Source organism: Magnolia sinica, chromosome 12 (genome assembly GCF_029962835.1).
Source record: "Magnolia sinica isolate HGM2019 chromosome 12, MsV1, whole genome shotgun sequence".
Taxonomy (NCBI): Eukaryota; Viridiplantae; Streptophyta; class Magnoliopsida; order Magnoliales; family Magnoliaceae; genus Magnolia; species Magnolia sinica.
In genome coordinates, this window is record NC_080584.1 from 50,267,702 (window position 1) to 50,339,790 (window position 72,089).

At 40.4% G+C, this 72,089-nt stretch overlaps 2 protein-coding genes across 4 annotated transcripts; both read right to left on the reverse strand.

Moving 5' to 3' along the window:
- Positions 1 to 52: 52 nt before the first annotated feature.
- Positions 53 to 9,642, reverse strand: LOC131221354 (uncharacterized). 3 transcript variants are annotated; one of them, XM_058216599.1, is made up of 7 exons: positions 9,182 to 9,642; positions 6,391 to 6,478; positions 1,732 to 1,823; positions 947 to 1,637; positions 752 to 870; positions 418 to 485; positions 53 to 316 (listed from the first exon to the last, which is right to left on the reverse strand). In XM_058216599.1, exons 2-6 carry the CDS (start codon positions 6,412 to 6,414, stop codon positions 473 to 475), a joined length of 939 nt encoding a protein of 312 aa, XP_058072582.1. In that variant the 5' UTR covers positions 6,415 to 6,478; positions 9,182 to 9,642; the 3' UTR covers positions 53 to 316; positions 418 to 472. The 3 variants fall into 3 exon arrangements, with proteins under 3 accessions (XP_058072582.1, XP_058072581.1, XP_058072579.1); XM_058216598.1 differs by lacking the exons at positions 53 to 316; positions 418 to 485 and having other exon boundaries at positions 576 to 870; positions 6,391 to 6,473; XM_058216596.1 differs by lacking the exons at positions 53 to 316; positions 418 to 485 and having other exon boundaries at positions 576 to 870.
- Positions 9,643 to 34,800: 25,158 nt separating this feature from the next.
- On the reverse strand, positions 34,801 to 47,375 carry LOC131221355 (N6-mAMP deaminase). Its single transcript, XM_058216600.1, has 11 exons — positions 47,212 to 47,375; positions 42,308 to 42,378; positions 41,328 to 41,419; positions 41,182 to 41,241; positions 38,285 to 38,518; positions 38,131 to 38,207; positions 37,575 to 37,644; positions 37,359 to 37,472; positions 37,175 to 37,241; positions 36,190 to 36,294; positions 34,801 to 35,132 (listed from the first exon to the last, which is right to left on the reverse strand). The coding sequence occupies exons 1-11, from the start codon at positions 47,322 to 47,324 to the stop codon at positions 35,014 to 35,016; spliced, it is 1,122 nt and encodes a 373-aa protein (XP_058072583.1). The 5' UTR covers positions 47,325 to 47,375; the 3' UTR covers positions 34,801 to 35,013.
- Between the last annotated feature and the right edge of the window lie 24,714 nt (positions 47,376 to 72,089).

Here is a 72,089-nt window from a genome sequence, read left to right on the forward strand (position 1 = left end):
TACTGCTTTAAAAACAAAAAACAAAAAACTTGCCATACATAAAGTAGTGGGCCAAGCAATACTCGTTCCAATTGCATCCCCAATTGTTTTATATCGTCCATGGGTCTTTATCAAATCTTCATCATGTACCATTTCCACTTGAATAGATACTTCCCAGAAACCAACTCCAAGTTTTTTGCCCCCCTACTTTTGTCAGTGGATCCGTGCTCAAAACAGTTCATTTAGCTACAGTATCCCTAGGCCTTACAATACTCTTAAGAAGAACCTGAGTCACATTAGTGCAACTTGTAGAATTCCCCTTATTCGCCAAGTCTCTCTACAAATGATAAATCAATGTCAATCATCGTATACAGCTTGAACTATGTATAATTGAAAACATATTACACGTAAAAATATACATGTATATAATATAATTACCAGAGGGGTTGGAACCAAGTGGCTTAATGATGAGGACGGTTGGTTCAAGTTGGGATTAGCTGAAACACCTAATAATGTAGCTAGATTAATGCTTGGATTCGTTATGGCAGACATGAATGTCACCATAGTTTCTTTCAAGGATGACATTTTAGCCATAGTTTCTCTTGGTGAAGATATTTGAGCATCTCTATCAGCCATAGTTTCTCTTAGGGAAGATATTTCAGCATGCAATCCCTCATATTATTCATCTCTCTTCTGAGCATTGCAGGCCATCCCTTGGGACTAGACACTGTGGGATGTTGTGCCCCATATATCAAAAGGAGAGGGACCTAACCCGTAAGTGCGGACACGGCCATGTCGTTCGTCACCCATGACTTCCGAGAATACATCTTTCCTCGTAGTGCTGTTATGTGAAGCCTCTGGCTGCTGCGAAGTTCGTTCATTTAGTTGTTCCTACAATTGAAAATCACCAATTTTGGATTGTATAATGCTAAAAGATGAAACAAAATAAGAAGATACATATAAATACCATTGCTCTTGATGAGGCCTCATCCACAGGCATCCCATTCTTCCAATACAACATACAAGCATTGGGACATGCATCAATTTTATTATATTTGAGGCCCAACTCGCTAATGATCTTCTTGGTTTCATAGAAAGACTTTGGCAATGTTTCACCCTCGGGAAGTCCCTCCTTCAACAATTCAAGTAACATGGTGAATGATTTATCACTCCATCGAACAAGGCACTTTATGTGATATAGTTTCACAACGAAAGAAAGCTTAGTGAATTTCTTGTAACCTGGATACAATTCCTGATCAGCATCTTCTAACAATTTGAAAAATTGTTGTGCTTTAGTGTTCTGCCCCTGTGTAGGTCCATATGGCGCGTGGCCCGCATCACTCTCTTGACCATTTAGATTTGAAAAACCGAACGCATCGTATAATAATCCGTGCATATCATCGTGTGGATCTGGATTATCACCTGTGACATTTGTGGTAATAGGCATGGAAGAAAACGTATCTTCCCCATGGAAACGCCAGTAGGTGTAACTCGTATTAAATCCATCACACATGATATGATCATATGCTACTTCTCGAGACACCCAGAAGTTATTGTTACAGTTCTTACATGGACATCGGATCCTCCCTCTATTACTTGCATTTGCAAATGCAAAATCTAGGAATTTTGCAGCTCCATTTAAGTATGCGTAGCTCACCCTAAATCATCCAATGAAATTGGAGGATATTTCAAAAGCATGCATCTTAACCACTAAGCCACAACAATTGAAATGAGAAGTTTCTAAATGGGTACCTTGGCAGATGAATCCAACTCTTATCCATAACTATCTTCCTTAGCCACTTCGACGGATTGCTGAAAATACACTCTGAGTCTGACAAAGCTTCCTAATATAATTTAAATAAGCACCATTATCATCCATTCATTTAGCACAGGAAGCCAAGTTACATGACGATTTTTTTTTTCAACAGGATTCTCTGTAACAAATGAGAAACTTACCTACATACTAATCAACGACAGCCAACCCCCAAACGACAATGATTTAGGCATCTTAAAGAATCACTAATGGTATATCTAACATACTGACTAAATCAGTCACCCATCCAAGACTGGATAGATTTTAATACTTTCACGTTCCCATTTAAATGCCCATGCTAAAATTCCGGCAGCATCTCCCCATGTCTCTCTAGATACGTTGATCTTGCATTTGATTCTCACACCAATTATCCGCACATTCTGAGGATATTTGACATTAGAAATAAATGTAAGAAATGTAACCAGAGAGAAATGGACAGATATAACCCAGAACAAGCATGTGCATTTAAATAAGGGAACCGAAAGCATTTTAATCTATCCAACCTTGAATTGTCCATATGCGGGACAATTTGAGAATTTCTATGCATCCAAAAGCACACTATATCGATGCTTGGCCACATAGAAATCCTCAAATGGGCAATTAATTGTCCTATACTTAAACAATTTCATAATTAATCACAACAAATATTCATCATCAACCTAACTAATAATAGAATGTGTTTAAATTAAAGAAATAAATTTCAAAATTTTCACAAGTAGAATTCAAATAATTAACCTAGTACTATTTACTACATACTAGTAATATACAAGCAATATTGGGGCACCATACCATAGGCTACAATAATAACATTGTAACGCCCTGAAATTCGGAGGTCGAGCATAACTCAGCTCCTGAGTTTCAAAACATCACTTATGCAACATAAATAATGATGAATGTATGTTGTCTGTATTAGTGCATAAAACATGAAGTAGATTTAGCCAAACTGCAAACATAATTCAGGGACAGGTGAAATATACAAGCGGAAGACTAAAGAAATATATATATATATATATATATATATATATATATATATATATATATATATATATATATATATATATATATATCTATATAAGTCCCTGAGATATGTATGCTCTGTCAGGTCATAATTTTAAGTGTTTGTTTCAAAATACAAGTATCAAAATGAAATAAATCACTACAACAATAACCCTGAATCCCCGTAGCTCAGGACACGGTTCACATGAACCCGCCTGAGAACTGCATAAAGGAAAATGCCTCCTCGTCATCCTCATACTCCCGCTCTGCCTCGTGGGTCGTATCATCATTTGCATCTAAGACAGAGTCTGGTTGGTGTTTAAACACCGTCCCAGAACGTGGGAGTGAGTGATCAACTCAGTGGAACTATACAGTAAAAGTTAACATGTTATTAATTCAGTCAAGCAGTAATGATAAAGCAATACAATCAAACATATCCTAAGTACTCTTGTTAATGCAAGGATGTATGTAGAAATGATGCATGCCCTCGCCTGCACTCCCTCAGCGTCTTCATCTTACGGTACGCATGACAACCTCCCACAGTGCTCCATAATGCCAAGGCACATGCAATGCGGTGCATGAACATGATTACCAAGTTGTTATTAGTCCTTTTCATACAGCAGGATTGGGAAGCTAAGGTACCTTCCTTATATCAATTCCCAAACGGTGATCCATTCTAGGGTCGTCAGTCCTAGACAATCTCATACGATATTATGGTTCTAGGTCGCTGCAAAGGGCTCGTCACCAATCAATGCATGCCTAATCATACCTTAGTTGCTACAATAAGGCTCGTCGCCTCAATGCAGTATCAAGGTATGCTTGAGGTCACTACAAAGGGCTCGTTACCAATCAATGTAAGTCGACAACACGAATATAGTGTCCCATACCACCATAATCGGCTCACGAGTCTGGATTGCTCACTGGTCACTACGGGGAGGCTCGTCACCCCAGCGTAGGCCGACAGCTCGACCACGGTGTCCCATACCACCATGCCCGGCTCATGAGTCTTAGCGGATCGAGGTACCATGGTTAATGGGATTGCACTGGTAAGTTTGGTACCCTAGATTCAAACAGTAGCGTCCATACATGGTGAACATCCACTGGGACAATCGGGTTACTTGACAAGCTTGACTAGCACGAGCGCACGTTGAGTTGAACGACATGAAGTGCACAAACACCTCGTAAAACCACTGCCGACAACCCTAATATGACTCGGGTTCATCAAACACGTCCTATGTGACGAAAGCGACCTCAGCCAGGAACTCAAAGCTTGTTACCGATTGCCTAGACCATAACGTGGCCCCATACACATTCAACCATAATAGCAAACATATTATAAAATGCAAGATAACGAGAATCCATTCATAAGTAAGGCGATAAAATTAACAACTTGCATGAAGGAGATCAAATACATAGTTAACATGGATAGTTAGATTAAGAAATTCATGGAGGAAATAGTACATATAAGGAAGTAGTTGGGATTTTATATCTCAACTCCCTCATAATTCACACCTTACTAAATACGAACTTATTCAGGCATTTTCACAAGCACTTAGACTACACTTGGCAACATACATCACATATGTCAGTCATATTATATAGTAGGGCAAATCCTTTTAACAAGGAGTTGTCGCATAAATAACAATCATATTCCTATGACAATTAATCATGGCAATGACAACACCAAATTCCAAATGCATACAAATATTTTAACAAATACATGAATCACACTACTTACAACATAGATTATTTATATACGTAAAACGAAACAGATATCGCATTTGGCATGTGAAATGACACTCACGTCAGTAATAAATCATTAATTGACATTGAAAGCTTTGAAAACCATAACCTATACTAATATAATCCGCACCTTAAACCAGAAATTGCGCAACGGATTCGATTTAGACGATAAGTCTTCCTCAATGGCGAATAGGTAACCTTAAGGCATGAATTAGATTAGCTACATTAACACTTGAACTATTCTAAGTTCCAAAACAGGTTAGGGTTTAATTGACTTACCCAAAAATGAGATTAGAATCGCTGGAATAACGATTCAGATGCGATGGATTAGGTACGCAGGGTAACTGGAAAGAATTCCAAGATGATTCACCAACTTCTCTCTCACTTTCTCTCTCTTTTCCTCTCTCTCTCTTAGCTAGGGTTTGAAAAATTCGTATGAAATTTGAGAGTGAGGGTTTAAGGTCTTTATATAGGCCTACAATTGATGGAATTAGCCCCAGGGCCAAGGTATACTTAGGTTATAACTAAATCGGATCTATTTCGATTCAATGGAGCGTTTCTGGAGGTCCTTTTTCTGAATGCGGTCGGACTTAAGCTCCTTAACGTTGGATCTTAAGCAAGTTAAGTTTTCAGTCCGATCGGGTTTCCAGATCGCTCATGGAGGATCAATTTCAATTCAACGGTCACCGAAACTCGATCAGGGCCACAAGCACTATGACATGTGTGGGTCATCTTCCTTGATCCGAGGGTGAATTTAGGTCAGAATCCAACGGTCAGAATGCTTATAATCGACGCGCAAGCGACACGACGCAGATTACTTAAATTCATATTTAATTTCTAAATAAATTCACCTTTCTCACACTCTTCACTCCGGACTCATGCAAATCGTCTCAGGACATCATCTGGACTTGATTTTCGAGGTGATTATCAAGCCCAACAAGGTGGTCATAATTGTCTAAGTTTATCACTATCGGACTTTCGACGTGCGGTGCAGGTCCGATACAAAGTTTCCAAGTACTCCTGACTGGGTTTAGCGTTGAATCCTAGATTTCAGGGTAACGTAGCGCTAACGATTCTACAGGTTTTGGGTCTTACAGATCATATTTAATGTGGTTGGTGCTAATTTTCACAAGTAATCGAGTTTAGCGCTAGTTAATTCACGTTTAATTTCTAAAGGATTGAGTCCTAAGAGAATTCTAGTTGAGGTGGTGCTCGGGTCTTTGTACGGAATTTTTCGGGATGTTACAATGTCCCCCTAAAAAATAAATCCTCTAAGGATAACATGTGTGTGTGTGTGTGTGTGTGTGTTGTAAGTTGTTTATTTCTATTCTCAATCACAAGTATATTCATCATCCGACCAACTATAAATGAAGCAATAAAAATATTATTAAGTAAAATCAATTAACAACTATATTTTTAAACCTGAGTTCTTATTACTTAACAACTAAAAAAAATTATTTTTGAACTAAAGAAGCCTATATGTAAAGCAATAAATAAATGTGGAATCTCAATGTTCAGAAAGTGAATGATGGCCCCCACTTCTACAAACTGAAAACAGTCCTAGCATCATATGATAAACTGTATGATACATGAAGACCACTTTTCCATCAGTTGGTTCCAATGTTCAACAACTCAGTTGATCTGTTCATTTAAGTGCATCTCTGGTGAACTTAGATACAATTATAAACTGTAATTAGAGACACTTATCTCTTTCCTTCTTTTCATATCATGTTCAAACCACTCTGTCGATTTGTTTCTCATGCTCACATTAGGACAAGAGACCAAAAATCAGGCAGATCGAAAACTCAGTCAATAAATCTGTAAATTAGGGTTTTTTTTTTTTTTTTTTTAAAAATTACCTGTACAATCACAACGGCTTCCATAACACCAACTACACCGGATTGAGAAGATGCCTTCTCTATGCAGAGAACCACACCCGTCCCTGATCTACAAATGGGAGAAATGAGATCCATAGCAAATGACTAGTTGTATGCCTTTTTCCAAGAAGATTTTTTTTTTTTTAAAAATGAAATAAGTCCTACTTCCTCATGAATGTCACAAAGAAATCAATGTTGTATAGCAAAACTGCTACGTGCTTTACATTTTTAGGTCATGACGAGCATTACTCGAACATATTTCAGCTCATGACAAAGCCTAACACAACTAGCTATGATAAAGGCTTAGATGATGATGACGACTTTATATATATATATATATATATATATATATATATATATATATATATATATATATATTATATATATATATATATATATAGATATATATATATATATATATATATATATATATATATATTCAACAAGCAGTACATTCATCATTACATGGATGTAAGTAGCAATTTCTAACACAACAAGGAATACCCGCTTCCACAAAATAAAATGAAATAAAATAAAATGGTCTTTGCTATTTTTATGTAGGGACTGGATGTTAACATCTAGATGATAACGAGAGGAGAATACATGTTACGGGAGCAAAAAATTGCTTGGAATTAGTATTAATTTCTTACTTTTTTTTCCCCTACAAATACAATACTTGTATCAAAATAAACTGACATCAACAATAGTAATCTACACCATATTTTTGGGTCTAAAATCAGAACAAAGGAAATAGAAGTCGAAAAATATATGAAAAGAAGATACAATTGCCTCACAGTTGAAAACAAGAACCAGAAATTTGAGCAAAGTCGTAAGGATACATGAGAGAGATTTGCAGCTCGTGCATTGACCGAATTGACTGGCTGCAACAGAGAGACCATTGTCTTTTAAAGGAAAAACAGCTCTTTTACAATGAAGCAAATATGAGCAGCGCTCATCTCATGGAGCTTCAAAAAGTTCCCCATACCAAAGAAACCTCATTAGCAGTTTTAACCTCCAAAAGATATTTGATTTCCACGACTGACTCCCAAAAAATGATGTAAAGTTGCCTTAAGCTATCACCATGTTGCAAGTTGCATCTGAAATAGAGCTCAGGGCAACGCATGCTGACAGCATCCCATTTGATTTTTTGTGAATAAGTTGATTGATACAGGTACTATCTTCATCTTCCACATGGATCGAAAGCCCAAATCATCCTGAAATCAACTAGCAGGCTGTTGTTTTGCAGTCTCCACCACCTCATCTCTGGTTTCTACTAAAATTGTGACATTTATGTAATTTGTGATGCATATAATAGGCAACCCTCGAAAAACTCTGAGTCCTTGTGAAGAAGGATGGTTTGCTACACAAGTAATTGATGAATTGTGACATTCCCAACTGTGACATTCTCAAGATCACCTACATGGCGATTATCATCCTCGGGAGCACCATACTCTTTGCCAGCAGGATTAAAATGTGGACCAGTCGACAAACAACCATTTGTTGTGTCACCAAGAGCATGGACATGGAAGCCATGGAGACCAGGTTTAAGACCAAAGAGGCTTCCGGTCACTGTAGTTGGGCCATGTCCTTCCTGAGTGAAGTACATAGTGCCACTAACTCCCTCCTTACTATTAAGAACAACAACAACCTTCACCATTGTTATATGTGATCTCAGAACACCCCTTCCGAGAGAGAGAAGTTAGTATTGGGACTGAAATACGATGAATTGTACATCCGAAATATTATGAACTTAAACTAGACCATACCATAACACAATCCTAATTTAAATGGCTTTTAAACTAAAGTTAAATTGATTTCATTGATTGGTGGATAACTAAAGGATGGTCAAAATAAAAACAGCTAATGGTCCAAATTCAAGAAATAAATGCTTACTAATAATCCATGGTTAGGATAGTTAATCAATGCAAAATTTAGATGATGACATTTCTAAAGTGTATTTGATAACTTGGACAGTTTGATTAAAAGTTCATATATGTTATGTGCAGAACTTCAGAACACTTGAGCATCGAACACTGCACTCTAACGGATACAACTCCCTTTTGTAACTGATCTTCCACCTCTACTTCCCACAATCAATGCCTTGCAAATCATTCTCCTCCCTTTGGCTCCAACAAACCATATTCGGAAGAGTTCTCAATAACCAAACTGTCAAATGGAGGAGAAAAGGAACCCATAAAGCAGTTGAACTCTGTGTGTGTGTGTGTGTGTGTGTGTGTGTGTGTGTGTGTGTGTGTGTGTGTGTGTGTGTATAAGGGAAGAAAGAAACGTGATTTGCCTTACCAACCTGTTTTAGATGTGCCCAAGCCCCAAGGCCTCATAAGCAAATGTCCAAACATCATAAAATGTAGTAACATGCCACACCTTTTTCTCTGTCCTGCACCAAGGGTTTATTTGGAGTAGGGCCTAATCCCAACCCTCCTGGATTTTTCACCGGAGAATGCAGGATCCAAATTTATCTGGTGTTTGGTTTATTCATGAGGTCATGTTGGGAGTGGCAAAGACACTAAGAAGACCACCGTTTGGAACTCCATTTCATCTGCTGCCCAAAACGGAAGGGACAGGGCTACCCAATCGGAATCCATCCATCTTGGCCACCCTTGTCCAAACAGGCCCTCAACAAGAATCTCTTGGTTGAAGCATTTCTTCAAACATGTAGGAGGCCATGGACAGCAGCGGATATGGCTGTCACTGCCATGGTTGCTGCCCAATTTCTGGCCATTAAAAGAGGAAATGGGAGAGAAAGAGAGAGTACCTTTCACTTCGTGTGCTCTGATTTCTTCTATTCCCGTCAGCTATTGGAGGGAGATCGATCAATGGTTGCTTCGAAGAGAACGAACTGGGAGAGACGTCAATGGAGAGGGAGGGAAATCAGGTAGATCGAGAGATGGAGGGAGAGAAATCGAGGAAGGCAAAAGGCCGGACAAGCGAGATGGGAGAGAGAGATCGAGGAAGGGAGAGGGTGGGGAGAAGCGCACAGGACAAGAGAGAGAGAGGAGGGAGTTTGCGCGCGCGACGAAAATGAAATTTCCCTCTCCCCGTTTTTGGTTTTAGTACCATCGATTCACCGGCGCCCACGTTTCAGAAACAGGGGCGTTTTTGGACGGCTGCCGGTGATTCTGGTGATCACCGGCAGTTATATATGGCCGCCAGTGAAAATAGAGGCCTCGAATGACGCTTTTTCTTGTAGTGTGATTCATTTTGGAGCCTGCCCATCCATCGAATGGAGCCCACTTCTGGTTGCAGGTTGGTGTTTCCTAGTACTCCTATGTGGGGCCTACACATCCCACCCAGCGGGGCCCATAGACCACAATCACATGGCTCACCATCTTCGTCCAAAAATAGCTACTTAAAAATAAAATGCAGATACAAAATTTTGTTGGGTGCATTTTGGGGTCCAGTTTCTGATCACATGGAGCCCGTTTTGGGCAAGGGGGCATGACCCCCTGACATCCCTATGTATGGGCTTCAAAACCTTAAGACAAGGCTTACTAAAGATTTGTGTGCAACTTGTTATATATCACCCAAATGGATTCTTGAACTTTCTGCTCTACATTTTCTGCTGAACCATTTGTTGGCCCTATTTTCAAGATCAAAACTGGCCATCTGTTGGTAGGTTTGAGCAATCTAACATGTGTGGCCCAATCTGACTCGTCAGATGCCTTCCTAGCATGTTTTTACTCATGTAAATGATCTGATTAGGGTCCCTAAGGAGTCAATAACCTACGTTTAGCCGCTGTCTGATAGTAGGGTGTCTACACCAACCTAAGGTTTGAGAGGATATTTGTGTTTCCCTTCTACCAACTTCATATGACCACATCTGGTTTTGATCCATTTTGGGGCCTGCCTCACCATCGAATGGGGCCTACTTCTGGCTCGGATTGATGTTTCCTAGTACTCCTATGTGGGTCCTACAGATCCTACCCAGCGGGGCCCATAGACCACAATCACATGGCTCACCATCTTCCTTTAAAAACAACTACTTGCAAATAAAATACAGAAACGGTTGTATCATATTTTTTCTGGGTCCATTTTTTTATCACTTGTAGCCCACTTTGGGCAAGGGGGCATGACCTTCTGGCATCCCTATGTATGGGATTAAAAACCCTCAAGACAAGGCCTGCTAAATATGTGTGTGAAATTTGTGATATATCATCCAAAATGGGTTCCTGAACTTTCTGCACTACATTTTCTGCTGAACTATTTGTTGGCCCCATTTTGGAGATCAAGTGTAGAGTGTGTGGGACCCATTTTAGGTGAGGTAAAAGATAATCCTTACTATAATATGTGGATACTACAAGTTCCAAGTAGTGGAATCCACTAAGGTTGCACATGGGACCCACAATAATTGGGTCCGACACAAGTCTACGCATGGTTATCCTGCTAAACTATCGCTAGCCGCATTTTGGTTCTCACTTGCAGATCGTTTGCGGTCCATTTTAGGTGAGGTAAATGGTTTCTCCTACATAACTCAAGTGGTGCTACATGCAACAAGCATGTGTTGGGCGCACGATAGGTGCCTAAAGTCGGCTAAAATATAAGAAAATTAGTAATATAGACATGCAATTTTAGTGGTCCCCATTTTGGGTATTGATTTCAGACCGCGTCGATCCGGCATTTGACGAAGGGGCATGACCTCCTGATAGAAACATGTATTTTCTTAAAAATTCCCAAGGGGGAGCCCTTTGAAGAAGTGTGTAGGTACTTGTAAAAATCGAACTCTTTTTTTGGCACAATTGTATTCAGAAATGGGCCAGGCCCATTTTTTGGGTCTGATTTATGATCGCGTGTTCCCTGATTTAGCTAGGTAACACAATATCTTGATAGACTTATCCATGGGCTTCAAAACCCTTAAGGTGGGGCTGCTGAATGTGTATGTACGATTTTTGGTGCAAGGCCAAACATTGCTATTTGAAATATCTGCACAGCTTCAGTTGGTCTCATTTTGGGATCTGGTTCCGATCACATGGGCCCATTTAGGTTGAATTAAATGACCATGTTTCTAGACACACACACACACATATATATATATTAAAAAGTCCAAGTGGTGGCCCCCACATAACTCGTATGCGGGTCCCCCCACGGATGGCCGAAGTTGGTCCAAAATCACAAAAATCAGACACAGTTTTCAAAACTGGGGTCTGTCCCAACTTAGGGCTCATTTTCCAAACAATTGGGGCCCAATTTCTTAAAAAGTAGTGGGACATCCTAGCCCTATGATATATGTACTAAACATTCCCCATGGTGGGACCCTTAGCTACAAAGCGTGGGGTCCACCATGAGGTGCCAAACCGGGCTATCATTAAACAGTTCTGGTACTTGGAAAATTTCTGAAAAACAAAGGGGAATTGAGGGAAGTACGACCCACCTAGCTCCTTGGTCCACTTCTCCTCACTACTCTCGGTAGCGGATTGGCTGGTGTAGATACGTGTCGTACGAAGACGAGCGCCGACGCTCCTCGAGCTCCGAGTTGTACGAACGGTTCAAACGAGATCAAAGTTACATTAGCCCCACAATGATCTATTTATTATATCCACACCGTTCATCGATTTTTCCAGATCATTTTAAGCATTAGCCAAAAAATGAAACATATCCAAAGCTTAAATGGACCATACCAAGTTGGGATAATGATTTTCACCGTTAAATAATTCGTAGGGCCCACCATAACGTTTATTTTCCATCCAATCTGTTCATAAGATGAAGACGAAAAACAAATTTTATATTGATCCGAAACTATCCCCAAAAGGATTTCAATGGTAGACGTTCAATCCCCCACTGCTTTTTAGAGTGTGGTCCACTTGATCTTTAGATCTGCCTTATTTTTCGGCTCAAGCCTAAAGACGAGCTTGTAAAATGGATGGACGGTTTGGATATAACACATACCTCATGATGTGACCCAAGGAACTTGCTGACGTCAGTACATCAGCTATATAGATGGTGTGCGGTACACCAGCCAATCCGCTTCCTTAGTTTTCTTTCTTTGTTTGTTCAAAATTTCTAACCGCAGGGAACTTTCTCTGCCAGAGAGCCCCTGCTTATTTACAGGGGAAAGGGATAGTGTGTGGTACACCAGCCAATCCGCTTCCTTAGTTTTCTTTCCTTGTTTGCTCAAAATTTCTAACCGTAGCCAGAGAGCCCCTACTTATTCACAGGGGAAAGGGATAGTGATGTGAAAGGGATAGTAATGTGGGGTAGGGGTGAACATGGAACCATCGGAACCGTGGAACCGGACCGGAACCGTTAGATCGGTTCGGTTCTAGACATCACCGGTTCCAGTTTCGGTTTCAAAAATTCGAGAACTGTTGGATACGGATCAATTCCGGTTTAAGGCCCTATACAACCGAACCAAACCGAACCGTGAACTGAACTGTAGGATCCTATGACTTCTTCCCATACACCAATTGCAACGATGACACTTCGAGAAACTACGAAGAACTTATCTATGAAGCCTATCTTAAGGTATCTTTAGTTCTAAACCCTTCATCGTGCAGGTTTTCTTTTATTTTTATTTTTTTTGTTTCCTTTTCTAAATCAGTTTCGGTTTTGTTGCAAAACACCGAGACCAGGCATTTGATGTAGTATTGGGAGATGCAATGATTGCAGCCAACAGAATGATTTATGTGAGTGAAACACTTCAATATATCGAATCTGAAGAATCCATGGTTGCCCCTATGAAGATAGATGATCATGTGAAGAGTTCATGGTCATCCGGGAAGCCACCAACAATAGAATTTTGGTTCATCACGTCCACTCCCTTCTTGTCGGTGGCAAATTTGGTTTGGATCTTTGAACGTACAAGTGTCCCAGAGTTCCACAGTCCACCTTTACAACATATAGGGCAGATCTTCTGGTTTTCCTTCTCCAAATCAGATTCTTCACAAAGTAAGTAGCAAAAAATTCTTTCAGAGAGCGCTTGGCTACTTATCATCTGTTTCAAATTGTAATCAGAGAAAATGCAAAGGCAATATACTTGTGGATAGATTGAAGAGGCGGTAACAATGCTAATCTAGCATGTTACATGTGAGAATGTGGACTGTTCATCAGGTGCAGCCTGATTTGAGCATTGCCTGGCCCAAAATCAGGTAGTTCCAATCATCAGGCGGCCCTCATGTGTAGGTTGAACATAGGCATGCAGTTTGCCAAATGCAAATGGCCGACTTCATAGGTGGATTGGTCTGTCAGTTCTTATGTTTGGATGAAGCTCTCTGGTTCCATGGAATTGTAGGTCTAGTGTTTGGATGAATCCTTGGGATTGAAAGAGCCATTTAATGAAGAACTTCGATTCCGTGGAATGTTACATCCCACCACCTTTTTTAAATCAAAAGATAGTGACGGATCTTTTGATTAGAAGTGCAATTCCATGGGCCTCACGACTGATTAGATAACCCAAAAAGGAGAAAAAAATCAGAACAGTATCTAACTGGGCTGAATTTTTAAAAGCCCAGAACTGTGGAACCGATCCGGAACCAAACCGTTTTTCATGGTTCGGTTCTAGTTTGGTTCTATGGTGTTAACGGTCCGGTTCCAGTTCCATAATTTGTAGAACTGTTAGGAATGGTTCGGTTCCGGCTTCACCCCAGAACCGGACCGAACCGACCCGTGTGCACGCCTAATGTGGGGACGCAGATTAGATACTGACAGGTTGAGGAGTGAGACTGGCTACTGAAGTGACGCCACCAAGTTATGTGGGTCTCACCATGATGTATGTGTTGTATCCACACCGTCCATCAATTTGGAGAGATCATCATATTAGGGCATGATCTAAAGAATGAGTTAGATCCGAAGCTCGGGTGGACCCCACCAAAGAAAGCAGTGGGGAGAGTGACGCCCACCGTTGAAACCTCCCTAAGGTCCACCATGATGTTTATTTGAGATCCAATCAGTTAATAAGTTAACACATACATTAAGGAAGGGAAAACACAAATATCAGGTTGATGGAAAACTTTTGTGGGCCTTAGAACTTTTTAATGGTGGGCGTCACTCTTCCCACTCTTTTCTTTGGTGGGGTCCACTCGAGCTTAGAACCTGATTCAATCTTTGGATCATACCCTAATATAATCTCTCCCAATGGATGGACAATGTGGATACAACACATACATCATGGTGGGACCCACAGAACTTAGTGACTTCACTTCAGTAGCGAGTCTCTGGCCAAGTGACATCTTAGAGCATTATTATTGGTGTTAGAAATAATGAGGTAGGGTAGATGTATGAGATGGGGATGTAGCTCAAGCATGCATTGGCTACCAGAGAGGTGGGTGGGTAATGTGTGTGATGATGGGATGAAAGCAAGATGTGCAAGCATGGGTGAAAAGGGAGGAGGCGGATTGGCTTGTGTACCACAAATCAGCTATATAGCTGTTGTAGGTACATGTCGTACGAACCCTTCAAAGGAGATCAAATTTACATGGGCCCCACAGTGATGTATTTATTATATCTACACCATTTATTTATTTTTAGAGATCATTTTAGATCATTACCTAAAATATTAATCATATCCAAAGACCATCTGCACCACACCACAAGTATCAGTGGAGATAATGATTTTCACAGTTAAACAATTTGTAGGGCCCACCATAACGTTTATTTTCCAATCAATCTGTTTACTAGGATAAACAAATTTCATATTTATCCAAAACTTCTATGACCCAAAAAGGGTTTCAATGGTTGATGTCCAGTCCACCACTGCTTTTTTGCAGTGTGTCCAATCGATAGTTAGATCTGTCTTATTTTTCTTCTCAATGAGCATCTCGCCAAATGGTTGGACGGTTTGAATATAACACATACCTCATGATCGTGATCAGATCCACGGAACTTGCTGACTAACTATATAGCTGGTGTGAGGTACATCAGCCAAAAGGGATGACTTGACATTTTAGGAACCATGTATTGTTTGCATGAAGAGATGACGTGGCAACAAGCGTGGGACGCGGATTTCCTGCTAAAGCGTTTCGCAGGAAGTTCCTACGATGGGAACTCAGGTGGGGCCCACTGCGATGTTTATGAGAAATCCACCCCGTTCATTCGGTTTTTGTGTTAATTTTAGGATATTAAGGAAAAAATTGAAATGGATCCATTGCTTAAGTGGGCCGATGATGTGAGAATTGAACGTCCACAGTTGAAATATTCGTGGGGCCACAGAAGTTTTGAATCATGTTACTATTTGTATTTTCAGTTAATCCCAGTAGGAATGAGGTTATGAACGGTATAGATGGCATGTGAACATCACTGTCGACCCCAGGAAGGTTTCAACGGTAGGAATTTTCCTAACCACCTTCTCTTTTAGTGCGGCCCACTTGAGTCTTGAATCCTGATAAATTTTGGTTTGAATACCGAAAATGATGTCAGAAAACGGATGGACGGAGTGGATTCATTACAAACATCACAGTGGGCTCCATCCCAATTTCCAGCGCTGGAACTTCCTGCGAAAGGCTTTCGCAGGAAATCCTTGTCCCAAGCGTGGGTGAAGTAACGATTTATTTCTTTAGGTATGGAAAAAGTTAGCCACTGTGTTTGGTAGAAATCTAATTTATCTTTTAGTGCTTGGCCTCTTATTTGGGCTGGATTATATATTTTAGAACATGGGCTTGGGCCCACAAGGGCCTAGCCTAAAAGTGTTTTTGGGTCCCACTATTTAAGCTAATCTTGTACTCTTTATGCTCTAACTCTCTAACCATGCATCGCATCGACACATGGGGATATCATTGCAATCGTGATGATGGCGCGGTCGACATGATGGGATTTTTGGGTCCATCGAGCTCTGGCCGTCCGGAAGCTTGTCTTTGTGCTCGAATACTGTTGTTTACTGTCTATGGAATGTGTCGGTCAAACACATGTGTGGTTGCGAGGTAATACAAGGGACCGGATGATGTAGAGCAGGTTGCAGACACTTTCATGTCCAAGATGGATCAAAGAAGGCCCAATAAGAAGCAAAAGTCATCAAGACTATCAGAATCTTAAAGCAGGCATATTTCGTAGACTGAAATGAATTACTCAATGTACCATATATCATTTTGGGGTAGGACGAGCTACTTTAGCTAACCAACCCGGAATAGCCGGGTTGCCCACACCGAATTTGCGAGATTCCGTCAGAACGACAATCAACTTCCATATTTATTTCTGTTTTTACTATTTATAATAAGTTTTAGTTTGATTATAACTTTTCATCCGTCGAGCTTTAGAAGTTGCACCCAACGTGAAAAGAGCTTAGAATAATTAGGAGAACATCTTGGTGAACCCAAATATATAAGATACTATTGTTGGCCGAAAACCTTGTGCACTAGTAGACATCACGATCATCTATAAATGGTAAGTTTACTATTTACTGTACGTTGCGAATGCTAGGAGGTTTAGTTGTAGTTTGCTTCTGATTTCTCTCCCATTACTTGGTATTTATTTTATTAATTAATCAATTTTGAATTTTATAGAATTTATTTTATATTTTGTTTGCTTTCTTTCTCGTGGATTCAAGAAGCCTCTGTGAGGAGTCTAGAGAAATTTCGTGGATTTGGAATAGTTATTTTCTTGAGGAAGACGGTGCTCAAACTCATCACATTCATTCCTGCATCACCCGGAGTTCTACATTTTTTGCGCCATCAATCTCTATTCTTCAATGCATCTGTGATTTCCAGTGACTACACCACCATCAAATCCAATGTATGCTCTAGCACCACTTTATTCGAACAGGGATGGCTACTCATCTGAGTGGTTCAAGCTCAAAACAATGCCAGTCGAGGCTCACCTTGTCGGCCCACCCGTTACCACTCTCTGCTAATTAGGCACTCCATGCAATTTTAGTAATAGTACGCTTTTGAACAATGTGAATAATGAATATTTTGGATGACATTATCATAATATCATCCAAATAATATGGATTTCAGAAGGGTGGGCCATCGAGGAGGTAGGTGAGTAGCTTCACCTATTGGCACTCCATTGCATGTGTCTCACCTTAGTGCGTTGCATCGTAACTTTTAAATTTGTAATTTTGAATGGACAAAAGAGAAGAACTTTGATACTCTGGTGGAGTGTGATGGATGATATGCAGGCACTTAGAAATTATTTTAAAATTGCATACATGGCGTACAGATAATTCAAATTAAACTATCCAAATTATAGGTCCCTGTAAAGATGTGTCGTGAACAAAAAATTAAGATTATTTCGTGATGTGACCAACTGATTGGTGGACATTGATTGGACGATCAAAAATGAAAAGCGTCCAATTAACCTGTTTCAACAAACGTCCACAAATCAGTGGTTAGGCTTGTTCATGGAAAATTTGGAATTTTGTTGGCTGATTATTGATAGCTGCTGTATTTCTTTCTCAACCGTCTGATCGTTGGCCCTTATTGAAGGGAGGAGACTCATAGTGCATGAGCGACCCATACAAGGGCACCACAACATAATAACAATGATTCGGATCACAGGAAAATGGCTCCACCTACGAGCCATCAAGAGGCCACCATGTGTAAATGTGAAAACCATAGTTTTAAAACTCAGTGACTGGACTCAAAACTCAGCTGAGTCAACTCGATTCGATGAGATTATGAGCGAAGTCATCAGAAAACTTGGTCCTGACATAGACTCGGTTCAACTTGGAAAGGAAAGACTCATTGAGTCAGATCAAAGACTGATGTAGAGTGGGTCGCGGATAATTTCATGATCAAGACGGACCAGAAAAGGCCCGATTGAAGACGGAGGTGATTCGGACCGTCGGAACTTAAAACGGAAGTGTTTTTTTTTTTTGTTAGCTTGTTAGTACACCCACCATCGATTCACACTTCACTGTTAGCCACCACCTAGGGAATCGATACCAAGACCTCAGTGTTGAAACGAGGTATCTTTCACTCAGTCTACCACTTGAGCATGGATTAGGGTGTTACTTAAAACGAATGTATCTTGCAAATTGGAATAAGCTATCGGACGTATCATCTATGATTTTGGGGTAGGATGAGCTACTTTAGCCACCCAACCCCACTATGCCAGGTTGCCCATATTGAATTTGTGAAATACCATCAGATTTGAATTCCTGTTTTAATTTCGTTTTTATTTCTTCATCCACTGGGCTTTAGGAGTTGCGCCTGAAAAGTGCTTAGAATAATTAGGAGAATCACATGGTTGAGCCAAATAAAACATGTAAGACCCGTATCTCAGTCTATACCATTCCGTAGGTTCCCGCGATCCTTCGATCGAATTCCGGCAACTCTCGACCCGTATCCGACGTTTGCGCGTGATCCTAAACCGAGTCCTGCAAACCAGAGTCGGCTCAACCCGGGACTTGTACCCTAGCGACCGCGCCGTCGCCACGGTTCCGATGCGGCAACTCGCGCTCCGGTCCGATACCCAGACCAGGAGATGTGGGCCCGTGTTCAGTTCCAAGAAAACGCCGCGCGTGCGAATTCCGAGAGAATCTCTACCCAATATCATATCAATCAATCAATCAAATCCCATCAAGGGTCAAATAAATGTCAAGTACACATCACCTCACACCACATCCCCAAGTAACCTCATAAGTCAACAATCTCTTACACAACTCATACCCCTCTTATACAAACTACCCCAAAAGTCAACAAAGCTCTTACACACCCATCACTCACCTCACCCATCACTCCATCACCCATCCCTTTATCTCCTTACAACCCCCTCTCTCTCATTTCTCAAACTACTTTCCAAGCAACCAAAGAGTCCCACGTCCAAGCTCTTCCAAATCTCCATGAGAAAGTTTTGTGTGTGGACCACTTCCTAAACCTCTCATCTCTCATCTTAACCCTTCATTCTTCATCATCTTCCATTGAGATCGAAGCCAAGGAGATCACTTTTCCATCGGACCAAGAAGATCAATGGTGGGTATTTCTTAGGTCTATATTTCATTCTTTTGATGATGGTCCAAGTGGGGCCTACCGATTGATGGTATGGATCTCACTTTGGACCCTAGATGTGGCTGATGGCCTACCATGATTCTCATGATCATTCCATGATGGGGCCATTCTCCATAGACCCCATCATGATGTTTATTTTCCCTTGTATGAAAGGGTCATCTAGACCTTACATTTTGATGGAGAAAGGATCTCCACCGTTGATTTTGATCGGTGGGCCCACATGTTATGGGACCCACTTAATGTATGTTGTAAATCATGGAAGGGAGGGCCCATAATGCTGGGGTTCCTCCATCACTCGTCTCTCTCTCTCATTCATTTTGTTTGATGATGATATGGCCGTGTGGCCCACCCGGATGGTCCCCACTATGAAGTATGCATCTTATCTATACTGTCCATCGGGTGGACCCACCTGGCATCCCGTTTGGATAGGCCAGATGTAGGGGAAAACACAAATATCAGATCCCTCCAACCAGGTGGGTCACGTCTATGTGGGACCCACCATGATGTCTGTGTTGTATCCATAACCGTCCAACGTCCAAGCATGCTGGACATCAGCCGTGTAGGTATCTAGCAGTGGGATGTGCTATCAGTAATAAATAAAAAAAAGAAGAAGTAAAGTAGTAATTAATATAATATTATATATATATATATATATATATATATATATATATATATATATATATATATATATATATATATATATGAGCTGGTCTCCTACGAACCGTACCACATGGAATTTATGTGCGAGCCTTCATGTAATCCATAGGATGAGGACAGATAATTCAAATTAAACTATCCAAATTATAGGTCCCTGTAAAGATGTGTCGTGAACAAAAAATTAAGATTATTTCGTGACGTGACCAACTGATTGGTGGACAATGATTGGACAATCAAAAATAAAAAGCGTCCAATTAACCTGTTTCAACAAACGTCGACAAATCAGTGGTTAGGCTTGTTCATGGAAAATTTGGAATTTTGTTGGTTGATTATTGATAGCTGCTGTATTTCTTTCTCAACCGTCTGATCATTGGCCCTTATTGAAGGGAGGAGACTCATAGTGCATGAGCGACCCATACAAGGGCACCACAACATATATAACAACAATGATTCGGATCACAGGAAAATGGCTCCACCTATGAGCCATCAACAGGCCACCATGTGTAAATGTGAAAACTAGAGCTGGGCATCGGTCCGGATTGGATCCGATTATGTCCAACCCGATTCGATCTGAAATCTCAAAGGCTTGACCCGAACCCGATCTGATCTGAGACCCAATCTGGGTCACTGGACTCGGACAGATCCAATGTATGGTTGACCTGACCCGAACCGAGTCCAACTCGGTCAGGGAAACCGAGTCGGATTGGATTGGGTACGATTCAGATCGTATGAACTTTAATTCAACTGTTTCATGTGGTGTGGTCCACTTCAGTCTTTAATATACCAACTTTTTGTACCCATGGTCTAAAATAATATTTCAAAATGGATAAACGGCTTAGATAAAATATATACATCAAGGTGGGTCCCACATGGCTCTAGAAGACTTTCAATCAATTGTATACGTGTTTTTACTGGACTTTGACTTTTGACGTGCACAATGCACTGCACGAAATGGCAGTAGCTTGCTTTTCACGAAAGCACAGCGTCCACATAATGAATTTTTTATCGACATTTGCGAGTTCTGTGGGTCTTACCATGGGGTATGTGTTATATTTAAATCGTCCATTCATCTGGCGAGCTCTTCTTAAGGCTTGAGACAAAAAATAAGACAAATCTAACTATCAAGTGGACCACACGAATTATTTAACGGTGAAAATCATTCTCTGCTGTTATTTGTGGTGTGGTCCAGATGATCTTTGGATATTGTTTATTTTTTGGATAATTCTCTATAATTTTCTCTAAAAATATATGAACGGTGTAGATATAATAAATACATCACTGTGGGGCCCATATCACTTTGATCTCCTTTGAACCGTTCATACAACTCAGAGCTCAAGGAGCGCCAGACTGTACCAGAAATGGACTAGCTACTCCCCTTACCACTGGCCATTGGCTGGTGGTCAGTGCTCTGTGGGCCCCACCATGATGTATGTGTTTCATCCAAGCCCTCCATCTATTTTTATAGATCATTTTATTTATGAGAAAAAAAAAATGAGGTATATCGAAATCTCAAGTGGACCACATATAGGAAACAGTGTTGAATGAACATTGACCATTAAAAACGTTTTGGAGGCCATAAAAGTTTTTGATCAAGCTGATATTTATTGTTTCCCTTCATCTGGGTCCTTATAACCTAATCAACAAATTAGATGTCAAATAAACAGTACAGTGGTCCATAAAAGTTTTTGATCAAGCTGATATTTATTCTTTCCCTTCATCTGGGTCCTTATGACCTAATCAACAAATTAGATGTCAAATAAACAGTACAGTGGGCCTTAGGAGGATTATAATGATAGACTTTGGGATAATGAGCCACGTGGCCTGGACTAGTAGTCCTAATCATACTCAAATGCAATAAGTAGTCACATATATTACTTATAACAACATTTAGCAAGCAATTCAAATATAATTCTCATTTGAGCATTTTATCAAACACGTTAAACATGTCGTTATACATATGTATTTCATCCCTAAATCACATAGTAACAATTTACATTACATGAAGGAAATCCTAAATATGGATAAGGTTGTTGAGAATCCTATCTCAACACCCTTATTAAAAATGATTCATCAAACAATTTCTCATTTAGTTATTTCATCAAACACTTTGAACTAAATTAGTTATATCATATATTATGGCAAATCCTTTCACAAAGGAGTTGTCATACATACAACAAACATGTATTCTATATTTATAGTCATGGCAAGCACAAATCATAATTGCAATTTCATTCGAACATTTCAACAAACGCATGGAACGCATTATATATTCACATAGTTCACACACATGTATAGTTTATCAAATACATCGTAACTAAGATCATATGGCAGCAATCAAGTCAGACATAAATCATTGTTGACATTAAAAGCCTTGTAAACCATAACCTAAACATTTATAGTTCGCACATTTCGTCGGATTTCTCATTTCGAACTCGGTTCGAATCTTACGTCCCCGTATACAGAACAACGGTACCTAAACATCGAAATAGGTTAGCTATTTCGCTGATTCCTCTATTTGAATTCCTAAAACAAGATTAAGGTTAGGATTTCTTACCCAAATCGAAATTAGAATCGACGGTGTAGCGATGGTGGGGTGGTGATTCGATACGTAGTGTAGTAAGAGTGAATCCTAGCAACGATCTACTGATCTTTCTCTCTGCTCCTCACTCTTTTCTCCTCTTTTCTCTCCTAAGGTTAGAGAAATTCGTATGGAATGAGAGATGGGTGGTTTAAGGTCTTTAAATAGGCTTAAAAGTGATGTCAATGGCCCTAGGGCCATGGTTTACTTAGGTTACAGCCAAAGGGTGCCTGTTTTTGACAAACAGGTTCCTTAGGAAGGTCCATTTCTCACCTAAGTCATGCAGCAAGTTTCCTGACAATGGATCTACGCAAGGACTGTGTTTATGGTGCAATCTGACAAACTGATCTGCCGTGAAGGACCTGTTTCAGATCAACGGTCGTCGTTACTCGATCAGGGCCACAAGTATACCAATATGTGCAGAGAAATTTTCCTAATCCATAGGTATAGTTGAGTTATAAACTAACGGTCTGAAGTATTCAATTTCGCCCGCAAGCGAATGGTTCAAATTACTTAAGTTTCATGTTAATTTCTAAAGATATTCGCATTTCTCACACACTCCGCTCAAAGCTCAAGTTATGCGTTTTTGGATACTATTTAGGCTTGATTCCCGAAATGGTTGTCAAGCCCAATAAGGCGGTTATAACCTTATAGATAGTGGTTCAAACTAAATCCACTGATTATTTAGTTCAGCACTTAATTAATTTTCATTTAATTCTTAAGGAATTCGGTCCTTAAGGATTTCTGCCTGAGGTAGTACTCGGGTTTTTGTACGGATTTTTCCGAAACGTTACAAAGACGGAGGTGGTTCGGATCGTCGAAACTTAAAACGGAAGTTTTTTTTTTTTTTTGGTTAGCTTGTTAGTACACCCACCTTTGATTCACACTTCACTGTTAACCACCACCTAGGGAATCGATACCAAGACCCTAGGGTTGAAACGAGGTATCTTTCACTTAGTCTACCACTTGAGCATGGATTAGGGTATTACTTAAAACAACTGTATCTTGCAAACTGGAATAAGCTATCGGACGTGTCATCTATGATTTTGGGGTAGGATGAGCTACTTTAGCCACCCAACCCCACTATGCCAGGTTGCCTATGTCGAATTTATGAAATACCATCAGATTTGAATTCCTGTTTTTATTTCTTCATCCGCTGAGCTTTAGGAGTTGTGCCTGAAAAGTGCTTAGAATAATTAGGAGAATCACATAGTTGAGCCAAATAAAACATGTAAGACCCATATCTTAGTCCGTAATATTCCATAGGTTCCCGCGATCCTCCCGATCGAATTTCAGCAACTCTTGACCCGTATCCGACGTTTGCTCGCGATCCTAAGTCGAGTCCAGCAAACCAGAGTCGGCTCAACCCGAGACTTGGACCCTAACGACTGCGCCATCGCCGCGGTTTCGATGCTGCGACTCGTGCGTTGGTCCAATACCCAGACCACGAGATGTGGGCCTGCGTTAAGTTCGAGGAAAACGTCGCACATGCGAATTCCGAGAGAATCTCTACCCAATATCACATCAATCAATCAATCAAATCCCATCAAGGGTCAAGTACATGTCAAGTACACATCACCTCACACCACATCCCTAAGCAACCCCATAAGTCAACAATCCCTTACACAACCTATACCCCTCTTACACAAATTACCCTAAAAGTCAATAAAGCTCTTACACACCTATCACTCACCTCACCCATCACTCCATCACCCATCCCTCTATCTCCTTACAACCCTCTCTCTCATTTCTCAAACCCACTTTCCAAGCAACCAAAGAGTCCCACGTCCAAGCTCTCCCAAATCTCCATGAGAGAGTTTTGTGTGTGGCCCACTTCCTAACCCTCTCATCTCCCATCTTAACCCTTCATTCTTCATAATCTTCCGTTGAGATGGAAGCCAAGGAGTTCACCTTTCCATCGGACTAAGAAGATCAACGATGGGTGTTTCTTAGGCCTATATTTCATTCTTTTGATGATGGTCCAAGTGGGGCCTACCGATTGATGGTACGGATCCCACGTGGCTGATGGCCCATCATGATTCTCATGATCATTCCATGATGGGACCATTCTCCATGGACCCCATCATGATGTTTATTTTTCCTTGTATGATAGGGTCATCTAGACCTTACATTTTGGTGGAGAAAGGATCTCCACCGTTGATTTTGATCGGTGGGCTCACATGTTATGGGACCCACTTAATGTATGCTGTAAATCATGGAAGGGAGGGCTCATAGTGTCGGGGTCCCTCCATCACTTGTCTTTTTTTTTTTTTTTCCTCTCTCTCTCTCTCTCTCTTTCATTTTGTTTGATGATGATATGGCTGTGTGGTCCACCCGGATGGTCCCCACTATGAAGTATGCATCTTATCCATACCGTCCATCGGGTCGACCCACCTGGCATCCCGTTTGGACAGCCCAGATGTAGGGGAAAACACAAATATCAGATCCCTCCAAACCAAGTGGGCCACGTCTATGTGGGACCCACCACGATGTCTGTGTTGTATCCATAACCGTCTAGTGTCCAAGGACGCTGGACATCAGCCGTGTAGGTATCTGGCAGTGGGATGTGCTATCAGTAATTAAAAAAAAAAAAGAATTAAAGTAGCAATTAATATAATATTATTTATATATATATATATATATATATATATATATATATCTATCTATCTATCTATCTTATGGTGGGACCACACCACGTGGGAGCCTTAGACGGTGACGGGAGGGGCCCTCCTTGGTGTATGTATACAAGCCGTCCATCCATTTGCGTGGGACCCACCCCACACGTGTGAAATGTGCGAGGGTGGGGACCACCAGATATATGTGCCTTCCATCCACCGTCTGTCAGTAGGGATGGGGCAGTGGACCTTGTGATGTATGTATTTTGTCCAGCCATCCATCCATCTCTGCTTACTCTGATAGTTTTTATATATATATATATATATATATATATATATATATATATATATATATATATATATATATATATAATAAATAATAATAATATATATATAAATAATGTATATATTAATATAATATATCATATATTGTGGGTCCCACTATGAGGATGTCAGCAGGTCATCCAGACCCCACCTTAATGTATGTTTTGTATCTCACCGTCCAGATGGCTGGACGGTGGGCCTTTCATGATATATATATATATATATATACCATCCAACTGTTCACCCATTTGGTGACCGTGGACTCCACCTACTGTATACGGTTCATCCAACCGTCCATTCATTTGGTAAGCCGGCTCCAAGGCTTGAGACTAAAAAAAAAGAAAGACAGATCTATATCAAGTGGACCACACTGCACGAAAACAGTGGGATGAATGTCCACCATTGAAACCCCTTGGGTTACAGGATTTTAGACCAATATGACATTTGTTTTTCCTCCGTATCCAGGCCCTTGTGACCTTATGAATAGACTAGATGGGAAATAATACTATGGCGGGGCCCACTAGAATTTAAAAGTGGAAATCATCATCACCACCATTAAGTGTGGTATGGTCCAGATGATCCTTTGGATATGATTCATTTTTTTTTGTGATAATGTTCTAAAATGATCTCTAGCAATAGATGAATGGTGGGTTGGTTTAGGCCCATTTGAATCAGCCCATTTGAATTAGCCCATTTGATCAGCCTATTTGATGTATATGAGGCTCAATGAGATGTATGTGAGGCCTATGTGTGGGCCGAATATGATGTATATGAGGCCCATTGCGATGTGAGATTCTACCATGATGTATGTGATGATGTTTTTGGCGGCCATGCCTTGGGAGCAATGATGCTTTGACGCCCACATTGTAAGAGCAATGATGGTTAAATGTCCGCATTGTAACTCTCTCGAGGGCCCATTGTTAGGCCCATACTTGTAGTGTGTAGGCCATCTAGGCCCATCTTTGTTACGAACAGAATCTATTGTCATATAACATGTTTAGTATAGTTTCATGATTCATGCTCATACGCATCATATGTATGCTTGATATGAGAAGTGACTGATCATAGCATATGTCTTCCGGCAGACTGTTTATGGGCTCATGGATAGGTGGTGTTACCCTACATAAGCGCACGATACGTGCAGGATTGCTGCATGACTGGATAGTGTGATTCATGCATTTCGCATCGTGTGACATGGTTACTTTACGCCCTAACGACATCAGGGCTGTAGCCTCTACAGGCGTATCGTGATTGGCAGGATTGGATACCGAAAATCTTATTCTACATGGGGTGGTATAGATATCCTTAGGTGAGAGTCCCTAAACCCTTATGGTACCAAGAAGTTGCTCCAACGTCTAGACCAGGTGGATGCATGAGCGCCGAGTGCTGAATACCAGATGACCACGCTTTCTACTGTATCGTGGTCGGTTGAAAGGGGGTACGGCCTTACCCGCCCAAGAGGAGGGGGCAAAGTTAGGTTGAGTTTGACCAGCTCGAGGAATGGGTCCGCTATCAACGAGCCGGGCCCGATATTGGCAGGCGGATATGAGGTCTCTTCCACTCACCTTGTTGCGCGCGATGGGGCGACAATCTGGTTTGGAGTGTACTAGACCCCGGTGATATTTTAAAGTTGAATTGTATTGATATGTAAACTTAGATGAGGATTAGTGTGCTTGGATTGTATCTTGCATCGCATGGCCTTGGTATGACCGACATCATTCATGCCTTACATCGTATGGCCTTGCACGACCAATAGTATTCATGGATTCATCAGCATATTCCGCATTACTCTGATACTGTATAATTGTATTACTACATTGTGTACACACTTTCACCACCCTCTACGCTTTCCATAAACTTATGCACGACCGTTGCGTGCAAGTGACGTCGGACCGCAGCAGCGCTGAGGCAGGAGCGTATAACAGATCATCTTGGAGCTTTTTGTTCATCATCATTGTATTTCCCTTTTTCGCGCACTGTACTTATAAGTTTTGATCATAGTAAAAATGTAATGGAATTTTTTGTTGTTGTTTGTGGGTTATGCCTTTGATTATGCTTATTACGAATCAAACTAATGTTAAAAATCCTCCTTGTATGATCCCAGGATTGGAACCTAGTAAATAGGTACCAGGAGCCGAGAATGGGGTATTATGGAGGCTGTCGGCGCCGGATTCAGCGATCGAAAATTTTATGAGCCCAATTTTCAAGTTTGGGGCGTAACAAAACATATACTAAATCATGATTTATAAGAGTTTTAGTACCCTCTACGCTTTCCATAAACTTATGCACGACCGTTGCGTGCAAGTGACGTCGGACCGCAGCAGCGCTGAGGCAGGAGCGTATAACAGATCATCTTGGAGCTTTTTGTTCATCATCATTGTATTTCCCTTTTTCGCGCACTGTACTTATAAGTTTTGATCATAGTAAAAATGTAATGGAATTTTTTGTTGTTGTTTGTGGGTTATGCCTTTGATTATGCTTATTACGAATCAAACTAATGTTAAAAATCCTCCTTGTATGATCCCAGGATTGGAACCTAGTAAATAGGTACCAGGAGCCGAGAATGGGGTATTATGGAGGCTGTCGGCGCCGGATTCAGCGATCGAAAATTTTATGAGCCCAATTTTCAAGTTTGGGGCGTAACAAAACATATACTAAATCATGATTTATAAGAGTTTTAGTTGTAGTTAAATTCCGAAACTTCTCTTAGGGTTTGTAGCCTTATTTAAAGAGTTATAATCTCGTTTTTCACCATTAATAAAATTATTTTGAATTTTCTAGCAAATATTTACTATTTTTCTTCTTTTTCAGGTATCTCTGTGAGTTGAGAGAAGTTCCGTGGACTCGGAACAGTTATCCGTTATCCCTTAGGAAGACAGTGCTCTACCTCAACACGTCCTTCCCTGTGTCAAAGACTTGGTCGACTCAACACGACTAGAGAATTAGTGGATCTGATTGGACGGTGCATCTTGGGCCGAAAAGCATAGTACCTGAACCATCTCGACCTGGGCATCTGTTAGGCTTGGAACGAAATTCAGGGGCCAGTAAGAAAATCACATTGATTGGATGTTCATATCCATCCATAACTTAGGCTTCTTTGTTATAGTCATCGGTTTTTCAATCCATGGATGGGATGGACTGGGTTTCTTTGATAAAAATGATTCTTGAGAACCACAAGCAATCCATGATGGGCCCCAACAATTAATGGCTCAAATAATTGATTATGCCTTTTTCGACATAAATGATCTGGACCGTCTAATCATCTAGGCAATTGATTTCATTGTTAAAATTATTCAATTAGTTTTGATTCTTACATGATAGCCATGAGACGTGCTAGACCCCAGGTCGTGTCGGTCTGGGTAGCGAGTTTGCAGTGACTCAGCTGGAAATCTTACCGAGTCTAGTTGACTCGTCCAAGTCGATGAGTTTTAGAACTATGGCTAGACCTAATGGACGGTCTAGATCAATTGATTGAACTGTCCAAGGACAATCTTGATGCAATTAGGAGCACTATTACTTGTAACATTCTGAGAGCATCGTATCATTTTTCTTTGAATGTATAGGCCACACATGTGCCAACATGGCACGTATGTCCGAGACGTAATGAATGCCACAGTACTGATGCCCTAGCCCAACAATCAGGTTATCCACTGGTAAGGTGGGCCACGGTTTTCAAAACAAATGTAGGGCTGTGAAAAACCTTAGCTGAACATTTTCTAACGTGTCCACCTGTTTCCAATATTGGGGCCCACCTAGTGAGTGGACAGGATTTATCCTTGGGAAAACATCTACAAGGGCAGACCAACGTGATGGACAGATTGGATTTCTGACCCATTTGCCATGCTGACACATGTGTGGCATGTACACGTGCCATCTTGCACACGCGTGGGCTTGGCTAAGCTCTTAAACGAGTTTGGAACCCGAGACCTGGACTCAAACGTACATTTTGGCTCCTGACTAACTAAAGGGATGATGGGACCATCTGTGACAGATAATGACTGAAGAGCAATCTACAGTGCTGACGTGGTACAAGCATGTGACCGTTGGAGCAGATTAGGCGTGGCCCCAACCTTATCCGAGATGGTGCAGACCTTGAATAGCCAACAGTGGTGATTGACCATTAAAACTTCTTGTGGGCCACAAAAGTTTTGGATCAAGCTGATATTTATTTTTGTTTTTGTTTGTTTGTTTTGTTTTGGTGTTTTTTTTTTTTTTCAATTCAGGTTTAGGTTTGATGACAAATAAACATTACGGTGGGACCTAGGCAATCACCAATCACCGGTATTTCGTATAGTGTGGTCCACCTAAGTTGGGATATGCTTATTTTTGGGCTCATGCCATAAATTATTCTGGAAGTGGATATAGAATATGTACATCAAGGTGGGTCCCATGGTAAGGGTCGCACCTAATCCACTTCCGTGACTATCAGGCCATTCATAAACGTGGTGTGCCTGCCCTGACTGAGGATAAGATATCAGTGTACCTTACCTACTGAATGGCTAAGTGGCACATGTAGGACTGTGTACCTATACCTCCAGCATGTGTTCTCCCTTGCTTTACATGGTAGAGTACTTTCTTACACCCTGATCCATAGCTGAAGTGGTAGATTGAGTGAAAGATACCTCGTTTCAACACTTAGGTCTTGGTATTGATCCCTTGAAACTGAGGTCTTGCCATTGATCCCTAGCGGGGGTGGCTAGCAGTGAAGTATGAACTGACAGTGTTGTGTACTAACAAGCTAACAAAAGAAAAAAGAAAATGGAAGAGTACTTTCACCTTTTTATATATATATATATATATATATATATATATATATATATATATATATATATATATATATATATATATATATATATATATAAACTTACAACAGTCATTCATACAATGGATCCCTTATTTTTTTATTTCAGAGAGTCCCACATCACCTAAGAGAGAAAAGTTTTGCTATTATATTATCGTATAGTTGTAATAATTAATATTGTAATGAAAAATATAACTTACAAATTTTGAACTCACATCACGTTTGATGAGTTCTCAAAATCTATCATGTAAAACCGAACGCATCACATGAACCGCTCAGATTTTGGGCCCATGACAGCGTGCGAAGGTGCACAAGTGAGCATGCCTCTCTCTCTCTATATATAAACGGACCACAATTTTCAACTTCGCTACTCTTAAAGAAGAAAAAAGACATTTTGTTAATTCCTTCCTAGGACATCATCTCTCGGGAATTTTCTATTGTCCAAGCTTGTTTGGAAAAATGAAAATTCTTGTGGGTGTTTTTGGTAATAAATCCCAATAAAATACTCAAAACAACTTTTATTTTCATCTTTTTCTTTTTATTTTAGAATCTTTTCAATTACTTAGGTTGTGTCTGCAGATGATCAAATATGGCTATCTGATCATTATATTCTGTCATGCCTGGAACAGGGACAGCGCTCCCGGAAGACACCTCTTCTGGTGTTGCCTTTCCCATATTTTCTCGTCGCCACTACTTCAACTTGGCTTCTTGCCTTCTTCCAGCCCTTTGCAAACGGCTTTGACTTGCAACCAATTTGCGATACCTTTAGGGCTTGTTTGAGAGCTACTTAAAAATAATTTCTTATCCAAGTGACTTTGACATGCAAACTATTTGCAATACCTTTAGAGCCTGTTCGAGTACCACTTAAAAAATGAGTTCTTAAGCCATTTAGTCATAATTATCTATTACAAATCAGTTTTTTTAATGATTAAAAATATAACAAACCATTTGACATGAACTATGACATATAAAGACTGAAGATCAATCTACAGTGCTGACATGGTACAAGCATGTGATCATTGGAGCAGATTAGGTATGGCCCCAGCCTTATCCAAGACGGTGCAGCCCTTACCATGGGCCCACCTTCATGCATATATTCTATATCCACGCAGTCCATTGGTTTATCAAATCATTTTAGGGCATGAGCCCAAAAATGAAATAGATTCATATATCTGGTGTACTATATAATAGGCAACATTGGCGATTAAACATTAAAACTTCTTGTGAGCCACAAAAGTTTTGAATCAAGCGGATATTTGGTTTTTTTTTTTTTTCCTTCTCTATTCAGGTTTACGTGATGCTATCAATAGGTTGGATGGCAAATAAACATTACAGTGGGCCCTAGACAATCACCAATATTTAGTATAACGTGGCTCACCTTCATTTTTGGGCTCATGATATAAATTAATCTGGAAGTGGATATAGAATACATACATCGAGGTGGGTCCCATGGTAAGGGCCGCACCTAATCCACACCTGTGACTATCAGACCATTCATAAGCATAGCGTGCCTGCCCTGACTGAGGATAAGATATCAGTGTACCTTACCTACTGAATGACTAAGTGGCACACGTGGGACTGAGTACCTATGCCTCCAACATGTGTTCTCTCATGCTTTACATGGCAGAGTACTTTTATCTTTTTTTTTTTTTTTTTTACTTAGAATAGTCATTCATACAATGGCTCCCTTATCTTTTATTTTACAGTCCCACATCGCTGAAGAGAGAAAAGTTTGCCTATTATATTATAATCTAGTTGTGGTAATTGATATTGTAATGAAAAATATGACTTATACTTCAACAATGGTAACAGAACCATTTCAAAATAAAAATAAGAACTGGCTCTGATACCATATGTTGAAATTACGTTATATTTCTCATTTTTAATATTTACTAGTAAAATGTATGTATTTTTAATATTTACTAGTAAAATGTATGTCCATTATGTCCATCGCTAACCCACCTAAAAGCTTACGCTGTTATGGAGAATACTGATATATACCTTTATCCTAGTTGGACCAGGTACCCACCATGCTCCGTTGAGCCGGCCTGCACATCGGTTCTCATGAGAACTCGTCTCACGTGATGTGATTCCAAAATTTGAGCCGTCCACGTGATGCCACCCCATAAAACCCAAAGGCCTAACTTTTGATCCAAAACTTTGGAGGGTTATGGCAAAAGAAAATAATTTCCTCCCTTGATTTGCATCTCTCTTTGCTAGGGCCTACCAAAGTTTTGGATCATGTTGAAAATTGGGCCTTAGTGGTTTCATAGGGTACCGCATCACATGAACCATTCAAATTTTGGGCCCATGACATGTAAGGGTTAGTTGTCCTGCATCAAAAGTGGTATTAGAGCGGGAGGTCTCGTGTTCGAGATTCCTCATAGGGGGTGATGATGCATAGTCTGTGCGAAGTGGGGGCCCACCCACCCCGTGTGAGGCGAGACCCATTGGGTTGGGCTGCCCGTGTGAGGAGGAAGGCTCATGTGAGGTGAGACCCATGTGAAGTAGGGCCTACTAGAAGGGTTTGGCCGAGGGCCTGACCTGAGCTATGAGATAAAGGAATTGATTCACCACGCTCTATTAATTCGAGCTTTTAGAGCAAGTTGTTAGTTGTCCTACATTATGTGAGGGAGGGGTGCGTTTCAAGATAGGGTAATTTAATAATTTAAGAAAAGGATGATCCAAAAGTTAATAGTCGTTAGCAAAACTAACAAAAACAGGGTAATTTAGTTATTAAAAAGAAAAAAAAAACATAATGCAAAAGTTATTAGTCATTAGCAAAACTACACACACACACACACACACACACACACACACACACACATATATATATATATATGGAAAAGGTACTATGCGCTCGACCTCATGATAACGTCCCATGAGGTCGAGCTGTGTGGGCCCCACCGTGATGTGTGTCTACCATCAACCGTGCATTTGATGGGTCCCCTTTAAATTATGGGATATCCCAAAAATCAGCCGTATACGAAACTCAGGTGGGCCATACCATCTAAAATCATGTGAAGACATGCCAAAAACATATAAAGGCACTTGGTGGGGCCCACATGAAAATTTCATGCGTCTGAAACTTGGTTTGAACCCTCATCCAAGTGGGACACACATAATGGATGGGCTGGATTTGCAAACCACATCTCGGTAGGCCCAAAAAATGATTATGAATGTTTTAATGGTGCACGGCCCCTCTTAACTTCTGTATGTGGTGTGGCCCACACAAGTCACGAATTGACTTGATTTTTGAGACCTAGGCCCACGATGGAATGGTGCATCTGATTGATGGGGTAGATGTTCGAAACGCATCACGGTGGGGCCCACACAGCTCGACCTCATGGGATGTTCCCATCAGCTCGAGTGCATAGTACCCCCCCACACACACACACAGACTTGCAATTAGTGTTCAAAATATCGGTATCGCACCCTTAGGATACAAATACATATCGATTATGGCACGAGATTATATCATTTGTATCAAGTAATTTATTGTACTTTTTTAAAAATGTCAGTGAACATTAGGAAAATGGTAGAATTTTTCAATGGAACTTCAGGGTTTGTTAAAAAATACTTAAATCATATCATCTCGAAAAAGAAGTGTACATAATTAGTTTCCTTTGTATAAGGTCATAAGTTATACGTTGTCTAACTAAACTAATGCAACTATATTCAAATTGAATGCATAACATTTACAGTGTGTGATGATCATTTCATCAAACACTCCTAAACACTTCAAAATTAGTCTTAATTGACAACTAGTTGAAGGAAATTTTTTTTTTTTATAAATAAAATTAAAAATAATTTTTATATTGATTTTTAATTAAAAATTATTTTTATTTTTTGAAAATTGACAAGGACTTGACAAATTAGTGGATCAACCCTCATACATGCTTAATTTCATATTTGGATTTAGAGTGCAACATTGCAAGCAATTTGGAAGAAATTGAGAAAATTTCAAAATTTCTCTAATTTTCTCCAAATCAGACCGCCTACACTTCAATTTCGAAATTATAATGCATGTGATGATCATTTCATCAAATACTTTTAAATACCTCGAAATTAGACCCAATTGACAATTGGTTGAAAGGAAAATTCAAAAAAAAAAAAAAAAACAACTATGGAAAACATAAAGAACCAATGGATATCGAAATCAAAGCTTGAACTTCATAATTTTTCATGCAAAATATGAAGAACCAATGGATTTATAACAATTTAACACTGATTTAACACAATTTCAACAAAAAAAGGGATCCAAAATTGAAAATACTCACTGGATCGAACGTGTTAGACATGTAACAAGGCAGTAGAGTTTTGAACCATCCACAAGGGTTTCCTCTTTCAAAACGAACACACCTTTATTTTCTTTTTTTACTTTTGTATAAAATATAATGCACTCCTTTATACAGGAGCAATCAAGCTTACTCCTTTCATTTCTATGTGAGATGAAAACAAGCTTTGACAAAACCACTAAGCAAACTGAATATGATATCACCAAAAACATTGTGTAAAACCTACTTTAGTAATAAAACCCTACAACGCATGAAATTTGCATTGAAACACTTGGTGTCAATACAGAATAATTCAAGAATCAAAATTACAATGTCGAATATTTCTACAGCCGAAGCAACCATCCAAATCTCATCTCATCAAACAAGACTTGTAGAAGACAGAAGAACAACTAACATACTTCTATGAAAAATTACCATCTCTAGCTCCATGAGTTAAATCTCATTGCATGCTCGAGGCAGAATCAAACATCTCTTTTAGAGCCTTCTTTACACCATCATCCGCAAAGATGAATTCAACTGCATTTCTCGCCAGCTGAAACATTTCATCCTTGCCTAGTCCTTCATATATCAAGAAGTAGAAAAACTAGATCACTATCTTCTAAGGATGAGCCTTGGTGTTTTAATTTTTAATTTTTAATTAATTAATTATTATTTATTATTATTATTTTTTAAAAAATGACAATGGGTGTCCCCACCCCTTTTTAAGGTGTTGCGAACCACGTGCATCAGGTAAAGCACGGGGAGGATAATTGAACTCGTGCCTGTAGGGAGCAAACCCAGACAGTAGCCATTCGCCCAAACCCCGGGCGGGTATGATTGGCCTTTTCATTTTAAGCGTTTAGAGAGAACAAAAAAGGCAATTAATCAAGAAGGGTGTGAGAGGTGATTCAAGACAGAAGTGCCAACATGATACATACACATGATCTTGGCCAGTCATCAGGTGGACTTCCCAACCCCAAATAGCAGACCAGTCCACTTATGAAGTGGGTCACATATGGATGCTGAATTCGACAATCATTCCTTTTCTCCAACAGCCATTTTTCCAACGAGAAAAACTTCAATACTTTGGCAAGTGTAATGGATGATATGGAGGCACATAGAAATTACTTAGAAATTGCACACATGGCATACAAGCAGTCAAATTAAATAGTCCAAATTATGGTACCCAGCTTAGATGTATCATGAACCAAAAGTTATGCTTATTTGATTATCCAACTACTGGATTTGTGGAAATTTATTGGACAGTTAAAAATGGAAATTATTCAATGGTCCCATTTCCACAAATAAGCGTCCACAAATCAGAGGTTAGGATTGTTCAACCAATCTGATCTTGTTATTGTTACTTGGCGACAGTGAGCTGCACAATCTAGTCAGTTTTGTTTGAGTTAACATATGCAACGTGTACAATTCCTGAGTGCCTGCATATCAAGCGTCATCATATGCAGCCTGAATATAATATAACACCTCTTTTCCCATACATTTGTGGACCATCTAATCATTGGATGTTGGGGTGTGTTCATGGTGTGCCCAACTGATGACTGGCTGAGATCATGCACACATGAACCATGATCGTACATGTCGTGAATTGCCTCAGTAACATGTATAATATCCGTACCAAAAGTCGAAGCAGCAAGCTTGTATTCCTGAGAAAGGCTGGTAGAGAATACCCCTGGGTCATCGGTGCACAGGATCAACGGATGCTTTGCTTTGTAAAGATCAACTGCATGAACAAATTATATATTTGTGTTGTTACTAAAAACAATATGGGAAGTTCTAAATAATGTGGAAACATATGCTACAACATACTTGCAGTGACATTTTATATAAGCAGAAATCTAAACTGAGGACAACAACTAATTTCATCATGTGGTTTAAATGGGATAGTGGTCCATTATCCCAACCATTCATTGGGTGTGTTTTGCTCAAGTTGGAACACTATCCATGGATCGCATTGCCGGTTCTTTCCCATTCACTGATGCTAGTTGCCAATGGTCTCTTTTAACATCATTTGTAAGCTATCAAAAGGCTAAGATAGTCCTATCAGTAGCAATTTTGTACTGTTGACCCACCCAACAAATGGCTTGATCATGGACTAATGGACCATTATGCCATGTGTCAGGAGGTCAAACAAGAAGCACCAATGCTCTGGTGGACCAAATATATAACCTGAGCTTTGCTAAGCGCACGGGGTGTGTGCAACAAAGCTCGTGCATATGCCACACATGTGCCAGCATGGCACAATAGGTCCGAGCTCAAATCCATCCATCAGAACAGCACCATTACATTGATGCCCAGTCCAAGAATCAGATTGATCCACTTGTCAGGTGGGCCACAGTTAGCAAAACAAACGTACGGCTCTGAAAAACTTGGCTGAAGTTTCCTTGCCCATCCACCCATTTCCAATATTGGGGCCCACGTGCTGAGTAAATCAGATCTATTTTTGGCAAAACATGTAGAATGTCGGAGTAACTTGATGGATGGATTAGATTTTGCATCTATGTGCCATGCTGGCATATGTAACGTGTGGCGTGTACATGAGCTTCAGTGCGCGCCTAGCAAAGCACATATAACCTTTACAGAAAGGGAACAAAAGACCGAACCGAAATGATGATCATCTATGCAAGAAACTGTTTCAGTCCTGATATTGGATGTCAAACAAATCTCCACCTACATGAGTATTTTGAAAAGCATAGCCATGAGACTGAAGCAAAATAGGCATAAATGCAAGCAACAAGTATTATAAAGAAAACTGTGGAGGAAAAAGAGGATAACACAAAATTTAACTGGAATCTTAGATAATTTCAATTGTCTCCAATCTTCATCTTCAAAACAAATGGCATGGCCTATCCTTTGCGGTTGGAATTCGAGCATTGCTTGGACTTCCTTCTGTTTAGGCACCTAAATGTACTAAGTTGTGAAAATAAACTAGTCAGCGTACATAAAATGGCAATGAAGATTGATTCCAAGATGAATTCATGCTGCTCGGAATGCCTCACACACCTCTCCACAATGAAGAGATATAGGAAGGCCTTGTTCTTTGGCAAACTCCAATGCTGGGAGAAAGGTTTGCCTGTGACACGATGCAAACAAAATGACGGCAAGTCGTATTTTTTTTGTGATTCATAGCATGAGAAATACAACTTGCTCTATAGAAGTTCTATGAAGTGCGGTCCCCGCAATACACGTGACCAACATGGATGGTGATACCATTGATTTGTTGAGTGGCCATAAGGATAAGTCATAGTCCAGAGATAGCAATTAGAGCACAACCCCATTTGACAATTGGGAGTTTCACCCATCAGACGTGTACCTTTCTTCAATTTTCTACATTGATTTGCCACCAATCAGATGGCTACAGTAGTCGATCACCTTCCTTTTTACAATATGGCTCATCCACTTGATGGTCCACCAAAGCAACAGTACCGATCGCCATTCAGTGTCCAGGGCATTGTGGAGATGTTTCAGGGAGCACTTCATGGAGCACCATGAAGGGTGCACATTATCTCCCCTTCACATCATACATTTAGCTGATATCATAGCTCATGTGAGGAAGTACCATTCACCCACAACAGGATTGCCGGAGAGGTCAATACCAATGACTCCCAAATCCTTCATTTCCAACGCCAGCTGAACCTGTCCAAAAGGAAAAATCTTAGATGAGTGGATCTCCAAGGCAATGAAAACTTACATATCGCATTCCTCTGACATACTGTTTCCATTGCTGATGCAGTGGTCTCACGGCGGTCAATGCTAAGAAGAAGGCGCACGTATATTTTTCTTCTATGTTTTCTGTCATATGCATCATTTGTATGTGGAGTCTCTGAGAAGTTTTCGGTGCTCTCATTAGAAGGAATGAAACAAACATCAACTGCATCTACAGTCCTCAAACCTTCAACCACTGCTTCCATGTAAGATCGTTTGCTCATTCCAATTGCTTCATTCTTCTGCAATTTAGGGAACAAGATATTCACTCATTCAAATGCCAACAATCATCAGAGAAGGGCTAGACTAAAATGTGTGTTTAACATAATTCAGAGAAGTTGTGGCAACTCATCCACCTTATAGATGGGTATAAATGCATGCTAATCCAGACTGTCCAAAAAATGTGCTTCACCACTGAGTATAGCCAAAAATATACTGATCAGACAATCTTAACTGTCTGATTCCTCCCATTGAATATGAATAGATTACCATTATCTCTATAGCCGTCCATTTAATGGGCACCAATCAGATGTTAAGATTTTGGACCATGCTCCTCAATGAGGCCCACGATTTGCAACAACTCGCTTTGTAGCTACTCATCCACCAAAAACGCGGCACACATGCATGCTAATCAGGACCATCCAAATACTGGGCCCCATCATGGATAGAGCATAGGTAAAAATCAGTGAACAAATGATTTTAACTGTCTGATTTCTCCCATTGAATATGACCGCTGAGCATCAAGGTGTCCCGTATCGGTATCGGTTGGCGTAACGGTGCCCTCCGAAACCGATACGGATACGGGGGAGTAACGGCGATACGGGGGCGTAACGGCCCGTAACGGCGCAATTTTTTTTTTTGCTAAAAAAATATGAAAAAATATGGATTAAATCCAGAATATTCTAAGCATTCCAAATATGCATTCATTTATAAATTGGAACATGTTTATGGTAGTGTAACGGTCCACTCTTTGGTAAGAAGTTGTATCGGCCTGTCTGATTAATTTTTTAACCAGGTAACTTGAATTTGACTAAAAAATTCATATATTTAATTTTTTAAATATGTAATTTATATACTTAACATCTTGATATCATTTCTCCCAATAGTTCTTTAAAAAAATGAAATTAAATTCAGGTAGATGGCGTTGCCAATTTGGGGCTGACTTGGAGGACCAATTTATTCTCCAAATCAGCCTCAAATTCATGCCATTTATTGTCATTATCCCACTTATAAATTGGTGGATGTTTATTGGATAGTGAATCATAAAAAAAAAAAAAAAAAAAAAATCAAAAGGCCCTATTTTTAAAAATAAAAGTTCACAAATTAACAATTAAAACTATTCAAATAATTTAATTTTGGCATTGTGAGTTAGCAATTGCAGTCCATAATTTAATTGTCAAATTTCAAGTTAATATATGTCTCGTGTACAATTTTTTAAGGCTTGAATTAGGAGGGACTCAGATGTAAAGTGCAACACACATGTCAAAGTTTTTTGGGCCTCACCCGTGATGAATGTGTTATATCTACACCATCCATCCATTTTGCTAAATAATTTTAGAGCATGAGCCCAAAAATGAGGCACATCCAAAGCTCGTGTGGATTGCACTGTAAGAAACAATAATAATTAAATGTTCACCGTTAAAAATTTATTGGGGGCTAAAAAAGTTTTAGATCAAGCTAACATGTGTGTTTTCCCTTCATCCACGTCAATGTAACTCAATTAACAGTTTAGATTGAAAATAAACATTACAGTGGACTTTAGGAAAATTTTAATGGTAAGTATTCTATAACCACTATTTCCTATGGTGTGGTCCACCTGAGATTTTGATATTACTATTTTTTTGAATCCTGACTTAAAATGACGTGGCAAAATGGATGGACGATATGGATAAAATATATACATTACGGTGAGGCCCACTCGGGTCTGATCTGATTGGATGGAAAATAAACGTTACCGTGCACCCTAAAAATCATTTAACCGTGAAAATCATTATGCCTGCTGCTATTTTGGTGTGGTCCAGATGATCTCTGGATATAATTCATTTTTTCGCTGGTGCTCTAAAATGATCTCTGAAAATAGGTGAACGGTGTAGATGTAATAAATACATCACTGTCGAGCCCATATAACTTTGATCTCCTTTTGAACCGTTCGTACAACTCGGAGCTCGAGGAGTGTCAGCGCTCGTCTTTTGCGTGACACGTACCCACGGCAGTCAGCCGCTGCAAATAAATTTTAAAAAAAAAGGAGAGAGAGGGAAACGAAAAGAAAAAAAAAAGGGAAAGAAAGAAAAGAAAAAGAGGGAAAGAAGAGATTGAGAGAGAGAGAGCGAGAGAGAGAGTGGGAGAGAGAGGAAGAAGAAGAAGAAGATCAGGAAGCAGCCGGGCGCAGCCGCAGCCGCTCGAGAAGAAGAAGAAGAAGAAGAAGAAAAGAAAGGAAAAAAAGGTATGGTTTTTTTTTTTTTTTTTTTCAGGGCCCCATAACAGCCGTTACGGGTCTGTAACGGCCGTTATGGCCCGTAACGGCCGTTACGGTCACAGAATTCCATAACGGCCGTTTCGACCCTGTATCGCGTAACGGGTCCCACCGTTACCGTTACGTATCGGCCGTTACGGCCGATACGTAACCGATTTGGGATACCCTGCTGAGCATATTCTTTCTAGTCATCCATTTGATAGACACCAGTCGGATGGTAAGTATCATTCGATCCGTGTGATTCTTCAACCATGCTCCATCCACCATGATGCCCACAATTTGGATGCTCCAGATTGGCATGCATGTGTGCCTCACGTACAGTGGAAAAGTATAACATGGTTGTTGCAGACACATTCTAGTTTAGCACCATCAAAGAAACACATGCTAAGAGAAAAAAAGAAATAAATAAACTCAGTTACACGAATGGAATACCTTCGGAGTTGTTCGTAGCTCCAGATAGACAACATTCTCAGCAGCAAAATCTTCAATGACCTATTACAGAAATAAACAGTGAATCAAAAATACTCTCAAAATTGTGTGGGGCTTGTTCAAGCTTCATAACTGCACATTCACCATACTTCCTTGGTGATTCTTGTGACGGTTGTATGGTCAGTTGTTAGTATGCGAATCAAATCAAACAGCTTGAAGCACTCGGGCAAACAGCGATCATCTGTGTAAAGAGAATAAGGAAAACTGTAGTTGTTAACTGTGAGTTATAACTAGAGGACTGATCTGTATATAAAACAAGAAATGGCTTATATCTTTGCAGTGCAATTTTGTAAAGAGGAATTATAAGGTTCTGACGCATCAACCACCGAATTATGTCTATCTGCAGACCAAATATCAGAGATTTACAACTGTCCCATCGGCATTTTGAGGCATGGCCCATCCAGGGCATGGTATGCCGTAAAGGCCGTTACATTAAGGTAACAGTGGCAACCATTACACGTTATGAGGTCGTAACAGTTGTAACAGCTATTATGAATTTTTATTTTTATTTTTTAAATGACCAGTAACTGCCATTAATGGCCTGTTACGCTTCCTTGTAAAGGCCATAACAGCCCTGTAATGGTCTATGACAGGGTGAATACAAGTTTTTTGGATGTTTTTTTTTCAGCACTATGGAGCAAATACAACTTTTGCGGATATTTTGCCTTCAATAAAATAAAATAAAATAAATAAATAAATAAAACCATAACAGGCGTTACAGGGGCCGTAACAGCCGTTATGACCTGTACTGTAAAGGTAACAGTGGTGGCCATTATGGCCACCGTTACCATTACAGAATACCTTGATCCAGGGTTGATCATATGATTCATATCATATCAATGGTCATATCACAAAAGCATGGACCCACCCCTATGGACATAGGGAACAATGTACATACCTTTTGAGCATAATATTACACACTTCCTCTCAAATACATATAAACCTAGAGGGCTTAATGTTTCATGTTTCTTTTTAAGTAAGAAAAATCACATGCTTTACACCAGAAATATGTTCAAAGTAAGCAAAACAATTGAGAAAAGTAAGAAAGGCCAATAAAATGCATACGTACTTTTCAAAATTACATGCTCCACATCAGAAAAAACTATGACACCCTTTTCACCCAAGGCTTTTGCAAGTTCTCTGCAAAGAGAAGGTTCAAGAAGAACAGACATGTAAATAGGCAAATTCATCATGCTGTACATTTTCTATAAGACAACAATTCAGTAAATAGTTTAGCTCTAAATTTTCAAATTAAGGTCAATCAAATAACATCTTAGACCTTTTTAAAATATTCAATTTAGACAATTGACATTTGACATGGTGGGCAGAGTGCATCACACGTTTAAAATGCACATGATACCACTTGGGCAGTGAAACCACTGCACCTTGGGTCCATCCTTTGTCTTTTTCCCTTGATTAAGTGCTGTTTTCAAAATCTACATGACATAGATCCTTCACCATTATACCCAGAGGGATGCAGGGAACATACAGTTTGAAGTAATTGCATTCCACAATAGGAATCTGTTAATATTTCCAATTAGTAATGTTTTTTTTTTTTTTCCCCTTCTAAATGTTTTTTTCTCTCTCCTAAGTAAGAATGAAAATTTAGTGACGTGTATATGATGTATAACAGTATAAGTAGTTGCAATGATTGGTAATTCAATTACGGTTTATCTGTGGAAATTAGACATGACTTAGCAAGGCTAATCAATAGGCTAGGTAGAGATTATTAAACATAACCAGTGGCTGCTCTGTTTGTGCTTAGTAAGCTTGGCTTGTCTGCCACTGCATGCAGTAGACCTTAACCGTTTGCAAATTCTCCTTTGCAGATAGCGCGCGATAGTTAGGCTAACATGCAGCATGGGTCATGACCTTGTTGCAATGTTAGTGGTGTTTGGTAAAAATGCATCAGTGGGTTCCTTGATATTTGTCCAGCGGACTGCTGGAGCATTTCCTTTCTATTTTCGGTGCAATGGTGGTACATGCAATGTTTTATGCATGTGCCATTATGCTCAGCGGGCCTGTATAACAATGCATGCTCTAGAACCAAACTATTCAAAAATTCCCCTTTGTGGGATGAGTGCAATGGTTGGGTTAACATGAATCGTTGGCATGTAAGTATGCCCACGAACATCGATTGATGTGATATGATAAAAAGATTGATTTTGACCCTCCATGTGTATGTGACTCATGCTCAATGGCATATGCCTCATAACTTCAATCCATAGCAGTTCTTTGCTTGCTTGCCCTTTCGGGTGCATGTGTAATGGTTGGCTGGGGGTTAATCATTGTGGGGACTGTATTGTCATGCAAGTGTTGTCAATGTCAGCCTCTGCAATGGCCAGCTCCCAAGAGGCTGTGTAAAGAGAAATGTTGATGTCTTTTGGGAAGACGATCATAAAACTTGTGCCAAACTGCCAATAAACCTTTAAAATGCCAACCCAAATTGCCAAAAGAATGCTAAGATGATGATAAGGAAGACGAATTGCCTTTGAGAATATACACATTTTACTCACAGTCCAAATTCAAGATGATTATTAACTGATTCCAATAAAAGGTAAATGGTCCACACATGATGCCCATATATGAATTGGATGACGGGAGGTAATATACAATGCTCAGCCCAAGAGCTTCTACAACAAACTCGGGTTTTCAGTATGTGGTATGTACACATTGGGCCAAATGGTTTTGTGATCTGAAACATTGATATGAGTGGACATAATTCTGGTGGTCCACACTCCAAAAATCTCCCAAATGAGAAAATCCAAAGCCTAGATCTTTAAGAAAGAAATGACATAACAGTTCATTTCCAACCAATAAAAAACCAAAGAATCAATGGCTAGAATTTCTATTCTGGGTAGCTTTTGTGCATGAATCATCCAATGCAACATGCACAGCATCAACAGTTTGGATCACCAAACCATGGGCCTACTAGTATAAAGTGAAAACACAAGTATACTGAAGAAATTACCAGTCCAAACATTGGGGAATACCTCTAAATAGTGAGGACACTAGAAGCATAAATGTAAATCCATATTTCCCAAATTTTAGGCATGGGTACGGATTACTTTACATGATGATACCATGAGAAATTCTTAGGAGTTTAAAGAACAAACGCAATATGATGCTATATGGGCAGCATCATATTGACTATGGTACCCCAAGCATATATAAGTTTCCGGTTATCCTTAATCCCATTCCATATATAATGTTTATTCTTAAAACTTCTTGACATGTTTGATCATGACTGATGACTACGAGGATAAGTGTAACTATCACAATGGAAGTTATTATTCAACTAGTAAAACAACTAACGCAGATGATGATTTAAACTTTATATGAGAAATAAGATGCAATCATAAAGAGAGAGAAAATCTTCGAAAAGAAACGTAAAAATCAATGAAGAAAATGAATCCATATTGAGGTCAAGATTGGGATGTATGTATACCAAGTGTACTAAGGATACAGATGCACCTAGAAATTCTGTGCGTAGCATACATTTTCTGAACTCAAATTAAACCAACTAAATGGTGGAACCCATTGTCGGTAGGCCAGTCCCAGAATCATATTGATCAAACAATCCTAACCTCCGATCATCAACACTAGTTAGTTGAAATTGGAATATGTTCCTTTTTATTTTCTTTTTATTTTCTTTTTTTAACCATCTAATAAATGTGCACCAATCCAATAGTTGGATGACCAAATATGCCTTTTTTTTTTTTGGTTCATACTAAACATGGACCTATAATTCAACAGTTTAATTTGAATTACTTGTATGCCACTTATGCAATTTCCAAGTAATTTCCACCTGTCTATCATCCATCACACTCTGCCAGAGTATCCAACTTTTTCTCCATTTACCACACATTTTTTCTTTTGGTGATAACCCATGGAGAAGGGTACAACCAGAATTGAAAACTAAGGCCCTGTTTGGACACACCCAAAATCGGAATATCATCAAAACACATCCCAACCATGCAGTTTGTGTGGAAGAGGAACTGTTTGGCTATCCAGTAAAATGTGGCTAGTGGGATGCACTAATGCTCGCATTCGCATAACATGCTCCAAGACAAGATAACAATCACCAGTCCTGGCCCATTATCATCTCATCCTCATTTTGTGGGGTGCTCCTCGCATTCCATAGACATTCCAAACAAGCAAATGAGAATGGAACCTAATGCACACATTCTGTAGAGGAGATTCCATTCAGCACTAAACACCACCACCCACAAGATGCAACCATCTTATTACCTGGAATCATAATAAGAATGAACCCGAAATCATCCATATGCATTCTAAACCACATTTGCATCCACATTTCATGGATAATTCAAACCGGCCCTAAAGTATCAAGATGACCTTAAGGCCAAAAGGTAGATAGTCTGTAGAAGTGCCCTAAACTCTGGTTCACAGGCCGCCTGCTCTTTAGAATTGGAACCGTTAACGCAATTACCCCACATCCCACATGTGGACGCTCTGCACATGTGTATAAGAAAATGACCACTTTCCCTTTTTAGCCCATCACTCTTTCCTTTTCTTTCAAATCTCTATATTAGGAAATTTCATCTTTCTTTCATATCGTTATGTAATTTTAAAATTTTCTTATTTAGGCACTCTTAATTACAATACTTTGTTATTTAGGTGCTTTCATATTTTCTTAGATATTGGCTAGTTAGGAATTCTATCTTTAGATTTCATACCTTTTATTACAGATTGTAAGGTTTGATTATAAATAAGGCATATGGCCTATGGAATAAGACAAGTTAGATGACATTCTCTTTTATGAAATTCTCTCTTTCTTTCTTTTTTCTCTACGATAACTGGGGGGGGGGGAGTCTTGCATTCGTGATCTCTAGCATTTGGCTAGAGGATTGTTGGGTCTTTCCCACAATTTCTTCTTTTCTTATTGATTTATTTGCTTCCCCTTTAGGGTTTGCATTAATTCGGCACCACCATGATGGTCAGTTGTGAGAAAATGCGGCCTACTGGACGAACCAGTGCCCCCAACCAACAAAGGGGTATGGTTTGCGGTTCACAAGGAAACTCCAATCAATCAATGGGGACCATCAATGGGGCACAGATTGCATGGTGACCCTACCACCACCGACCTCCATGGTGGCAGGACTCCGTGGGACCCACCATGATGTATGTGTTTTATTCATGCTGTCCATCCATTTTGCCAGCTCCATTTAGGCCATGAGCTGAAAATTGAAGCATGTCCAAAGCTAAAGTGGACCACACCACAGGAAACAGTGGGGATAACAACGCCCACCATTGAAACCTTCCTAGGGCCCACAGTGATGTTTATTTGTCATCCAACCTATTCACAAGGTCACACAGACCTGGATGAAGGGAAAACACAAAATATCAGCTTGATCCAAAACTTCCGTGGCCCCCAAGAAGTTTTCAACAGTAGGTGTTCCACCCCACTGTTTCCTGCGTTGTGGTCCACTTGAGCTTTGGATACGCTTCAATTTTGGGCTCATGGCCTAAAATAAGTTAGAAAAATGGATGGACGGACTGGATAAAACACATACATCACAGTGGGCCCCACAGAGTCCTTCCACCAAGGAGTTCAGTCACCACGCACTCTGCGTTCCCAGGAATGAGCCATCCATAACAGAGACCATAGGATGAACGGGCACAGCCTCAATGGCAGCCCCAGATAAAGTCCCAGGGACTACAGTTTCGCGTAGTCCTCGGGACTTTCATGGAGACTTCTATTGGTTAAGATTCTTGGAAATGTCATTGATACACCCTATATTTTAAACTTTTGGTAATAGAATCGTACTAACTTGCGGATATGTATAACCAAAAGTGGAAAGTGTGGGTGTGTTTATTAAACAGAGTGGGTGTAGAAAATCGCCCCTCAAAAGCCCAAATGCAAATGAAATGAGAAAGAAGACACCCAAATGAAAAGGAGAGAGAGAGAGAGAGAGAGAGAGAGAGAGAGAGAGAGAGAGAGAGAGATACAGAAGAGTAGAGTCTCTGACGGAGCCGTTGAGGTGAGCGTGGAGTTCGATCTTCGGTACACCTACATACCATTCCATTCCCTCCCCTCCTGCCTTCGAATCCTCTTCTCCCATATCTCTCTCTCTCTCTCTCTCTCTCTCTCTCTCAGACGGGTAGCTGAGGAATTATATCTGTCGCGAGGACCACCTCTATTAAAGAAGGAAGAGTAGAAAATGGGGAAGTTGATACTCTGGCAGAGTATGACGGTTGATACACAAGCGCTCAAAACTTGTACACGTGGCATACAGGAACTCAAATTAAACCGACTAAACTGTGGAATCCACCGTCGCTAATCCACATTCCTGAAATCAAATGGATTGCGACTTGCCTGTAATAAGTGATATTTGGTCATCCATTTCTCAAGCTCATTTTGGGACACACCTACCTGAAGGAGATTTGGAGCTCAAATGATTCACAACACAAGAAATACAAGAAATGGTAGAAATTAAACCTCAACCATTGAAATCTTCCGAGTCCATCGGAGTTTTGGATCCAGTGGGTTGATTTTATTAATTTTCTTAAGGGTTATTTGTTTTTTCTTTTACCCTACAAATTATGGTAAATAAATATTTATTATTTAATTAAAGAATTCATGCCAGCCGCCTTATGATGTTGACGGCTACAATCATTAGATTTGCTTTGAGGGTAATACTATGGAGAGAATTAAAATTTATAAGACCTATGATGTATGTGATCGATTACATTCATCCATCCGTTTTATCACCTCATTTTAAAGCATGAGCTTAAAACCTTCCCAAGACTCACTGTGAGATCAATGGTCCGGATCAATGCATGATTTGCAACTGCAACAAACAGGTGGAGGTGGATGGTGACACTATTTAACTTCATGGGTGTCACTCAATACAATACATACGATGGATAATGCGCAGGCGCCAGGCATTGCACACATGGCCCACCACCATTAAAACCAAAACATGTAAGTTCTGGGACCCACTTTTTAGTGATAATCACACAAGATTTAAGACTTATATGTCGCTCCAAACCTCTGGTTAACGGGCATTTGTTTATTAAATTCGGGGTGGTGATGTTTCATCTTGGCCGTACATGAAAAATCACCAATGATTCATCTTACCGTCCATCTAAATTAGGGTAAACGATCTTTATATTTTAATTTCTCTGTTAAGCATATAGTTTTCTATTGGCGGCATTTCAATCATTACACTCTTTTGGCTTGCCTTACCATCATGAATCATGCCAAAATAACTTGCATGGAGATAATCCAAAATATGTACAAGAAAAGACATTCACTGGAATGTGTATGATTCTAAGGTCTGTTTGGTTGGTCGCAGTAACAGATATGATGTCTTAAATGAATTATATTATAAATCTTTATGGGCTCAGATCATTTATATGTTTCATCAATGTCATCCATTTATTTTGCCAGGTCATTTTAAGGAATGAGCTAAAAAAAAAATGGGACAAATCCTAAGTTCAAGTGGCCCACAATGGGAATAATGACGTCCACCGTCCAACCACAATTTTCTGTGGTGTGGTCCACCTGAGCTTTGAATTTGCCTCATACTTAGCTTCATCCCATAAAATATTTTTTAAAAAAATAAATAAATAAATGACATGAATATAACACATACATCATGGTGGGCCCATAGAGTTTTGCCTCAGAAAGAATTTTGTAACACTTTCAAAGTAGTGTAAAGCAAAAATCATCTTATACTTTTACCATCAATTACCACCATTTTACTCTCTTTTTTAATTAAAATTTTTTTTTTGCCACCATATAGCTATAATTAAATAGGAAGCATATTTCATTGGATCAATGGCAATGCTGCACTATTTATCTTGACTGGTCGTAGTGGAGACTCAGCTTATTCTACAACGGTTTGTTAATCCAGATGTTTAAACCCATGCTTTAATAGTAGTAATATTATGAACAATGTTTATCTTATAAAATCCATTTTGAAGTGTCCAAATCATGGGTTAATATTGATTAGCATTTCCAAAGCTTGAGGGGATGTTTCTCTTTAGGGTATTGAAGATCCCAATGCTGGGAATCCATTAAAAAAGATTAGCAACCCTATTGCAAAATACCACAAGAAATCAAAAGAAAATCGTAGTGTGATTCCCAAATCTCGGGCGATTCTCTCCTCATCGTCTGGCTGCTGATTGACAAAGTTAATTTGTTTGTTTCACACCTTTATAAAAGAGTGTCAATAGGTCAATTGCTACATAGTAAGAATTGTCTCCCCTAACTTTGAAAATGCATTCTACATTTGAAACAAGATTTTTGTTTGCCATCGCTGAAGGATCTTGTTATCAAGAGATATGTAGGTCTCGAAACCACCTAAAGACCTTTTAAGTACACTCACTACAATTGAAAGGAAGGAAGAAAACAAAACTCAAAGCTCAATTCTTTTAATTTGAGTTTACCTGCCTAACGTAAGCATCAGAGGGTCCGCAGCCATCATCGGCTCCTCCGTTGTCTACATCTTCTTATTTCTGTGTAGGTTTATTGGTGGGCTCACCTCTACGATTGATCACATTTGTCCAATCAGATTCTGACAATAACAAATCTTAATCATTCACATTGTGCATACATCAATAGATACAAAATTAGTCATAATACATCCAAATATCTAGATATGGAAAATGGGTTGGAATCCATTGGCCTTGACTGTATTGACCTGAAATTTGAATGGTTGAGTTACACAGGATGCAACATTTAATGGATGAATGGTTAAGACATGCACTGAGTCCACATGATGGATTGTTTATATTCAATGGTCAATGTTCACATAATTTAAGGTCTAGATTTGATGATTAGTGCCTTGAGTTGGATGGTCTTGATATGTCAATCATCATCCAAAGATCAATAGTCCATACTCAATAGATAGTGGAGATAATGACATCCCGTTGAAACCTTCCTAAGGCTCACATTGATGTTTATTTGTCATCCAACATGCTCGTAAGGGTGCACGGATATAGATAAGGAAAACACAAAAATTAGCTTGATGTAAAACTTCTATGCTCCTTAGGAATTTTTCAACTGTAAGTGTTTAATTCCCCATTGTTCTCATGGTGTGATCCGCTATAGATTTTTAAATTCTTCAAATTTGGGCTCATGCCCTCAAATGAGCTGGTAAATTGGATGGATGGCATCACCTGTGGGCCCGCATAATTTACTTAGTTTGGTACCTCTCCAAACATGAGAGGAGAACCAAAATGCAAACCAGCCACACCGCAAGAAATGGTGGTAATTAAACACCAACTATTGAAACCTTTTGAGTCTATTGAAGTTCTCGGCATCAGTGGTTGGTTTTAAAACTTTAACTAGTATTTTCATTTTCTCTAAAAGGTGGCAAATAATTGTAATTAAGTAATTATTATTTACCCAAAAAATTCATATCAGCCACCCTTAGGATGTTTACAGCTATAGTCATTTGATTTGTTTTGATACCAATACTGAGAAGAAAAACTAAAATTAGTGAAAGCTACCATGCCATGCCGTCTATCCATTTTATTAGCTCCTAAATGAGAAGGATCCAAGGCACAGGTAGACCACACCACTTGAAACCGGAGTAATTGAACGCCTATCACTGAAAAACTTCTTATGGGTCATAGAAATTTTGGATTAGTATTTTTCCTTCATCCATGTACGTTTGACCTTATGAACAAGATAGATGACTAATGTATATCACTATTTGCCTTGAAAGGTTTCAAGTTTCAACGGTGGGCATCATTATATATGTGACTTCCTATTACATGGTCCGTCTAAGCTTAGGATTTTCCTTAGTTTAGGGCTCATGCCCTAAAATGAGTTGATAAAACATATAGACGGTGTAGATCAGATGCATACATCATAACGGGACTCACAAATTTCACACACACAATCCTCCTACCATTTGGAAAAAGGCAATTTTAAAATTTGAGGCTTAAATGCAATTTCTTTAAAATAACATAAAGGGCTGGTGGTAAATGGAAAAAAAAAAAACCCTTAAAGCCTTTTTGGTTAGCTTTTAATATAGGTAAACTTTGTCGGCCCACCATGACATATGTGTTTTATCCACGCTGTCCATTCATTTTGTCAAGAGGGGATGAGCCTAAAATGAGGCAAATCCAAAACTTTTGTAGCCTCAAAAAAGTCTTCGATAGTAAGTGTTGATGCAATTTTCTGGCAGACCCTCCGCGGTTGACCCTCTTGTACCTGCACAGGTGTAAAGGAGAAACAAAGAAGACCTTGGCTGGTGCAGGGGACTCTTCGATGCCTAAGTCAGGAACGGAGTCTTTTTTTTGTAGTGTAGGGTCTCTAGAAAAGAGACACCAATCAAATGCTAGGATTAGAATGTGCGTACCTTTGATGGTTGGGGATACCTCTATACATATAGGGAAGAGAGTCCAATCGTACGAGGATTTGTCCCGATATTTTGGAGATCTGTTTGGATTCGGGATCTTCACGAGATTAACGGATTCCAATGTTATCGGGATCCGATCTTATCCCCCGAAGATTTAGGCAGAGATCTTTGAGATTACAGGAGATTCCTCTATAGCTTAAATTTAGGTCAGCTCCCATAGGCGAGTGATGGCTCGAGAATGAACCATACCGATCTTCTCGATAGATCAGCATTCACCATCTTCGACCAATGGTATTGACAGATCAACATTCACCATCTTCAACCAATTAGTGGGTCAGAGGATCCGTGTTTCCTTCAACTGGGCACTAATGGTCATTGACCTTGTCATAAGACGTCGCTTGACCTGTAACCGGACGTTGTCCGATCTATAGCCGTCCATTGGACGAGCTATGACCGATCTATGGTCGAACAATAACTGATCTGGGGTAGATCTATGGTCAACTTAGATCCGACATATGACCGACCAATGGTCGATCTGTGGTCGATCTGCAATTGACCTATTAGGTTAGAACACGGTTTATCTGAATGGGCCCGTTACTGTGTCCTTTGAATGTCCTTACAATTTTCTCGACCTTCTTAAAGGTCGGCTTGTTTCTGGACATATACCTTATCAAGCTTGAGTGTCACTAGGCCCGTGTTGATTAAGTAGAGTTGGTCCATTCCATAAGTCAACTTTTGGACTTGTCAAAATTTCCCCTAACAGTAAGCATTCAATTCCCATTGTTGTGTGTTTCACTTGAGTTTTGGATTTGCCTCATCTTTGAGATCAAGCCTTAAAATGATCTAGAAAAATAAACAGACAACATAGATATAACACAACTGTTATGAGGTTGAGTTTGACTCAATTTTAAATGTGAAATTTAACTTTGTTGTAAACATGAAGCACTTATTATAATTATAATTTTACCACTGTTTAGTCACAGTTAATTAAACCAAACAAGCCCATGAAAGTTATAATGGTACAAGTTTCCATCCCCACCATTTCTTAAGGTGGCCACGTAAGTTCTGGATTTCTTCATTCTTGGCTCATGTCCTAAAATGAGCAATTTGGAGTTATGGGCAAGTTGCGTCCTACTTTTATTTAAGTGCCTGCATATCATGCATCACTCTCCACCGGTGTAACAAAACGTGAATAGTATCGTAATTTACTGTTACCTCAAAATGAGCCCGTGATTCGGTTATACACACCATTGATGTTACGGTCCTTGCTTTGGATGATAATATATCAGATTGGAGGTTTCGAATCCGTTGGTGAACTGCACATAAATAGACAGTCAAGAAAAAATACAGTAAGAAACCAGAAAAAGACAGCTTTCATGGCTAGAATCACGCACTTTAGGAAATTTTTATGGATATACTCTATAGGTCGTGGGTCAGATGAGATCAACGGTCTGGATCAATGCGTGAGTTACACCTGCAAGCTGCAACAAACAGGTGGGGATGGATGTTGACGCTACTTACCTTCCTGGGTGTCACTCAATACATATGATGATGCGCAGCATGGCCCACCACCACTAAAACCAAACCATGTAAGTTGTGGGACCCACTGTTTAGTGATAATCACACCAGATTTATGACTTATCTATCGGTCCAAACCTCTGACATTTGTTTACTAAATTGGGGGCGGTGATGTTTCATCCTGACCATCCATCAAAACTCACCAATATTGTTTCATCTTGACCGTCCATCTAAATTAGGGTAAACGATTTCAATAATTTAATTTCTATGTTAAGCATATAGTTTTCTATTGGCTGCATGTCAATCACTGCGCTCTCGACAAGCCTTAAGCTTTTGTCTTGCCTTACCATCGTGAATCGCGCCAAAATCACTTGCACGAAGATAATCCAAAACATGAACATCGAGAAAGATCTTCGTTGGAATGTGTATGATTCTGGGGTCTGTTTGGTTGGTAGTAGTTACAGATACGATGTCTCAGGACGCGGATTGCGTATTACCCCTGCCCGTCCCTAGCTTCGAAGGGGCAGTTCTGTGGGCCGGCCCACCGTGATGTATCTGTACATCCAAACCGTCAGTCCCTTTCTTCAGATTATTTTAAGGCATGAAAACAAAAATGAAGTTGATCCAACGATCAAATAGACCACAGCACATATGACTCCTGCATCTAATGCAACTGACATTTAGGGCGTGTTTGATTTTAATGCAACCAAGCTTATTATTTGGTGTGGTCCACATGAGCGTTGGATATGCCTCATTTTTGTGTTCATACCTTAAAATAATATGTGAAAAAGGACAGACAGTTTGGATGTACAGATACATCACAGTAGGCCCTCCCATAGAACTACTCGTTTGGAGCTAGGGAGGGCAGGGGTAGTACGCAATCCACGTCCGATGTCTTAGATGAATTACATGATAAAACTCCTTGGACTCACCGTGATTTATGTGTTTCACCTATGTCATTCATTTATTTTGCCAAATCATTTTAGGACATGACATAAAAAATGGAGCAGATCCTAAGTTCAAGTGGATTCATTTATTTTGCCATATTATTTTAGGGCATCATCTAAAAAATAGGGCAGATCCTAAGTTCAAGTGGCCCATGAGGGAATAATTATGTCCACCGTCAAACCCACTGTTTTCTGTGGTTCCGCCTAAGCTTTGGATTTGCCCCATGTTTGAGTTCATGCCATGAAATAATTTGCCAAAAAAAAAAGAAGCAGAAAAGAATAACTGATATAGATATAACACCAACATCATGGTGGGGCATAGAATTTTACCCTGGGAAGAGGTTGAATTTTGTCAGGCTTACATGATGGAATTCAACAGAATTCATCTTTATGCTTTTACCATCAATTAGCTTTTTTTTTTTTACCAACATTTAGCTCTAGTCAAATAGGAAGCGTATTTCATTGGATCAATGGCAATGCTGAACTACTTCACTTGACTGGTCGTGGCAGGGACTCAGGTTATTCTACAATGGTTTGTTAATCCAGATGTTTAAACCAGTGCTTTAATAATAGTAATATTATAAACAATTTTTATCTTGTAAATTCCATTTTCAACTGTTCAAATCAAGGGTTAATATTGATTAGCATTTCCAAAGCTTGAGGGAATGTTTCTCTTCAAGGTATTGAAGATCCAACCACTGGGATGGTAGAATTCATAAAAAGGGATTAGCAACCTTATTGCAAAATACCACAAGAAAACAAGAGAAAATCGTAGAGTGATTCCCAAATCTTTAGGCGATACTCTCCTCATCTTCTGGCTGCTCATTGATAGAGTTAACTTGTTTGTTTCGTATTTTTATAAAAGAATATCGATAGGTTAATGGCTACATGATAAGAGTTGTCTCTCCTTACTTTGAAAAGTTATGTATATATCAATAGATGCAGACTAAATCATAATACATCCAAATATCACCTACATCATGGTGAGGCCATAGAGTTTTACCTTGGAAAGAGGTTGAATTTTGTCAGGCTTACAAAATAGAGTCCAACAAAATTCATCTTTATGCTTTTACCATCAATTAGCCTTTTTTTAAAAAACCAACATTTAGCTCTAATCAATTAGGAAGCATATTTCATTGGATCAATGGCAATGTTGCATTACTTCTCATGACTGGTCGTGGCGGGGACTCAGGTTATTCTACAACGGTTTGTTAATCCAGACGTTTAAACTTGTGCTTTAATAATAGTAATATTATAAACAATTTTTATCTTGTAAATTCCATTTTCAAATGTTCAAATCAAGGGTTAATATTGATTAGCATTTCCAAAGCTCGAGGGGATGTTTCTCTTCAAGGTATTGAAGATACAACCATTGGTAGAATCCATAAAAAGGGATTAGCAACCCTATTGCAAAATACCATAAGAAAACAAGAGAAAATCATAGAGTGATTCCCAAATCTTTGGGCGATACTCTCCTCATCTTCTGGCTGCTGAATGATAGAGTTAATTTGTTTGTTTTGTATTTTTATAAAAGAATATCGATAGGTTAATGGCTACATAATAAGAGTTGTCTCTCCTAACATTGAAAAGTTATGCATACATCAATAGATGAAGACTCAATCATAATACATCTAAATATCACTACAACAAAAAGGGGCTTATTCTACACTTTCGGGTGGGTCTTTTTCCAGTGTTAAGTAAAATCGGGTGCTAGTAAAATGTATCTATAAATACAAAAAAAAACCCCTACTCCTCATTCAATCCCAGCCCCCGACTCTCTCCTTCTCCCCGCCCTCGATTCTCTCTCTGCAACTCCACGACGCCAACTCTCTCTTCTCTCTCTGCAACTCCACGAACCGACTCTCTCTCTCTCTCTCTCTGTGCAACTCCATATTCTCAGTGAGAACCAACTTCTGTTGCAACTCCAGCAGCTACCCACCACGACTCTCTCTCTCTCTCTCTCTCTCTCTCTCTCTCTCTCTCTCCCTCCCTCCCTCTCTCTCTCTCTCTCTCTCTCTCTCGTTCCTTTGTAAAGAAACCCCTCTTTCGTTGAAGTATACTCTCGATTTCCCTCTCTTAGGTCTCTCTCTGTGTGTCAATGTCGCTCTCAATCTCCCTCTTGAGATCGAGTATCTTCGATGTTGAAACCCCAATTAGGATTTTACAATGGTGAATTCCTAATTAGAGATTTACAGTGTTGAAACCCTAATTAAGGATTTACTATGTTGAATCCCTAATGGGTGGATAAGATTCATCATTTGATCCAGTATTTCAGCCTAATCTAAAACTTCTGCAGCCTCTAAGATGATTTTGACAGTGGGTGTTTAATCCACTCTGTTTATTTTGGCGTGACCGCTTGATTTTGGATCTCATTCATACTAAAATCAGATCTGTTGGACCTATCAGGGCTCTATAGGATGTATGATGGACATTTGTTCGCTGAATGTAGGTCCTTTACTCTTTGTAGAACAAATGCATGCACACGATCTAGACTGCCCCAATTTGTAAGGATGGACATATTTTAGACATTGATATAGTGGTTAAAATTATTTGTTCGGTGCTATTTTAGGTATATGGACCATCCACAGTTTCTAACATTATTGTAATGGTTTAGATCGTAACTATGTGAAGCAGCATAGAGTACCCCATTCTCAGCTCCTAGCACCCATTTTCCAGGTTCCGATCCTAGAATTCTACAAGGAGGATTTTCAACATTAGTTTAATTCATAATAAGCATAACCAAAGGCATAACCCATAAACAACAACCAAAAACTCCATCACATTTTCACTATGATAAAAAAACTTATAAGTATAGTACGCATAAAGGGAAATACAATGATGATAGACAAAAGCTCCAAGATAATGCCACCTTCCCTTTTTGGGTGTGGGACCCACCCCACATATGCTGCACATGTGGGGGTGGGGCCCACCTTGAGATATGCCTTGTATATCCAGTTGTCCATCTGAATGGGAGATGGAAGTAGATGGGCTGATGTACCTCACAACCAGCTAATAGCTGTTGTATTGACGTCAGTAGTGGTTTGACCATGAGGTATTTGTTATATTTAAAACGTTCATCCACTTGGCAGGTGGGGCCCACCATGATCTAGTGTTGTAACCACACCGTCCATGCATTGGAATAGTGGGCCCTGCTCGTATGGCTTTCACACCATCCATCAGGTTGGACGTGTGGCCCACCTTGATGTTTTGTACATTCACACCGTCCATGCATTGGGACGATGCTGGCTGCACCGTGACGCCAGTGTTATATCTGAACAGCCCATTCATTTAACGAGCTCGTCTTAGGCTTGTAGGCCACGTACGTGGACCCCACCACCACCATTGATGTATTTATTCTATATCCATGCTTTCCATCAGGTGGACCACACTGCAAACAATAGAAGGTTGAACGCCTACCATTGAAACCCTTTTAGGAATGCAGGAGTGTTGGATTTATATGAAATTTATTTTTTCTTCTTAATCCAGACCCTTGTAACCTTATGATCAGAGTGGATAGAAAATAATCTCCATGGTGGGCCCTGAAAATTTTAACCATGTTTAAGGCCCATTGTGATGTATATGAGGCTTATGTGATGAGGCCTAGTGTGATGCATTTGAGGGCCAGGCGATGGAGCCTATTGTGATGTATGTTAGGCCCATGTGAAAGGCCCACCGTGATGAGTATTAAGCTCTTAAGTGAGGCCCATGGTATTGTATATTTGGGCCCTTGTGTGAGGTCATGAGTCCACTATATATTAGGATCTATGAGGACCATTCCTCGGGGGCAATGTTGGTTAAATGTCTACATTATCGAGGTTGATTGTCGATGCCGGTATTGATACCGATTATGAGTATGTGACAGTATAACATCATGATACATGCCCATACGCATCATCTGCATGTTTGTTATGAGATATGGTTGATCATTGCATATGTCATTGAGCATGTTGTTATGAGACTCCCTGATAGGCGGATGTGATCTTACATGAGCGCATGACATGCGCAAGATTGATGCATGACTGGATTGTATGACTCATGCATCTTACATTGTGTTGTGATTACTATATGCCCTAGCGACATTAGGTCGTAGCCTCCGCAGGTATTTCGTGGATGGCCGGATGAGACACCGAAAATGTTTAATGGGGTGCTATAGATATCCATCGGTGAAAGTCCCTAAACCCTCTTGGTTCCAGAGGTTACTCCAACGTCTAGACCGAGTGGATGCATGAGCGTATGAGGGCCGTATACCATTAGGCCGCGTTTCCCACGTGTCGTGGTCGGTTGGAAGGGGGTACGGCCTTACCGCCCAAGAGGAGGGGCAATGCTAGGAGTCTGACTAGCTCGAGCAATGGGTCCGCTATCGACGAGCCGGACTCGATATTGGCGGCAGATAGTGAGGTCTCTTCCACTCACCCTGTTGCGCACGATGGGACGGCAATCCATGGAGTGTAATAGACCCGGTGATTTTTCAGAGTAGTATCGATATGTGGACTTATTGAGCGGGAATTGCATATTCATTCATTCATTCCTTCACTATCCACTCGGTGGTGGTGCGTAATTATTTGTTACGCGTACTTCGCATGACCAGGATTTCGTTTGGGGCGCGATAACCTGAGATTTAGAGTTTACCACATTGAGTCGACTATCCAAATTTAGGTATGGGACTGATTTGGATTGAAGTCCTTTGTAATATAGATCTGCGATACTACGTACTATCATCCCAACTTTACACTCCACCATGGTCATTACATTCGCACCGTATATTACATTGCATCCGCAGTACTTAGCATTTTGGGTTACTATGTTTCTACATTTACATAGCCTAGACGGACTTAGCAGGATTTACGTCTTGCATTGTACCCTCGGTATCTGATATTTGGCTCTCTTTGACTCCTCATTTATATGGTTGATCTGAATTGCGTACTCTGATATCGTATGACTCATGGGCATACCAATATTTTCGCTTACTCGATATCGTATCTTGTCGGTATTTCTATTTATTCCATTGTTCGATTTATGGCATTGTATTGTATATTTGGCACTTACCTTGTGCACACACTTTCACCACCCTCTAAGCTTTCTAAAGCTTATGCACGATAGATGCATGCAGGTGTTATTAGGTTGTAGCGCGTTGAGCTTGGAGCGTGCGATTGTATTCGGAGCTTTGATTTCGATATATGTATTTTCCCTTTCATTGTACTCGAATGATTATATTAGTGGATATGTGATGATAATATTGCCTTTGTAAATTGGGTAATCTTGTAGTTATGCTTATTATGAGTTAAATGTATAAAAAAATCCTCCTTGTAGGATCCCAGGATCGGAATTTGGCGTATGGACGCTAGGACCCGAGAATGGGGTACTACGGAGGCTGTCGGCACCGGATTCGGTGATCGAGATTCCTGCGAACACTTACATATTTTAGGTATATGGACCATCCACAGTTTCTAACATTATTGTAATGGTTTAGATCGTAACTATGTGAAGTAGCATAGAGGATTAATGTCTAACAGAGCATTCTTACTTTCTGATTTTCTATCATCACAGCGGTGTTGATGTCACACATCTTCATAACGCTGATATTTCCTTTATATCATTAAAATTAGAGTGGGGAATGCCGGCGTTGCATTAGAAAGCAACCTAGCCTTTTGAGTTGTTACTAGGGTCTGCTGCCTAACCTGTTGCTACCCTTTGTTCAAAATGGTATTTATATCCATTCTTTGGATATGAGAAAGGCTAACACCATCAAAACATGCATATAGTTTGTCATGGTCTAGGCCTTGATTTTGAGTTGTAACCAGGGCTTGTTTACCCTAATAAATTTAGAACTTTTGGTTTTAGTTGGCCCATGTCAGCCTAACCTATTAATTGCCTTGTCAGCATATGAACTGAGTCATGAATGAGACCATGAACTAAATTAGTTTAGGCTCGATATTCAATAGGAAGAATTGATGGTAAGGATGTTCCTTCAGATTGATTTTCAACTAAGAGCCATAAATGATTGTTGAATTTCACTGCCCCACCTACTGTATTTCAGGTAGCACAGGCTGTCCAAACTTGCTTAAATGGTCACGGGTATTTTGGGGTCTTCAATTTGTGTAGATGGGTCGACCATTCACATAATGGGCCTCACAGATCCACCAGATCATCGGATTTCTGCTGCAGAATTTTTGGTCTTTTATGGTTGAGCATGAACCTAGCTATAATTTCTTTCCTTAGCTATTTAGTTGGTGGCCACCTATTGAGGGAGCTAGAAAAGTTCCTAATTATTTTTTATATATGGGCCACCTACAGTGGGACAGATAATTTTGATGGCTTAAACCACTGAATGGTGAGCCCCATCATAAGGATTGCTATTTGCAACAACATATCTACATTCACCTAACAGAAAAGATCCATATGTAACCACATAACAAATATTTACAAGATCTAGGATGATCATCACACAGGCTCTTGGGTGGACCATCAATGTGAAGTATTGGCTATTGTAAGGCCCGTATCCTAGTCCATATCATTCCATATACTCTCGCAATCCTCCCTGTCGAATTCCGGCAACTCGCGACCTGTCATCGACGTTTACGCGCGACCCTAAGTCGTATCCCGTAGATCTGAGTCGACTCAACCCGAGACTTGTACCCTTGTGACCGTGCCGTCACTGCAGTTCCAACGGTGCATCTTGCGCACCTATAAGATACCCAGGCCAAGAGTTGTGGACCCGCGCATATTTTGGAAAAACGCATCGCATTTGCAAAACTCAAAAGAATCTCTCTCAAACATCAATCAATCAATCAAAATACACAACCCATCAAGTCAAGTACCCTACCCATACCTCTCCCATCCAAAGTCAACTCTTCCTCTCCACCCATCCCTTCCTTACACCCATCACCATCCCTCTTTTCCATCCATCACTCTCTCTCTCTCTCATTATCTCTCTTCACTCCCAAGCTACCAAGGAAGCAACTGTCCAAGCTTTCCAAGAGGAGAAGCTAGGTGTGGCCCACTTCCTATCCCAAGATCCTCACCATCCAACCCTTCAAATCTCATCATCCTCCATCAAAGGGAGAGCTTAGGAGCTAAGGATTCCAAAGAACTAAAGAAGTGGAAATCGGTGGGTGCTCTTTAGGTAGATCCTTTCGTTTTCTTTCATAGGGCAAGTGGGACCCACCAATCAATGGTGAGGATCTAATATTGGTCCCTAGGTGTGGCCAATGGCCCACCTTGATCGCATGCATGTATTGTAATGTATGAGGGGCCCATAGTGGCGGGGCCCCTTCCATAGCCGCTCGAGTGGTAGATCGTGTAACATCCCGAAAAATTCCGTACAAAGACCCGAGCACCACCTCAACTAGAATTCTCTTAGGACTCAATCCTTTAGAAATTAAATGTGAATTAACAAGCACTAAACTCGATTACTTATGAAAATTAGCACCAACCACGTTAAATACGATCTGTAAGACCCAAAACTTATAAATCGTTAGCGTTACGTTACCCTAAAATCTAGGATTTAACGCTAAACCCAGTTGCTCTCGGGAGTACTTGGAAACTTAGTATCGGACCTGGACCGTGCGTTCGATAGTGATAAACTTAGACAATTATGACCACCTTTTGGGCTTGACAATCACCTCGAAAATCAAGTCCGGATGATGTCCTCAGACGATTTGCATGAGTCCGAGTGAAGAGTGTGAGAAAGGTGAATTTATTTAGAAATTAAATATGAATTTAAGTAATCTAAGTCGTGTCGCTTGCGCATCAATTATAAGCATTCTGACCGTTGGATTTTGACCCAAATTCACCTTCGGATCAAGGAAGATGGCCCACACATGTCAAAGTGTTTGTGGCCCTGATCGAGTTTCAGTGACCGTTGAATTGAAATTGGTCCGCCATGAGCGATCTGGAAACCCGATCAAACTGAAAATTTAACTTGCTTAAGATCCAATATCAGTGAGCTTAAGTTCAACCGCATCTAGAAAAAGGACCTCCAGAAACGCTCCATTGAATCGAAATAGACCCGATTTGGTTATAACCTAAGTATACCTTGGCCCTGGGGCTAATTTCATCAATTTTAGGCCTATATAAAGACCTTAAACCCTCACTCTCAAATTCCATACGAATTTTCCAAACCCTAGCTAAGAGAGAGAGAGGAAAAGAGAGAGAAAGGGAGAGAGAAGTTGGTGAATCATCTTGGAATTCTTTCCAATTAACTGGCATACCTAATCCATCGCATCTGAATCGTTATTCCGGTGACTCTAATCTTATTTTTGGGTAAGTCAATTAAACCCTAACCTATTTTGGAACTTAGAATAGTTTAAGTGTTGATGTAGCTAATCTAATTCATGCCTTAGGTTACCTATTCGCCATTGACGAAGACTTATCGTCTAAATCGAATCCGTTGCGCAATTTCTGGTTTAAGGTGCGGACTATATTCATATAGGTTATGGTTTTCAAAGCTTTCAATGTTAGTTAATGATTTATTACTGACGTGGGTGCCATTTCACATGCCAAATGCGATATCTGTTTCGTTTTACATATATATATAGTCTATGTTGTAAGTAGTGTGATTCATGTGTTTGTTGAAATGTTTGTATGCATTTGGAATTTGGCGTCATGATTGCCATGATTAATTGTCGTAGGATTATGATTGTTATTTGTGCGACAACTCCTTGGCGAAATGATTTGCCCTAATGCGTGCTATCACCAACGTACGTCATGTATGTTGGAGTGTGTAGTCTAAGTGTTTGTAGAAATGTTGGAATGAACAAGTGTGTAATATATTATACTTTATATGGGCATTGAGAAGAGATTCTCAACTACCTTAACGAGGTGTTTGATTTCCTTCATGTAACTTATCTTTTTATCTGTTTTACTTAGACACTGCTTATGTGTGAATTCATGTTTAAGTTGAAATCCATCAAATGCTTACATGCTTGTATGATTGGGATTGTTGATCCATTATTGTTCCGATTAACTTGTATGATTATCTGTTATAATTGAATGTGTATAGGGCCACATTATGGTCCAGGCAATCGGTAACAAGCTTTGATTTCGTGGCTGAGGTCGCTTTCGTCACGTAGGACGTGTTGATGAACCCAAGTCGTATTAGGGTTGTCGGTAGTGGTTTAGCCACACAGAGTGTTTACACACTTCATGTCATTCAACTCAACATGCGCTCGTGCTAGTCGAGCTCGTCAAGTAACCCGATTGTCCCGGTGGATGTTCACCATGTATGGATGCTACTATTTGAATCTAAGGTACCAAACTTACCAGTGCAATCCCGTTAACCATGGTACCTCGATCTGCTAAGACTCATGAGCCGGGCATGGTGGTATGGGACACCATGGTCGAGCTATCGGCCTACGCTGGGGTGATGAGCCTCCCCGTAGTGACCAGTGAGCAATCCAGACTCGTGAACCGATTATGGTGGTATGGGACACTATATTCGTATTGTCGGCCTACATTGATTGGTGACGAGCCCTTTGTAGTGACCTCGAGCATACCATGATACTGCATTAAGGCGACTAGCCTTATTGTAGTAACTAAGGTATGATTAAGCGTGCATTGATTGGTGACGAGCCATTTGCAGCGACCTAGAACCATAATATCGTATGAGATTGTCTAGGACTGACGACCTTAGAATGGATCACCGTTTGGGAATTGATATAAGGAAGGTACCTTAGCTTCCCAATCCTGCTGTATGAAAAGGACTAATAACAACTTGGTAATCATGTTCATGCACCGCATTGCATGTGCCTTGGCGTTGTGGAGCACTACGGGTGGTTGTCATGTGTACCGTAAGATGAAGACGCTGAGGGAGTGCAGGCGAGGGCATGCATTATTTTTACATACATCCTTGCATTAACAAGAGTAATTAGGATATGTTTGATTGTATTGCTTTATCATTACTGCTTTATTGGATTGATAACATGTTAACTTTTACTGTATAGTTCCATTGAGTTGATCACTCACTCCCATGTTCTAGGATGGTGTTTAAACACCAACCATACTCTGTCTTAAATGCAGATGATGATGCGACCCATGAGGTAGAGCAGGAGTATGAGGATGACGAGGAGGCATTCTCCTTTATGCAGTTCTCAGGCGGGTTCATGTGAGCCGTGTCCTGAGCTACGGGGATTGAGGGTTATTGTTGCAGTGGTTTATTTCATTTTGATACTTGTATTTTGAAATGAACACTTGTAATTATGACTGGTAGAGCATACATATCTCAGGACTTATATATATATTCTTCAATCTTCCGCTTGCATATGTCACTGTCCCTGGATTATGTTTGTAGTTTGGCTTAATCTACTTCATATTTTATGCCCTAATACCAGACAATATACATTTATCATTACATATGTTGCATAAGTGATGTTTTGAAACTAGTGGCAGGGCCCCTTCCACAACCGTTTTCTCCCCTTCTCTCTCTCTATTTTTTTGATGATGTGTGGCCCACTTGATGTGCACAGCACATCCAGACTGTCCAGGGCCAGCAAGCCCATCATGATGCATTTTATCTAAGCTGTCTGTCCAGCTGGTGGAGCCCACCTTGCTGTCCAGTTTAGGACAGGCATGGATAGAGGGAAAACATTAATATCAGCTTGTTTCGAATCAAATGGGCCACGTACATGTGGGACCCACCAGATGCAAGCATTTCATCCAGGCTGTTTGCCATTTTGCTGGACATGGGGGCCACCTTGATGATGTGTCCATCCAGGCTGTCTGTCAGCAGGACGTCCAGTATGCTTGGACGAATATGAGGAAAACACAAATATCTGCTTGATGCAAGCAGCTGGTGGGCCATACGCGTGGACCCACTTGATGTATATGTTTCATCCATGCTGCCCACCGTCCACACGTGGGATGGTGGAGCCCACATGATGTATGAGTTTTATATCCACACCGTCCACCGTCCATCCCTGGATAGTGGGAACCCCCATGACGTAAGTGTGTATTCACACCGTCTTTTTGTTTCGCTGAACATGGGACTCCACCTTGATGTATGTTATATCTCCACCATCCATCCAATTTCCCAGCTCAATTTAGATGTTGATCCGAAAAAGGAAGCCAAACTGAGTCTCTGGCGGGCCACATTGTAGAAAATAGTAGTTTTGGGGATATAAATTGTTAGGGCCTGCTGTGATGTTTCTATACACTAAAAGGTATTGTATATCGAGCTCATTGGACCCGTATGAACCGAAGAATCTAGCAGGCGGACTGGATCGTCTTGATGTGGGCCCCACCTATGAAAATCCATCGGAAAATAAAAAATAATAATATGCAGATGCTGCTGCTTGGAATAGAGGCCGGTCCGTGGACCTCACCACAAGTCTCACCATGATGCATGCTGACCATCTACACCATGCAATTGATGGGTCCCCTCTTAAAAATGGGGTATGCCAAAAATCAACCGTACAAGGAACTCAGGTGGTCCACACTACAAGAAGTAGTGGGGGATTGAACGTCTACCATTGAAACCCTTTTTGGGTCGCAGAAGTTTTGGATAAATATGAAATTTGTTTTTCCTCTTAATTTAGGTCGTCGTGACCTTATAAACATATGGGATGGAAAATAAACATTATGGTGGGCCCTACGTGGGACCCACCTACGTGGGAGCTAATTAGCTGGGACACCTTACACTAGTTATATAGTTGCTGTGGTAGCATCAACAAGTTCTGTAGGATCCACCGTTGATGTATGGGTCTTATCCACACAATCCAGATGGCTGGACGGTGGGATCCACCTTTGATGTATCTACTATCCACGCCGTCCATCTATGTGGACCACACCATGATATATGTGTTTTATCTCCACCATCCAGATTGCTGGACGGTGGGTTGCACCCTGTTGCATGTGTTTTATCTAGCCACCTAGCCCTCTAACGTGGACCTCACCATGATATATGTGTTTTATCCTATGCCGTCTAGCGGTTGTGGGGCCCACATGAAGTATGTATTTCATTCATACTGTCCAACAACAATCTGAACGCTGCTGGACAGCAGTGATTAAACGCCTACCATTAAAATCTTCTGGGCCCCATTGTGATGGTTGTGGAGGGGTCCAACAATTGACCCGTTTTTCTGGATGGCCCATATCCAGAGGGACCCACTATGATGTGTGTTTTACCTAGGCTGTCCATCTGTGGGCCGTCCTTTGTAATGCCTAGCAGGCCCATGTAATGAGGGCCCATTGAGATGTATTTGAGGTCCATGTGATGCGGCCTATCTTGATATTTGTGTGGCCCATATGTGCGGCCCATTGTAATGTGTATGAGGTCTATGTGATGTGGCCCATCTTGATATTTGTGTGGCCCGTATGTGTGGCCTATTGTAATGTGTATGAGGTCCATATGATGCAGCCCATCTTGATACTTGTGTGGCTCATATGTGCAGCCCATTATAATGTGTATGAGGTCCATGTGATGCGGCCCATCTTGATGTATATGAGGCCGATTGTTGCGGCCCATGTGATGTGGCCCACTTGATATATATGAGGCCCATTATTGCGGCCCGTGTGATGCGACCCACTTGATGTATGAGACCCTTGTGTAAGGCCTATTGCGATGTATATAAAGCTCTTGTGTGAGGCCCAAGGTGATGTATATGATACCCATTGTGATGTGTGATTCTATCAGGATGTATGTAATGATGTCTATGATACCCATCCATGTTCCTAGTTGATATTAAATGGGCCATGCTTTGGGAGCAATGATGGTTTAACGTCCACATTGTATGAGCAATGATGGTTAGATGTCTACATTGTAACTCTTCCTAGGGCCCGTTGTTAGGCCCACTCTCATCTCCCCTTAATGGGCTAACCCAAACCGTTGGCTCCCCCATTGATGATTATATTACCCATCTTTCCCTTGATTAGGCTATCCCAATCCGTTGGGCCCCCATTTGATAATGATGCTTTCCACCATACCCTGTAGAACCACCCAAGCCTTGGGACCCATCTTGTGTTCGTACTGAGCCTTCCATAGGGAATGTGACCCACCTTGTGCTTATTGGGCCTTTAGGAAGCCCAGATTGCTATGTGATAGAATGGGCAAGGAAGCCCACTCCTTGTTCTTAGGCCCATTCTTGATATGAGTAGGCCATCTAGGCCCATCCTTGATATGAGGAGAGTACGTCGTCACTGTAGGTGGAAAGATCGGTGTTATCAGGATTGGTATATCCACTATTGAGGACCGATCCTCATGTTATGGATTAGATCTGCTGTCCTTCTATAAACCCTGCTATATATATATATATATAGGTTGATTATCAATTGCAACTATGATTGATATACGTACTATGTGTTAGTATAACATTGTGATTGTATGAGGCCCATTGTAGCTATGTGAGGCCCATCGTCAGTGTATGGGGCCCATTGTGTGATTGTATGGGGCTCATTGTGACTATGTGAGGCCCATCATGATTGTATGGGGCCCATTGTGTGATTGTATGAGGCCCATTGTGATTATATGAGGCTCATTGTGATTATATGAAGCCCATTTGATTGTGTGAAGCCCTTTATATGTGCGAGGCCCAATTGTGATGTGTGAGACCCACCATGTGTATGTGATTGTGTGCACGCTACTTTTCATCATTACGGGCCATGGGCCACCTTATACAGGCCCACCATGACGTATGTGATTATAATCATGCTTAGTATACTTCATGACACATGCCCATACGCATCATTCGCATATTTGTTATGATAAGTGATTAAGCATAGCATGTGCTGTTGGGCTGATTGTTTATGAGACTCCCTAAGAGACTGAGTTACCCCACATGAGCGCGTGGTATGCGCAAGTTTGTGCATGACTGGATGGTGTGGCTCATGCGTCTTGCATTTTGTGACATGATCACTTAGCACCCTAGTGACATCGGGGTTGAGGCCTCTATAGGCATATCGTGGATGGCCAGATGGGACACCAAAAATATTTGCTTTGAGCATATGGGTACTTTGGATGTCTGTGGGTGAAAGTCCCTAAACTCCCGTGGCTAGGGGATGCTCCAACGTGTAGACCAAGTGGATATACATGAGTGCCAGAGTGCCAAATACCAGTAGGCCGTGTCTCCCACTGTGTCATGGTCGGTTGAAAGGGGTGTGGCCTTATCTGCTCGAGTGAGGGGGCTGTAAGTTAGGCTGAGTTTGACCAGCTCACAAATGGGTCCATTATCGATGAGCTGGGTAGGCATTGGTATATTGCTGGCAGGCAGGTAGTGAGGTCTTTTTCACTCGCTGGGTTGCACGGTTAGCAGGAGTGGCAGCCAGCTTGGAGTGTACTAGACCTCGGTGATGATCCCAGAGATGTACAGTACTGATAGGTGGACTTATTGAGCAGGAGTTGCATACTAAGCATTTTACTCATTCATTCATTCATTCACTAACCACTTGGGTTGGTGGTGTGTAACTAATTGTTATGTGTAGCTTCACAATGGCTAGGATTTTGGTTGGGGCGCGCGACCAACCTGAGATCAAGATTTTACCAATTGAGTCTAATTATTCAAATTTAGATATGAGATTGGTTTGGATAGAAGTCCCTTGTGATGGACCCCACAACTTACGATGCTACGTACTATCATCCTAACTTCACACTCTTATTTGGTCATTTCATTCGCACTGCATATTGATTGCATCCTCAGTATATGATATTTGGCTTACTATGTCTCCACATTGCATAGCCGATCTACATTGTTTCCTCAATATATGATATTGGCTTATTATGTTTTTACATTGATAACCTGGATAAGGCCGATGGTATTTATGGACTTACCAGCATGTTTTCGCATTGCTCTAATATTGCATACTTGGCACTTACCTTGCGCACACACTTACACCACCCTCTAAACTTTCTATAAGCTTATACATGATAGATGCGTGTAGGTGGCGTTAGGTTGTAGCAGCGTTGAGCTTGGAGTGTGCAGCTGTCTACTGGAGCTTTGATTTTCGATATATGTATTTCCCTTTCAGCACTGTATTCAAATGTTTATATTAGTAGATATGTGATGATGATGTTGCCTTTGTGATTTGGGTAAACTTGTGGTTATGCTTATTACGAGTTAAATGTATGTTGGAGAATCCTTTTTGTAGGATCCCAGGAATGGAATTTGGCGTATGGGTGCTGGGAGCTGAGAATGGGGTACTATGGAAGTTGTTGGCACTGGATTCGGCGATCGAGAATTTTGTGAGCCCGGTTTCTGAGTTTGGGGCGTGATAACTATCCTATTATAACTGATTCTTATTATGTTCCTACCGGCCCACCGATTGAGTGGAATGGCTGAATTTAGTGGTAATGAACATTTACTGTGTGGCCTGCTTGATTAATGTTCTGGTTCTCACACATGCAACACATTATATATTTATTACACTTGTGTAAGATAGGACCGGCTCTTCAAGCAATCATTGTTTAGATTATGTGCACATAAAAATCATGCAAATATGATAAGTAGGTGGGCGACACATGACAGACATACACATACTTTCTAATATCTTAATCATTTATTTATTTTTATGGTTGTGGCCTATTTGATGATCTCATAGGCTTCACATCTATATCGTTGGATCATTAGTTGAGCATCTTTGACCCCACACTCATGTGCCTCATTTTCCATAAGCGAGGCCGCGGCACATTCAAAGTGCACTTGAGCAACTGCTATTATCATTATTATTATTGTCTTGTATTATCTATCGGACATGTTACATTATGTACACCGTTGAAGCATAAGATGTCTCTCCAATATTTTATGTGATTTTCATGGTAAGGCATACTGTCTCCATGGTGCTGATGTCTTGCACAAGTGGCTGTCAGCTAGAGAGGTGGTATGTAACGCCCTAAATTTTAGGGGTCGAGTAGGAACTCGGGTCTCGAATTCCTGGGTGCCACATGTTGCCTAATGGGCTTCAGATTTCAATTACATTTGGATTATTTCATAAGCAATGAGAAGTTTAACAAACCATGAAGCATAAGTGAATCGTAAACAGTAATAAGTGCCGCTAAACACATAAAATATTCAAAATCCAATCACAAGTCAATCAAGGACAAAGATCTAGTCCCACCCATACAAATATCCCAAAATGACTAGGGCCCTAGCCCATACCCTGCGATCATCCATACATCAGCTAAAAGGAGCCGCCGAAGGTCTGGTAGTACGTCAGCTCCTCCTCGTCGTCCACGCTGGCACCCTCTAGCGCATCCAGCTCCATTATCTCTACATCTATGACAGGTTCTGGTTGGTGTTTTAAAATACCATCCCAAAGTGGGAGTGATTAGCTAACTCAGTGGTACCGTTAACAATAAGTTACACAGATTATCATATACAAGAACAAATTTAGTGAAAGGCATACATTCATAGAATCCTAAATACTCTGGTTAATACAAATGTATGATTCAATGATATGATGCATGCTCTCTCCACAACACTCCCTCGAGCGACAACATCTAACGATCGCGAATGACCAACAATCCTGTAGTACGACTACGACTACCAAATCGCTAAAGTAACCAATGTAATGTAATATAAATGTTAGCCAAGTTGATTAATTATGTCCATTCATCCAACAGTTTGGGGAAGCCGAGATACCCCAACAGATCAATGCCCTAATCCGATCATGCGGCTTTGGCAGCCGTGGCCGTATAGCTCTTTTGACCCTTGGCCCGTTTGGGTTCGTCATTCCCATAATTAAGATCATACGAAGGCGTTTAAGACAATTAAAGTCTTGCCCGCAGTCACTATGGGGAGGCTCGTCACCCCAGCGTAGGCCGACAGCTCGGGCATAGTGTCCCATACCATCATCCTCAGCTCACGAGTTATAGTGCTCACTGGTCACTACGGGGAGGTTCGTCACAACAGCGTATGCCGACAGCTCGGGCATAGTGTCCCATACCACTTTCCCTGGCTTATGCGTCTTGTGGGCCGCAACTAATGGTTGTTAGTGGGCGCACTGGGTACAAGGTGCCTCAGGTTCCAGCAGGCGTGTATAAACATAATTAATGTATAAGGATGGCCACCCAGTGGGCCAATTTGCCCCCACAAGATGAACCACGGGCTGTACGGCTTGAGAGCAATGTCTCACATAGTCCAACTACAGCCGACAACTCGTAGTTTGGCTATTCGAGCCAAACTTACCTGTGGGCTGACCTAATAGAGCGGTTGCCCAAGAAAGTTCCGGTTGGCTGGCCGATCCGAAAAGGGTGCAATGTGTAAATACAATAACAACAAGTACAATTCGATCTACTCGTAGTTGTGAGGGGAATCAGGCAAGTGTAGTTATAGTCCTCATTTATATTCAGGGTACGACATCGTTGTACATAATTCAGGGAATTCCTAGTTATACATGTACATGGGTCTAAGTTTCAAGAGATCGAGGTGTGGGAATGAACACCACAGCCAGTTATAGGGAGAATTAAACCTACGTGGTGGGGTGTGGGTAGTGAATTCACCCATTTCAAACCTACGAGAGACATGTGCACGAATCCATAGTGCTAATTTAGCAAAATCAGGGACATTCCTAACTAGGAGTTCCACCATTTCAACAATTCAACAGTACAACCAGCGACACACCAAATCTACACATGTAAGTTGCATGCAATAGGATTTAACCTATGAAATCATCAAGATTTGTGGATAATACACATGCAACTTCACAAATAGCCAAACAATTCAACAATGCATACATCATGGAGATTAGAATTTGAAATCCCCTTCCCAATTTAGGAAAATTTTAGGCGCAAGTTCAAAATTAGTAATTTCATACTAAATAGCAACATGTAGGAAAAATCTTCACACAAAATCAATAGGGTTCACTCTAGGTATGACAACAGGCCACCTAGAGGTAATGGTCTGCACCTATCATTGATCGGAAGTTCTTGTAATCGCTCTAGCGATGCCAGGTCCGCAAATTTGATGTGTCGGGACCCTATACCAAATGAATCCCATGTTAGGACACATGCATGCGGCCTTAGCTAAGAAAAATGGAGGAGAGATCGAATTTGTTACCTTAGATCGGCCACACCTCGTCTCTATGGAGGTAGGGCTGAGGTTTCCGGCGAATGTCAGAGGTA

What these genes read in the sequence shown, in the direction of transcription:
- LOC131221354 (XM_058216598.1), bottom strand. Translation starts at nt 6,414, where the DNA reads ATGGAAGCCGTTGTGATTGTACAG. An exon ending in AAGCCGTTGTGATTGTACAG is followed by an intron (nt 1,824 to 6,390) that starts GTAATTTTTAAA and finishes AAATTATATTAG; the next exon opens with GAAGCTTTGTCAGACTCAGA. An exon ending in AGGCCTCATCAAGAGCAATG is followed by an intron (nt 871 to 946) that starts GTATTTATATGT and finishes TTTCAATTGTAG; the next exon opens with GAACAACTAAATGAACGAAC.
- LOC131221355 (XM_058216600.1), bottom strand. Translation starts at nt 47,324, where the DNA reads ATGGGAGAAGAGGATTCGAAGGCAGGAGGGGAGGGAATGGAATGGTAT. An exon ending in GTCAGAGACTCTACTCTTCT is followed by an intron (nt 42,379 to 47,211) that starts GTATCTCTCTCT and finishes TTCTCTTTGCAG; the next exon opens with AGAACTTGCAAAAGCCTTGG. An exon ending in TCACAAGAATCACCAAGGAA is followed by an intron (nt 41,242 to 41,327) that starts GTATGGTGAATG and finishes TTTCTGTAATAG; the next exon opens with GTCATTGAAGATTTTGCTGC.